The following is a 72,089-nucleotide window of genomic DNA, read 5'->3' on the forward strand; positions in this document are numbered from 1 at the left end:
TCTTTTGTGTCTGAACATGTAAAGGGCTTTTTTTTTGCCTATGTTTTTTCACAGTTCACGATTTTGGACTTAATCAGGGTTATTTTTTTTTATCCCCACGGGGATTGAATTGTTTCTCCATGAGCAGGGGTTTATATTCATTCTTCTGGGAGGAGGCTTCGACCACATAGTCGCAAAGCGACCCCAGCAAAATCTTTCAAAGTTGGCATTTATAAACATCACAACTTCTCATTCCTACTCAGCAATCTGCGGCTCAAACAACCCTGTGATATTAGGAAATGGCTGGGAGCACTTGATCAAGTCAAGAGTGTTTTATTGTCATATGTTCCAGATGGGACAATGAAATTCTTGCTTGCTGCAGCACAACAGAATATTTAAACATAGTACATAACGGGAGAAAAAAAAAGTTCAGTAATAGTATATATATATATATATATATATACACACATGCACACGTACTCAATAAATAAACAAATATAGTGCAATAATAATAATAGTCTGTTGTAGTTCAGAGCTTATTTGTTGTCGTGTTTAATAGCCTGATGGCTGTAGGGAAGAAGCTGTTCCTGAACCTGGACGTTACAGTTTTCAGGCTCCTGTACCTTCTTCTCAATGGCAATGGTGAAATGAGTGTGTGGCCAGGATGGTGTGGGTCTTTGATGATGTTGGCAGCCTGTTTGAGGCAGCGACTTCGCTGTTTCCCTTTGAAGGTGGGGAGGTCAGAGCCGGTGATGGACTGGGCATCTGTGGAACACAACAACATCCCGGCTGTCGTCCTGAAGCCCTGTGCTCCAGAGCTGGTTCCAACACTGGCAAATACCCAATATAGAAAATTGCCTGTGGTACTTTGTAATCTCAAATAATTGACAATTACAATTGAGCTAATTGTTGCCAAGTCTAATTTGAAATATATACTTAGTTCACAGTGAAAATATAAACAAATACAAATTATAGTACATAGTTCTTTATATCCATATTGGCAATACAGTACAGTGCCATGGTGTTTTTCATTGGTAGTGTAAGCACGTTTTTGTTTACATATCAATTAGTGAGATGTATGCAAACTTTCTTTGTTTATGAAGTTTCCACACAGCTCCTCTATGTCCTGTGGCAGAATGACCCAAGAGTGCAGTCCTTCCTCGCAGAGCTGATGCATTGGCTGCAGCAAGCTTCAGTGCATTCCTCAGAACATACTACTGCAGGCTGGAATGTACCAGTCAGCAGCATTTCCTCACAGACATCTGGTTATACTGGAAGATTAACAAGTTTCAGGCAGACCTAAGTGCGTATTTCACCAAGTTGATGACCTTCCAGCAGCACTTGATGCATGTCTGTGTGTGGGTCAGTCACAGTGAGTCTTTTGACGGCTGCGTCAAATGATATTTAATAACCTGCAACTTGTGTACTAACAGTTCTTTGGATTATTGTAGCAAGATGATGTCACAAGCGTGTAAATTTGCGAGATATGATTTCTCATGCACAGAGCAATGCTGATTATCACTAATTAGTCCTTGCCTTTCCAAATAAATAAATCATGTCCCTCAAAATCCTTTCCAATAACTTTCCCACCTCTGATGTCTGAAGAAGGGTCTTGACCCGAAAAGTCCCCCATTCCTTCTCTCCAGAGATGCTGCCTGTTACTCCAGCTAAAGCTGAGTTACTCCAGCTTTTTGTGTCTATCTGATGTAAGCATTTGGGTTGTAATTCTCTGGCTTCTTCCTGCTGCCCTTAAATAAAGGCAGAACATCAGTCTTCCAGTAAGTCACATGTGGCTAACAAAGACATTTTAAAATACCGCCAGGGCTCCATTGTTTTGTTTCCCATACATCATAGGATACATCTGGTTAAGCCTGGGATTTATCGATCTTTAAACCTTTTCAAAATCTCAAACATGCCTTCACCTCAGCCAACAATGAACCATTCTACATTTCCTTAAACAGTGTCTGCTTTGATCTGTCATTTTCATACCTTACTCTTCCATATCTCTAGTTTCCCTCTCCCCTGACTCTCAGTCTGAAGAAAGGTCTCGATAGGAAAGGTCACCCATTCCTTCTCTCCAGAGATGCTGCCTGACCCGCTGAGTTACTCCAGCATTGTGTCTGTCTTCCTTCTTCATTCAGTTTTCCACCAGTTTATGTTTTGTTTTATGCTCTCCGCGAAGCATCGTGGACTAGGTTATGGTATTAAATATAAACCTGCTGTCGGTGGATTTAGAGACATGATAAATGAAGATAGACAAAAATCTGGAGTAACTCAGCGGGACAGGCAGCATCTCAGGAGAGAAGGAATGGGTGATGTTTCTGGTTGAGATCCTTCTTCAGATCAAAGATCATAGAGCATTATGATCTTTGCTTTGACTAGTCAGTTACTCCCGCTTTTTGTGTCTATCTTCGGTATAAACCAGCATCTGCAGTTCCTGCCTACAAGAAATAATAAATGATCCTGGTTGCACACTCAGTGTGATGGGTGAGAATGCGCAGGCGCAGTAGCCAGCACCGTGCACCATGTCTGACAGAGATGGGCCGTCCTCGGAAACATCGTGCGGCAGCGGCGCCACAAGCGCCAGCCCAGCCCCGGGTAAGGCTCTATTTATTGCCAGTCACTAATTCGGACCAAGGGAAAAAAAGGTGGACGGTAAAGAATCGGTTTAATGTTGTCTTCATATTCTGCGGTAGCGTGGGGCTTGGCCTGATCGCCGGAAGTTGATGCAATGGCCCTGACGGGCAGTGTGGTGTGGAGCTTTCCCCAGTCCCCTCTTCAACTCTTAGGTGGAAAGAGCAGCAGACAACTGATGCTCTGCAAAACTGATACCCAATTTACAGTCTCACAGCTTTCACTAATAAGATTCAATCCACGTAACATTTTGAAACTGACCCCTGAATTGAGTATACCTTTTGTATACCGTCTCAGTTGCTTTTGGTGGACAGCGATTTTGTGCTTTCCAACCCACCACTGATGTTTTCAGAGACAAACCGGGGAACATACTTCCTACTGGAATGTGGATTAAAGAGCTTCCGTTACGATAATTTAGCTAAGCAAGAATATACTAAAAATGAAAATTATAAGATGGGAAGGAGAAAACTATACGTGTAAAAAGGAATGACTATCTCAATGGAGAACAGGCGATCGTTAAATGATATAAGAAATACACAAGGCAATCAGCATGGTGAGATAAATATGATAAAAATATATATATTTAGAACAGAACTTTGGATGGTATCTTTGCTGAACATCATGCCAAATTAAACTGTTTCCTTCTGCCTATACATAATCCATATATCCCCTTTCCCTGCAAATGCATGTGCCTATCTAAAATGTTCTTAAATGTCACTGTCATATTTGCTTCCACCACCATATCTGGCAAAGTGTTTTGAGTATCCACCACTCCGTGTGAAAATAAAACCCATTCTGTACATCTCCTTTAAACATTCCCACTCTGACCATAAAGCTGCGCCCTCTGTATTTGACATTTCCATACTGGAAATGTTCTGACTGTTTCTCTTTGTCGAAATAGTATAGAAGGTAATCTGTAAAGATGGGAAGATAGGATCATGTAAATCTGAAAATGTGAAGCAGGCCCTGATGAAGTGGAGGTATAGCAAGTGTGTTTAGTAAGAAACCACACATACAAATATACAAATAAGGACTAATAGTAGATCACTGAGCTATTCAAACTTCCTCCACCATTTAGTAGGTCAAAGCAGATCTCATTTAATTGCAACTTCAGAGGGCGTTAAATAAGGTGCCGCCTGTGAGGCTGCTAAACAAGATAGGAGCCCATGGTATTAGAGGCAAGGTACTAGCATGGAAAGACGTTTGGCTGACTGGCAGAAGACAAAGAGTGGGAATAAAGGAGGACTTTTCTGGTCGGCAGTCAGTGACTAGTGGTTTTCTGCTGATTGAGAACCCGATTGTCTATTGAGAAAATGGTGCAGGAGGAGGCCATTTGGCCCATCGAGCCAGAACCACCATTCATTGTGATCATGGCTGATCATCCGCAATCAGTACCCTGTTCCTGCCTTTTCCCCATATCCCCTGACTTTGTTATCTTTAAGAGCTCCATCCAACTCTTGAAGTAATACAGAGCCTTCAGCCTCCATTGCCTTCTGAGGCAGGGAATTCCACAGATTCACAACCCTTGGTGTGAAAAAGGTTTCCTCATCTCCGTTCTAAATTGTTTACCACTTATTCGTAAACTGTGGCCCCTAGTTCTGGACTCCCCCAACATCGGGAACATGTTTCCTGCGTCTACCGTGTCCAAGCCCTTAATAATCTTATATGTTTCAATAACATGCCCTCTCATCCTTTTAAATTCCAGAGTATACAAGTCCAGCCGCTCCATTCGAGCAACATATGACAGTCCCGCCATCCCGGGAATTAACCTTGTGAACCTACGCTGCACTCCCTCAAAAGCAAGAATGCCCTTTCTCAAATTTGAAGAGCATAACTGCATTCTGTGGCAGGATTCCCAAAAGGTTAATTTGCAGGTTGAGTCAGTAGCAAGGAAGGCGTGCAAAGTTAGCATTCATTTCTCGAGGACGAGAATATAAAACCAAGGATGTAATACTGAGGCTTTCTAAGGTGCTGATCAGGCCACTCTTGGAATATTGTGAACAGTTTTGGGTCACATATGGAGGAAGAATGTACTGGTGTTGGAGAGGTTCCAGAGGAGGTTTACAAGAATGATTGGGATAGGTGGAATTCATTGACAAAGACAGCTGTGGAGTGCAATACATTTTTTAAAGCAGAGATTGATAGATTCTTGATTAGTAAGGGTGTAAAAGATTATGGGGAGGAGGCAGGAGAATGGGGTTGAGAGTGAAAAATGGATCAGTTAATTGCATGGAGGAGTTGACTTGATGTGGCCTGATGACCTAATTCTGCTCCTATGCCTTTGGAATAGAGACGAGGAGGGATTTCTTTATCCAGAGGGTGGTGAATCTGTGGAATTCATTGTCAGAGACAGCTGTGGAGGCCAAGTTTATTGGGTATTTTTAGAATCAGAATCAGATTTTATTCACCAAGTATGTTTTGCAACATACAAAGAATTTCACTGGCCAGGTCAGTCCTACAATTAAAAGCAACAGACTCAAAAACACATTTTAATATGAACATCCACCACAGTGACTCCTACACATTCCTCACTGTGATGGAAGGCGAAATAAAGTTCAAGGCCTTCCTTTTGTTCTTCCTCGGTTGGGGTCCTCGAGCCCCCCGTTGACGGGACGGTCTTGACTCCCGTATTCAGCGGCGTTCGTGCCCTCCGCGTCGAGGCGTTCATCTCCTGCATCGGGGGGTTATCGGCTCCCCGCGCCGTGCGATCAAATCTCGCGTCGGGACTGGTTGAACCTTGTGCGGCGTTGGAGCTCCCGACTAGCCTCTCCCGAGACTGTGAGCCCTTGATGGTAAGTCCACAGGCCACGGTGGGAGCAATCCCAGGCAATTCCGCTCCGATGTTAAGTCCGCGTCCCGCGGTGGGGCTCATGACGGTCCGAGGCGGCTCCCAGCTCCAGCGATAGTAGCCCGCAGAGCCCGGAGAATGTGATCCGAAAATCAATCACATCTCCGGGAAGGTAAGAACTTGAAAAAAAGTTTTGCCCGATCCCTCCCCCCACATAAAACAAACTGAAGTACATTAAACCAAACTCTTAACAGACGCTAAAAATAACAAAAGTTGAAAAAACGAACGGGTTACCGGCAGGGCTGGCCATCTCCCCGGCGCCCCTGGTGGTCAAAGTTTTTAAAGCGGACATTGAGAGGTTCTTGATTAGTAAGGGCATCAAAGATTACTGGGAGAAGGCAGGAGAATAGGGTTATAAATGAATGTGATTGGTTTAGTTTGATTTTTAAGAATTCTCAAAATAAGTCAGAAAACATTACACTTATAAGGTCCTTTTAAAATAGCCTGTGTTTTGTGCACAAGATGTGTTGGTGTGGTGCCACATACTAATAAACATTTTCTATGCGTTTGTGTATTTTAGATGGAGAGTGTAAGAAATTCATGCAACAAAAGGTAGGTTTTAAAATTAACGTAGCTTTTGGACTGGCGAGTGATTGAGCAATTGGGCCAGAATTACTTGAACTAAATGTTTATATTCCATCTGCTGCCATGACAATATTATTTCTATTTTAATGTTGGTGAACTTTGAATTCAGAATTTTTGTGTTAATACATTAACCATGAGAAATCTCAACTAAATGTGTGGACTATTCGATACAATAAGAGTTTATATAGAAATGAAAAGTACAGAGACTCACTTTTGTACTGAATCTATATGATTACCATTTGAAATTTTATTTCATTTTTCATATTTGCATAGTAACAATTCTGTTCTATATAGAAAACGAATAATAATATTTGCAAATAATTTTTTTTCTCATTTTGCTGTATTCCATTTTTTATTGTGTGCATTTGAAGTATATTGAAGGTAGCTTTGCAAGAACCTGCAGGAGTTGCTGAGATATTTCCTATTGTACCTCTTGAGCTATTTTGCTGTTTGACAATCATTCCAAAATTTCCTCAATTGAGTAAATGGGAATGATTTTATGGATATGCAGAAATGGTTAAAATGTATACATTTCTCCAATCATTTATAAATGTTTTCCAATTGAGCCTACTCAATATACTTTACTGTAGCAGAACCAAACATCATATGTGCATTTTGCCATAGGCACTGCATTATAACAAAGGGATTTTTAACCGTGGAATAACCTATTTACAAACCAGTTGGCTTTTGTCGTTAGGTTAGGTTCTATCTGGATGGATGAGATAAAGCAGACTTGTCTTGTGCATCGTTATCTTCTGATCCCTTCAAAGTCTGTTATTGTGTAAATGAGCAGTCATGTGACATGGCACTTTCGGAATCGTAGATGATAGGACATGCAAATTGACTTAATTGCAATTGACATTAACCAAGGTCTTGTGTTGAGTTCTGTTTAGTTTGTTGTCACGTGTACCGAGATACAGTGAAAAGCGTTTGTTGCATGCCATCCAGTCAGCAGAAAGACAATACATGATTACATTCGAGCCATTTATAGCATATAGATACATGATAAGGGAATAACGTTTACTGCAAGATAAAGCCAGCAAAGTTCGATCAAGGATAGTCTGAGGGTCACCAAAGAGGTAGATAGTAGTTTAGCACTGCTCTCTGGTTGTGGGAGGAGGTTGTGTGTTCCCAATTTCATCTTCTTTAGAACAGCAACAATGTTCAAAAAGAGAGGATAGTGATTCCAAAGTGGACTAGGGCAACTGGGCAGGCTGTATTTTTTTTAAACTATTTTTTGTTTTACATTTGTTGACAGCGCCAAATTTGGATCACATTCAAAAATTGGTCAAACATATATTTAAAATACTACTAGGAATGGCATTGATAGGAAGGATAGTCAGAACCTTTTTTGCAAGATCGAAAATTCAAATACTAGAATACTTAAGATAAGAAGGGCAAAGTTTAAAGGAGATGTGGAGGGCAAGGTATTTTACACAGAGGGTGGTGAGTGCCTTTGATGCAGATACGATTGTGGCATTTTAAACACTTTTGGATAGGCAATTGGATATGCAGGGAATGGAGGAATATGTGCAGGCAGATAAGAATTGGTCGTGACATCATGTTCAGCACCGACAGTGTTGTCCATGTGAAGAATGTGTTAGATGCGGAGGCTGATAAGGTGGGAGTTGTGGATCAGGGACACATTATTCTTCTTTCTTCTGGGAGAAGGGGGATGGAGAGCTGAATTGCAGGAATCGAAGAGACACAGTAAACACATCTTTTTTTTGGGAGGCAGGTTACTTTTTCACATTTTATTTTTACATGTTATATTTGCTCTTCTCTCTGCAACCTCGTACACATTCAGGCCTAAACACACCCTAGTGGCAAAATAATTAGGGATGTGTAAGAAATACTGGCTCTGCAAGCAATGCCCAGATCACAGTAAAATGAAATATTTATTTGCTCTCTATCTCTCTTCATCAGATCAATAATGGTAGGTCAACAACTAATGGCTTTATTTCTGCTCTTATTTCCTTAAATCTTGAATCTTTCTTTCCACCTTTTAAATTACACTTTAAAAAAAAGACTATGTATTCAGTCAGTCTTAACTCAGTCTATGATTTCATGGCCTGAAATCAATTTTCTATTTTTATTTTTGGGGATGGCCTTTGTTATCTTTAAGATGTAATGTAAATGTCAGATTTTTGCAACTGATAGTATTCAACCAGACCATATGTGGCTTTCTATTTTTGGGCAGCTTTCAGCATAAACCTCTGCTTATTTGACCAGTTGTCATAGGCTGTAAACAGGAACCTCTCCTCTGATGGAAGTAACGTAAATGGCTGAATGTGCTGTATTTTTGAGGATATCATGCAAAGTCTTTTTCCTTCCTCCTATAGAATGTTGTTTGCTCATTTATCAGGAATGTACAATAGAATGTTAATAGTTTGTATTCTTTTATCTTGGATGCTTTTGAATAATTTAAGATTTTCTTTATTCATGTCTTTGAAGTTGTCACTGGAGTTGGAGTCAAGTCGTAGAACAGAAAAACATTTTCACTTTAGACGCCTTTCCACCATATATTTTGCCTGTTAATCTTTACCTGGGTTAAATCTGTGGAGGCAACATATGTTGAAGTATTTAAGGCAAGAGTCAGGAGTATTTTATTGTCATATGTCCCAGATAGAACAATGAAATTCTTACTTGTAGCAGCACAACAGATAATGTAAACATAGTACACTGTAAACTATATAATAAAAGAGAAAAAAAGTTCAGTGTGTGTATATATACGCATACTCACTTATACACATATATACAGGCATACACACATATATACACACACACTCACATACGTACACATGAAAACCAAGCAATGATAGTGCCATATAACAATAATAGTTTGGAGATAGATACACTTTTGAAAGATAGGGAAATTGAGACTGCAGTGAGTTATAATAGTTGAGGCCATCATTGAATGGCTTGTGATGCTCAAAGAGGTCTGGTGGCCAACTCCTCTTCCAATTTCCTTGTGTTCACCCATTGAAGCTGAAACGGAAACTGGTCCTGCTTTTACCCATGGAGTGGTTTACATCCTTTTCCATAACTAGTCTAAGCACCGTGATTTTTATGAATGTTGTTTTCTGGACGTTCTCCCTTTGCTAGGCTGAGCTCATTTTCCAGATTCAGTGCTAGCAATGCTATCGATGAGGTCCCACATGGGAGGTTGTTGTAGAGCACATGAATTGGAGGTAATATATAGAAGCACGGATCAGGAGTTAGCTATCAGAAATAGGGACCTCAGATTGACAAGCTATGATTAGTGGGATATCACGGATTGGTGCCTGGGACCCAACTGTTCACAGTCTAGATCAACAATTTGGCAAAATGGACCAAACATAACTTTGACATGTTTGCAGATGGCATGGAACTAAGTGGGATTGTGAGTAGTGATGAGAATACAACCAGACTACAAAAGGACGCAAACAAGTTGAGTGACCATGCAGTCACATTTCAAATAGAAAATACTGTGGAGAAATGTAGAGCTGTTTATTTCTGTAGATAAAAGGCAGAAATACTGAGTTTTTTTTAAAAGGAATAAACAGTGAAATTGTATTTTTTGCTTGGAATGTCTTATTGAATGACTAACTTTTGTTTCCTACATTTTTATGTTAACCAACCTTGTTTAAAACATTTTTGGCATTCATTGTAAGCCTATCTTAGCCTACCATAAATGTTTCTGACATCCTTTGAGAATTATAACTTCTAAACAAACCTGTGCAAAATGAAATGATTTGTTTCAAAATTATCAGTTTGAATAATGATTGGAGTAATAAAAAAAATGCATACTCTGGAAATCTGAAACAAGAATAGAAAAATGCTGGAGTTTGAGTTTTTAATCAATTTTTAAGAAAGTGGCCTTTTTGGAGGGTGGGTGGGGAGTGATGATTTTTATAATACTAGAAAAGATAATTACATGAAACTTGAGTATTTTGTTCTGCTGCAACGTATTTCTCTAAGGAATCCATATTCCTGGGAGGCAGATTGTTTTCCAGGGAAAGATTGCACAGCCTTGACTTGTATCCACTGCAATTTAGAACAGTAGGAGGGGATTTAAATGAAACGTATATGATTTGTTGATAGGATATATATGAAGAGGATGTTTCGAATTATGGGCATATCTAAAATGCAGTCTAAAATTGAAGAATCACACAATTAAGACAAAAACGATCACTATTCTTCGATCAGATATTGGAAACTTTGAGATGGTAGTAAAAATCTGCCATGTACAGGGAGCACCCTGAACCTTTACATGGAATGTTTTTATTACCTTACAATTTACCTGCTAACCTGCCTTGTCTTGTTATTTTGTCCCATATGTGGAAAAGTCTCTGGTTCACACGTTAACTTCATGATTCACCTAAAACCCAACAAAATCTGGTGTAGAAGTAAACCATTTTCAGTCCGGAGGGACTGTTGAAGAAGACAGAGGCAAGGACTTTGTAAAATGTCCCAGGTATGCTCCCAAAACATGCAATGGCTTCAATGAGGTGGAAGTAGGGTCCCGAGCCAAAACATTGCTTATCCAGAGAAGCTGTCTGATTTGTTAAGTTACTCCAGCACTATGTCCTTTTTTGTAAACCTACATTTGCTGTTCCTTGTGTCTACAATGGCTTCATAAAATGTGTGACTTTACAACTGAATGCATTATGCCATCATAAGCTAAAAATCAACTGTTTTAAAGTGCTGACAGTTAATAAAATTTGAAACATTTACAAAAGTTAGCAAGCATTAAACACACCTCAAGTATCATGTATCATTCATTAAACTTTAAAATATCAGAGATATACAATATGATACGATAGAACTTTATTGATAAAAACACAAAATACATGAAACATGAAATTAAAGTGACGAGTGGAAAGGATTGAGAATGTGCAAAGATTGGGGATGGGGAGGGGAGGGGGGGAAGGGGAGTCAGTCTACCCCACGACGGAAGGCGGAGGAGTTGTACACTTTGATAGCCACAGGGATGAAGGATCTCCTGTGGTGGTTTGTCCTGCATCTTGGTGGAACCGATCTGTTGCTGAAGGTACTCCTCAAGTTGACCAGTGTGTCATGGAGGGGGTGAGCTGTATTGTCCAGGATGCTCAGTTTATCTTAAACAATATATCTTAAAGTTTATGAAATTTAAAAAGTTTATTGAGTGATATATGTCACGATAACTAAATGCAGATTTTGTATTACTGTTTTTCTTCAAATGTTCTCCATTCATCTCTGCCCTTCAATACAAGATAAAACGGAGTTATTCTGTTTGCTCACTACTGATTTGTTATGTTCTGGTAGTTTAGTGAATTGAGTCCAAGTCTCAGCCTTGAATAATACTTGGTGTACCATACGAAATACATGAACAAGATAAATCTTCGACCAAACAAATCTATTGCCATGTAACAGTTGTATTTTTCATTTTTCTTCATAGTCAGCTCAAGAATTGACCAAAGAAGAAAAACAACAATTAAGGAAGGAGAAAAAGCAACAGAAGAAACACAGGAAGGAAGACAAGACTGCAGATGTGGGAACATTTTTTGCAACAGAGGTCCCAAAAAAACAACAGAAAGGTACGTTTACTACTAATCATTTATTTTTGCACACAGTGTCAGCTTTAAGGATGTATTTGCAGATTTAAATTATCCCTCCTGGGATAAATAAAGTTCTATCGTATCATATTGTATATCTCTGATATTTTAAAGTTTAATGAATGACACATGATACTTGAGGTGTGTTTAATGCTTGCTAACTTTTGTAAATGTTTCAAATTTTATTAACTGTCAGCACTTTAAAACAGTTGATTTTTAGCTTAATGTTAAGGATTGGGAAAAGCTTGTTTTATCTTACTCAATAGTAATGTAAAACCTTTCATGGACAAATTTGGAGGTGCTAATGCCTGCACCACATTATAAAGATATGGATTAGATGGAGACCTCTTGAACCCTCAGTCCAGCTCCTTTCAATACGATCATGGATGATCTGGTTGTTACCTTAACACTGTTTCCATCTACCCTTCACCCTCCTATCCAGAGTTAGTGTACCTCTTCGGTAAAGTAGAACATATTCAAGGACTCTCTTCCTGAAAGGATAATAGAAACAGAGTTCCACGGTCTTATGATCCACTGTGAAAACATTTAAAATAAATGACTCCTTATTGTTTAGGGGTTATTGTTTAAATCTGCAAATACATACAGTGCCCTCCATAATGTTTGGGACAAAGACCCATCATTTATTTATGTACTCCACTATTTGAGATTTGTAATAGAAAAAAATCACATGTGGTTAAAGTACACATTGTCAGATTTTATTAAAGGGTATTTTTATACCTTTTGGTTTCACCATGTAGAAATTACAGCTGTGTTTATACATAATGCCCCCATTTCAGGGCACCATAATGTTTGGGACACATGGCTTCATACGTGTTTGTAATTGCTCAAGTGAGTTTAAATGCCTCCTTAATGCAGGTATAAAAGAGCTCTCAGCACCTAGTCTTTCCTCCAGTCTTTCCATCACGTTTGGAAACTTTTATTGCTGTTTATCAACATGAGGACCAAAGTTGTGCCAATGAAAGTCAAAGAAGCCATTTTGAGACTGAGGAACAAGAATAAAACTATTAGAGACATCAGCCAAACCATAGGCTTACCAAAATCAAGTGTTTGGAACATCATTAAGAAGAAAGAGAGCACTGGTGATATAATCACAAAGGGACTGGCAGGCCAAGGAAGACCTCCACAGCTGATGACAGAAGAATTCTCTCTATAATAAAGAAAAATCCCCAAACACCTGTCCGACAGATGAGAAACACTCTTCAGGAGTCAGGTGTGGATTTGTCAATGACCACTGTCTGCAGAAGACTTCATGAACAGAAATACAGAGGCTGCACTGCAAGATGCAAACCACTAGTTAGCTGCAAAAATAGGGTGGCCAGGTACAGTTTGCCAAGCAGTACTTAAAAGAGCAACCACAGTTCCGGAAAAAGGTCTTGTGGACAGATGAGACAAAGATTAACTTATATGAGTGATGGCAAGCGAAAAGTATGGAGGAGAGAAGGAACTGCCCAAGATCCAGAGCATACCACCTCATTTGTGAAACACGGTGGTGGAGGTGTTTTGGGCATGTATGGCTGCTGAAGGTACTGGCTCACTTATCTTCATTGATGATACAACTGCTGATGGTAGTAGCATAATGAATTCTGAAGTGTATTGACGCATCCTATCTGCTCAAGTTCAAACAAATGCCTCAAAACTAATTCTACAGCATGACAATGATCCCAAACATACTGCTAAAGCAACAAAGGAGTTTTTTAAAGCTAAAAAATGGTAAATTCTTGAGTGGTCGTCAATCACTCGATCTGAACCCAATTGAGCATGCTTTTATATGCTGAAGAGAAAACTGAAGGGAGCTAGCCCCCAAAACAAGCATAAGCTAAAGATGGCTGCAATACAGTCCTGGCAGAGCATCACCAGAGAAGATACCCAGCAACTGGTGATGTCCATGAATCGCAGACTTCAGGCAGTCATTGCATGCAAATGATATGCAACAAAATACTACACATGACTACTTTCATTTACATGACATGGCTGTGTCTCAAACATTATGGTGCCCTGAAATGGGGGGACTAAACGCTGCTGTAATTTCTACATGGTGAAACCAAAATATATAAAAATGGCCTTTATTTAAATCTAACAATGTACACTTTAACCACATGTGATTTTTCCTATTACAAATCTCAAATTGTAGAGTACAGAGGCAAATAAATAAATGATGGGTCTTTGTCCCAAACATTATGGAGGTCACTGTAATGCCCCTGTCCCACTTAGGAAACCTGAACGGAAACCTCTGGTGACCTTGTCTGCGACCCAAGGTTTCCATGAGGTCGCCGAAGGTTTTGGTCACTCTCCCTAATGGTCGAAAGTGGTTTCCGCGTGGTCGAGGCTTCATCTAGGTTGCTTCGATTGTTTCAACTAAATCAAAACCGGCCTAGACTAAAAATAGGTTGTCGTTTGGTTGAAGCCAGTGGAGTGGGGTCGCTATTTACTTACAGGCAGTCGAAGGCCATCTCCTTCGCTGACTGGCCATTTTGATTGGCTCTTTGGAGTTTTAAGGACCTAGAAGACCTGCCGGAAGGTAAACTGCCAGCTAACTTTATTAAACTTCTTAAAACTGTCTCCACTCTTTCTTCCCCCCCCCCCCCCCCATCTCCCCACTTCTCTCCCCTTCTCTCCCCTCTTCTCTCTCCCCTTCTCTCTCCCCTTCTCCCCCCGAGCTCTCTAAAGGACTTACCGTGCTCTGTGGCAGCCGTTTACCTTCCTCTTCATCGCGCAGAAAGCGCTCCTCCACTGTCCCTGGCCCCCACCTTCGCGATGTGTGTGTGTGTGTGCAGTCGGTAGCAAAGATCCTATAGGATCTTTGGTCGGTAGATGCAGCTCACGCTTCGGTCGATCGAGGTCGAGGCTTTCCAGGCTAGTGACCAAAACCTCTGGCAACCTCATGGAAACCTTGAGTTGCGGGCAAGGTCACCAGAGGTTTCCGTTCAGGTTTCCTAAGTGGGACAGGGGCATAAGTGATAGCATACAAGGTTACTAAATTGTTACTAAACAATGGACTTCACCACATATCCAATCCCAGTATAGATTCGGGTCAAACAAGGCAATTGTATTGCTCCACTTTTCACAAATACTTTTCACAATTTTTCCTTGCTTTAGAACATAGAACAGTGCAGCACAGGAATGGGCCCTTTGGCCCACAATGTTTGTGCCAAACATTATGCCAAGTTAAACTGATCTTATCTGCCTGTACGTGATGCATATCACACAAAAATACACACAAAATGCTGAAGTAACTCAGCGGGTCAGGCAGCATCTCTGGAGAAAAGGAATAGGTTACATTTTGACCCTTCTTCAGACTGAGAGTCAGGGGAGAAGGAAACTCCCTCTATTCCATGCATATCCATGTACCTATCTAAAAGCCTCTTAAACACAACTATTGTGCCTGCTTTCACCATCACTCCTGGCAATACACTCTAGTCCCCCAACATTCTCTGAGTAAAAAAACTTGGTCCAAACATCTCCATTGAACTTTCCCCTCTCACCTTATAGCTATGCCCTCTAGTGTTGGACAATTCCACCCTGGGAAAAAGATTCTGACTGTCTATCCAATCTTTACCTCTCAGAATTGTATATATTCTACCTTCAACGTTATAGACAATAGGTGCAGGAGTAGGCCATTCGGCCCTTCGTGCCAGCACCGCCATTCACTGTGATCATGGCTGATCATCCACATTCAGTTACCCGTTCCAGAGAAAACAATCTAATTTTATCCCACATGTCCTTGTAGCTGAAACCCTCTAATCTAGACAGCATTCTGATAAACCTTCTCTTCACCCTCTCTATAACCTCCACATTCATCCTGTAATGGGGAGCCCCAAACTGCATGCAATACTCTAAATGCGGACCTAACCAAAGTCTTATGCAGCTGCAAAAGAACACAAAGGGCTGGAGTAACTCAGCAGGTCAGGCAGCATTTCTGGAGAACATGGACAGGTGACATTTCGGGTTGAGCGTAACAATTTGCCTATTACCTGCCAATCATTGTCCTGCCTCGTCCCTCTTCTAGTTTTCTTATCGCCCTCCCCCTTCCCACACACAATCTGTTTGAAGAAGGGTCTAGACCTAAAAGGTCACTAAATTTCACTTTCCATGTTTTCCAGACATGTTGCGTGACCTGCTGAGTTACTGCAACACTTCGTGTCCTTTTGTGTATTAACCAGCATCTACAATTCCTTGTTTCTCTTATAGTGCTGCATCCTGACTTCCTGACTCTTATACCCAATGCCCCTAGCAATGAAGACAAGCATACCATTCTTCACCACCCTATCAACTTGTGCTGTCACCTTCAGTGAACCACGAACTTGGACTCCAAAATCCCTCCATATCAATGCTGTTAAGAATCTTGCCATTAATTGGCCATCTCCTCTTACATTCAACCTCCCATTGTGCATCACCTCAAACTTACTCCGATTTCAAAGGTTCCTCACTGGAATTACTTATAATGCCAGAGAAGGAGGGCATTTGGCCCATCAGTCCAATTTCCTCTCATTCACAATGGATGTAATCTACACGTTGGGTGGGAACTGTTCAAGCTTCACCAGCAAACATCGGACTACAATACATTGCAGAATTTTGCGGGTGTGTGCGTTTGGTGGCGGAGCTCCGTATCATTATTGGCTTGTTTACTGAGGCATTCAAAGGAATGAACCTTATCATAAATATCAATAAGGCAAACCAAGAGCATCCTGCTACTCCTGTCCCTTATAATCAAATGACAATGGAGACCACAGAAAATATGGATCAGTTTCCTTGTATCAGGAGCCACCTTTCAGTGGTGATAGATATTGATAATGAAATTCATCTTTGCTTCTCATGCAGCAGTAGCACCTTTTGGCCATATAGAGGGAAAAATAACCTTACCTTGGCCAGGTAAGTGTACCAATTATTTTGAGTCTTCATGGGAATCATTGCCCCATTATTGCTCAACAAGAAGAAAAATGCAAACATCAAATGAAAATGGCAGATGGAGCCCAGAACCTGTCAAATAATCCACCCATGAATTATGCCATGCACTTTCTTTTCAAATGTGCTAGCCGCTGTCAAAGATCCTAGATGGAGCTCTTTAGTCATTCAGAACCAGAGTGGTAGGAAGTCGACCTCAAGGGACTGCCAAAGAAGAAGAAGAAGCAGGTCAGGCAGCATCTCTGGAGGAAATGGATAGGCAACGTCCTGGGTCGGAACTCTTCTTCAGACCCGAAGGAAAGATTCTGACCCGCTAAATTACTCCAGCACTTTGTGTTTTACTCAAGATTCTAGGATCTGCAATTCTTTGTGCTTCCAAGAAAATGTTCACTGGTCAGCTTCAATGCTTAAATTTGTATTGTGCAGAGCTTTGTGGTGGTGAGTAGGTTTAAAATATTTACAATTAGGAGTATGGTAAAATATATGTTGATTGTTAAAATGGTAAAATTCTGTCTGTCTCAGTAGTGTAGCAATGGTAAATTAATTCAAAAAGCTGAAATGTTTTTGTCGAGGTTGTTCTTGTGCTGTGATTAGTAACTTATTTGTTTCGGAGAGGAAGATTGTGTCCATACTTGTAACTTCAGCACTAATGATTTAATGTTGTATTCTCCCTTGAGGCGTAGTTATCATGTTTACTCCTAGCAGGAGTAAAGAGAAGAAATAGATGAACCTTGTCAGGTCATGTGCACTCTCTTTCTTCTTGGCAGGCAGTTTGGAAAGACTTAGAGGGTGAGCACTTGTTGACTTAATCATCGCCTAAAAGAGTAGAAACATTTTGAAATAGCATGGCAAAATGGTAGAGCCTGCTGATGAATTTCAGGATCATTCCTAATTTTGATTTTGTAATGGCAAGTGAAGTTAGCACTTTATATATGTTTTTCCCCTTTTAGTTACATTATTGTCCAGTGATGCTTATTAGGTTTGTCTTAGAAGAATTGAAAGGATGTCCATTGATCACATCAACTGAAAAACATTTAATGAAATACTTGTGGAAGTGAAGGTTAATCACCATTCAGATGTCATATTTTTTCACTTTGTTGGAAAATGTAAGAAGTTAATAGCCAAATTTAAAATATTGCGATTAGTTTTGACCCCATAATCTTTTTTTTTTCAGATGCAACAGCAAATGCAGCATCAGGCGACATGCCTATTGGTAATGAGAAAAGTTTGACTGGAAAAGCAAAAAATGAACTTAGAGCAGAGCGCAAGGCAAAACAAGATGAACGTGCAAAACAATCTAAAAAATTGGATCAAGGCCAGCAGGCTGTTTCAACGAAGACAAAGCCTGTCCCTAGCGAGCCACAGCAAGGTAAAAACGTCAGGTGCAATCATTTTGGAGTATACTGAGAAAAAAGTAGAAATTGGATCATTGCAAACTTTCTGTTAACATTGGAACAAGTTACACTGTCACCATTCTGCCTTGTTTAACTTAAATACTGCTGAGTAAGTTAAGAATTGAGCAGTTCCATTCCAATTAGCATTCATCTGCTGTAGAGCTGTATTTATATGTAGAAATCAAAAAACATGTCGCAGGAAGAGACCTTGTGGTCCTTCTTGGATGATGGTTCGCCAGAGTTTCCTGTCCTTGGCATTGGTTTCCCAATTGTCGATGTCGATTTCACATTCTCTGCCAGAATGTCAATATCTTTGCTATCATAAAACATTAGGTAGTTAGCCTCATTAACTGTTTTGGTTATTAATGCAAGCCTTGTACAATAAGCAATATATTATTTCAGTCTTGTATTCCTATAAAACATGTTTCAGTTGTAGTTGAAAGTCAATGTGCTTCTGAGAGTTCTGAACTGACCATGATAAAACGTGGAAGATGAAATGTTTATGGCTTTTGATTTAGACCTGAGATTTATATTATGTTCTGCCATTATAATACAAGAGAATACAATGAGTTTGTTTTGAGGTTCTAAAGGAAGAAATTGAAAACCTAATATGTATTTTACTGTTTTATATAATTGTGTTTGTCCTTGTCCTGAGAAATGAAACAGCTGTGTTATTTTTCTGTAGTAGTGAAACGACTCCCAGATTATGTTCAGGCAGATGACCCTGCGGTTTGTAAAAAGATGGCCAAAAAATTGGAACGGCAACAGGTATCTTTTAAATATTTTGTTTTAATCCAGTGTTCGTTTTATACAACTGTCCTTTCGGTTATTAAATATCAAAAGAAAGATACCCAGATGATGAAGACTACTGACATGATTTTTCATCAGCTTTTCAACCCTTTCATTTAATATGGGGAGACCACATATATTATGAAGAAGGGTTTAGGCCCGAAACGTCACCTATTTCCTTCGCTCCATAGATGCTGCTACACCCGCTGAGTTTCTCCACCTTTTTTGTGTACCTTCGATCTTCCAGCATCTGCAGTTCCTTCTTGAACACATATATTATGTAAGCGTTAGTTTGGGTGGACTTGTAGCAACAAGGGAATGGAAGGAAATATGATAATCAGGAGCCAGCTAGTATGTTGAAGGGGAAACTGTACCTTCAGAAAACCAGAAGGGAAAAAGGAAGATGTCTTTAGTTATGGCATCATACAGCTCATGCTGGAAATAGTGTTTCATGGTAGGTCAGCAGAAAGGTGGGCAAGGGAATCCTTTTGCTGATTTTAGGTGTGAGGGAAAGTGTCGAAGATGGAAACAGTATTCAAAAATAGGTGTTTCTTTGATTACTTAATAATATTTACAACAATGATGTAATATGTAGCGATTTTATTTTGTTTTCACTACTTTTTGCCCTTTTCACTTATTTGACTGATAAAAATTGATCAGAAAATAATTGATTTACTTAGTAAAATATTTCCCTAACCTTGCAGAGCTAGTTGCTTTAGACCCTCTCTAATCAAAGAGAATATAATTCATGTTTTATTCTCAGGTATAGCTAGGGCATAGCTATTTCAATTCATGTTTCCCTCTCCAACTTCTACCACATCCCCATATTGAAATGTTTCAATGATTGTAGATCTGTCTTACCTAATACTAACACACCACTCGGATCTATAATCCAGTCCGGGTATTACCATACTGTCACCAGTTATTACCAACGCTTCTAGACACTGGCGGTTAGTGGGGATGAAGTCACAGAGGTGATGACTTGCTGTGTAACTTTACTATATGCGAATAAATCTGTTGGATCATTACTTGAAGTATTTTTTAATAGCTCTACAATGGTTTGGTGCTGCAAAAAGACAATGATTTTTGTCCAGTTATCTGTGTTATGATCTTATTTTCTCAATTTTTATTAGAATGATAGCCATATTACGGAATACTTATGTAATTTGCATGAATTTTGGAACAAAAAGTCCACAAGAGTTTGGTGTTCCATGTAAGTTGTTTGAAATTAGAGGCCTTTGAGCCGGTGGTTGTAGATTCAAGTCCCACCCTGAAAGTTTGGACACAAAAATCTTTGGTTTGCACACGTGATAAGCTTGACATATGATGAGCGTTTGATGGCCTATATTTGCTGGAGTTTAGAAGAATGAAGGGGGATCTCATTGAAACAACAGAATAGTGAAAGGCTTGGATAGAGTGGATGTGGAGAGGATGTTTCCACTCATGGTCTAGGTCTAGGTCTAGAGATCATAGCCGCAGAATTAAAGGTCGTTCTTTTAGGAAGGAGACGAGGAGGAATTTCTTTAATCAGAGGGTGGTGAATCTGTGGAATTCATTGGCACAGAAAGCTGTGAAGGCAAAGTCAGTGGATATATATATAAGGCAGAGATACAGTGCATTCAGAAACTATTGACCCCTTTTCCACATTTTGTTACGTTACAACCTTATTCTTAAATGGATTAAATTATTTTTTTACTCATCAATCTGCACACAATACCCCATAATAAAAAAGCAAAAACAGGTGTTTAGAAATGTTTGCAAAGTAATTAAAAATAAATAACTGAAATATCACATTTACATAAGTATTCAGACCCTTTGCTCAGTACTTTGTTGAGGCACCTTGGGCAGCGATTACAGCCTCAAGTCTTCTTGGGTATGATGCTACAAGCTTGGCTCACCTGTATTTGGCTAATTTCTCCCATGCTTCTCTGCAGATTCTTTCAAGCTCTGTCAGGTTGGATGGGGAGCATCCATGCACAGCAATTTTCAGGTCCTTCCAGAGATGTTCAATCAGGTTCAAGTCCGGGCTCTGGCTGGGCCACTCAAGGACATTCACAGACTTGTCATGAAGCCACTCCTGCGTTGTCCTGACTGTGGGCTTAGGGTAGTTGTCCTGTTGGAAGGTGAACCTCTGCCCCAGTCTGATGTCCAGAACGCTCTGGAGCAGGTTTTCATCAAGGATCTCTCAGTACTTTGCTCCGTTCATCTTTCCCTCAATCCTGACTCATCTCCCAATTCCTGCCGCTGAAAATCATCCCCACGGCATGATGCTGCCACCACCATGCTTCATGGTGATGAGCAGTGCCTGGTTTCCTCCAGACGTGATGCTTGGCATTCAGGCCAAAGAGTTCAATCTGGAGTTCATCAGACCAGAGAAGCTTGTTTCTCATGGTCTGAGAGTCCTTTAGGTGCCTTTTTGCAATCTGCAAACAGGCTGTTATGTGCCTTTTACTGAGGAGTTTCCTCCATCTGACCACTCTACCACAAAGGCCTGATTAGTGGAGTACTGCAGATATCGTTATCCTTCTGGAAGGTTCTCCCATCTCCACACGTCCACAGAGGAACTCTGGAGCTCTGTCAGAGTGACCATCGGGTTCTTGGCCACCTCCCTGACCAAGGCCCTTCTCCCCCAATTGCTCAGTTTGGCCGGGCAATTTGGCCAGCTCTATGAAGAGTCCTGTTGTTTCCAAAGTTCTTCCATTTAAGAATGACGGAGGCCACTGTGTTCTTCGGGACCTGCAATGCTGCAGAAATTGTTTTATACCCTTCCCCAGATCTGTGTCTCGATACAATCCTGTCTCGGAGGTCTACGGACAATTCTTTTGTCTTCATGGCTTGGTTTTTGCTCTGACATGTACTGTCAACTGTGGAACCTTATATAGACAGGCGTGTGCCTTTCCAAATTATGTACGATCAATTTAATGTTGGACTCCAATCAAGTTGTCGAAACATCTCAAGGATAATCAATGGAAACAGGATGAACCTAAGCTCAATTTTTAGTGTCATAGTAAAGGGTCTGAATACTTATGTAAATGTGATATTTCAGTTATTTCTTTGTAATTACTTTGCAAAAACTTCTAGACATATGTTTTTGCTTCTTCATTCTGGGGTATTGTGTATAGATGGATGATTTAAAAAAAATCAATTTTAAAATAAGGCTGCAAGATAACAAAATGTGGAAAAAGTGAAGGGGTCTGAATACGTTCTGAATGTACTGTAGAAAGATTCTTGACTAGTGCGGGTGGAAGAGGTTATAGGCAGAAGAATAGGGTTAGGAGGGAGAGATAGATCAGCCATGATTGGATGGCGGAGTAGACTTGATGGGTTGAATGGCCTAATTCTATACCTATCACTTATGATCTTATGAAGTGCAGCATCTGAAAGAATGTGATTTTTCCAAAATCAAATTGTAAACGAAGGTACAATCTGCTCTCTGAGGTAGAAATAAAAGTTCAGTGAGCACTATTAGATAGTCCAGGGGAGTTACCTGTGATATCCTGTTCAATGTTCTTTGGTGGTGATTTGATTAGCAGTTATCACAAATATGTTGACTTTATAAGTGGATATAAAAGCATTTCTTCCATTTATTTGCAGATTCCACAGAGACAAGATTATGGAAATAAAGTTGGTCTGTTTTTACACTTGCACCAATACAGCCGTAAAATGCCACTAACCCACCAACTAACGTAAGATTTGTTTTAATATATTGGTTGTATGGCTGAGTGTGGTATTAGAAATTACATCAATTAAGTTGTAGCCATGATGTATTTACTGATGTATTGTGGTAGTTATTTCTATCCATTAGAAATGTCCTTTTTGTGGATCATCTATCTCTATTATTCTAAAACTCTTCCCTTTGTTCTCAACATCTAAATGTCTGTGTGAGCCAGGGTTGTGTTGGCTTTCTTTTAATCTCCTTAATTTGTATCTTGTTCCAAACGCTTGGCCACTGCCTTCCCATTTTCACACATGCTACTCACATTTTCTCCCCCGACCGGATACATATCTTCCCGTCACATTTCTACCTATATTTAACAAGTTATTAACTTGTTATTATCTATCTTTGAAGAAAAAAATGCCGACTAACGTCACAATACATTCAGACGCTCCAGGCGCGAGGGGCACTCCAGCATTCCAACTCGCTCGGCCTAGCTGGGATCCCTCGCCCTCTCCATCTATACCCTCCCTCCCCCGATTCTACCCCCCTCTCTCTAACCTCCTCCCTCTCTGCCACTCTCCCTCACCTCCCCCCTCACCTCCCTCTCTACTCCCTCCGCCTCCAGCACTCCAACCCACTCGGCCCCACTGGGACCTATTCGGCCCTGCATGCTCGGTTCTGCTCACACAAGGAGGGCTCCAAGCACTGGATTCGGGATGAGGGGCCCATCGTGGAGAGTTACATAGGCTACATTGAAAGTTACCGTGACCCCTATGGCTCCAGAGGGGAGTTTGAAGGGTTTGTGGCGGTGATGAACAAGAACTTGAATGCCGAGTTCACCTGGCTGGTGGCCTCTGCTGAGCGGCTGCTGCCCCAGCTACTGTGGCCCCAGTCCTTTGACAAGGACCGATTCCTCAAGCCCGACTTCACCTCCCTCGACGTGCTCACCTTTGCTGGCAGCGGCATCCCATCCGGCATCAATATCCCCAACTACGACGATATCCGTCAGACGGTGGGGTTTAAAAACGTCTTGCTCGGTAATATGCTGGCAGTGGCCGATTACATCCAGAAGGAGAAACTCACCTTCCTGGAGGATCATGACAAGGACCTGTACATCAAGTGGAAAGGCCCCTCCTTCAAAGTCCTCTCACTCTCTTTGCCTGCCCTCTCTCCCTTTCTGCTCTCTCCCTCTCTGCCCTCACTCTCTCTCTCTCTCTCTCTCTCTGCCCTCACTCTCTCTCTCTCTGCCCTCTCTCTCTGCCCCTCTCTCTCTCTGCCCTTTCTCTGCCTCAAGGTCTCTACTCCCATCCACCTCCCTCCCTACCCCTCCCCCCCTCTCTACCCCCTCCCCTCTATCTCAATCCCCTCCCTCTCTACCCCCTCCCACTACCTATCTACACCTCCGCCTCCCTCTCTACCCTCTCCCCCTCCCACTCTACCCCCCTCCCTCTCTAGCCGCGCCTGCGCAGTTGGGGGCTATGCGTGAGTGGATAGGGCTCTTAAAGATAGCAGAGTCAGGGGATATGGGGAGAAGGCAGGAATGGGGAACTGATTGGGGATGATCAGCTATGATCACATTGAATGGCGGTGCTGGCTCGAAGGGCCGAATGGCCTACTCCTGCAACTATTGTCCATCGTCTATAACTCGGTACATGTGGAAAAGGTGGCAGGTTTATCTATCACTATACCGATGCAGCAGGTTCTTGAAGGTTCATGAAAGAACTTAAAAAAGAATAGTCTTGAGGATTTCTGTTAGGATATAGTTTATAATGACACTGGTATATTTGTAAATGAACACTATATTTTATTACTTCATCTGGATGGGTTGGTACTTACCTCATCTTATAATGTGATGGTTGTTTGTATGTTCACTATTGAACAGATTTGCAGATTTATTTGATATGGAACAAGATCTATTTCTAGTAATTAACTTTCAATACTGTTTGAAATCCATACAACCGCTTAGTTATGAGTTTAAACATATCTGACTATTTAATCACCTCCCGCAAAATGTAATTTATAATCAATAAACGTTTTATTAAATTTTAATTTCAACGTGTTAGTTTTTGAGCAAACAATTTAGTAATTGGCTTACACAAATGTACTGTTTCTGAGTATTGAGGCTTTTGGCTAATTTCCTTAATATATTGCGATTTATATACATAATACACTGATGCACCTAATTTTTTCTTTGATCCTTTGTAGCACGCTTTCAACTGTACATCCTGCTATTGTGCGTCTAGGATTGCAGTATTCTCAAGGCATTATCACAGGATCAAATGCACGGTGTATAGCATTGCTACATGCTTTTAAGCAGGTATGGAATACAATGATAGACACAAAATGCTGGAGTAACTCAGTGGGACAGGCAGCATATCTGGAGAGAAGGAATGGATGACGTTTCAGGTCGAGACCTTCAGACTGTCAGTGGAGTGGGCGGGACAGATATAGAATGTAGTCGGAGATAGTAAGACTGGTGGGAGAACTGAGAAGGGAAAGCAAGGGCTATTTGAAGTTAGAGAAGTCAATTTTCATACCGCTGAGGTGTAAGCTACCCAAGTGAAATATGAGGTGCTTTTCCTCCAATTTGCACTAAGCCGCACTCCGACACTGGAGGAGGCCAGCACAGAAAGGTCGATTGGGAATGGGAGGGGGAGTTAAAGTGCTGAGCAACCGGGAGATCGGGTAGGTTAAGGCGGACTGAGCGGAGGTGTTTAGCAAAATGATCGCCAAGCCTGCACTTGGTCTCGCCGATGTAGACAAGTTGAAACCTGGAACATCGTATACGGTAGATGAGGTTGGAGGAGGTGCAAGTGAACCTCTGCCTCACCTGAAAAGTCTTTTGGGGTCCTTGGATGGAGTCGAGGGGGAAGTAAAAGGACTGCAAGTGAAAAGTACCTGGGGACGGGGTGGTTTTTGGTGGGAAGGGACGGGTTGACCAGGGAGTTGCGGAGGGAACTGTCTCTGTAGAATGTAGAAAGGAGTAGAGATGGGAAGATGTGGCCAGTGGTAGGATCCCATTGGAGGTGGTGAAAGTGTTGGAGGATTATATGCTGATGGGGTGGAAAGTGAGGACAAGGGGGACTCTGTCCTTGTTGCGAATGGGGGGAGGGGGAGCAAAAACAGAGTTGAGGGATATTGAAGAGACTAGTGAGAGCCTCATCTATAATGGAAGAGGGGAGCCCCCATTTCCTAAAGAATGAAGACATCTCTGATTATCTAGTATGGAAAACCTCATCCTAGGCGCAGATGTGGTGTAGACGGAGGAATTGGGAGCAGGGGATAGAGTCTTCACAACAGGGGTTCCCAACTTTTTTCATCCCGTTTACCCCTGCCACTTTAATAGCACATAACAATGTTATTTCACTAGGTTTGTGGTAGATGTTGGTCAATAGTTTGTCTCCTGTGATGGAGACAGTGAGATCTAGAAAAGGCAGGGAGATGTGGGAGATGGTGCAAGTGAATATGCGTGCAGGATGGAAATTAGTCATGATGTTGATGAAGTTAGGTGAGTTCTGCATGGGTGCAGGAGGCAACACCGATGCAGTCGTCAATGTAGCAGAGGTAGACTTCGAGGATAGGGCCAGTGTACTTCCCATCTCTTCACCTCTGCCTATCCTTAGCCCCACGTCCCCGTCCCTTTTCATCTGTGCATTAATTGCCTCATGCTGTGTTTTGTATTGAATTCTGTCTTTACTTTGTGTACTAGTCATGTCTCTACTATTTATTTCATTCCCCTTACATGTTTTTCCTATACATGCTCAATTTTTGTAAGGTGTCCTTGAGACTCTTGAAAGGCGCCCATAAATAAAATGTATTATTATTATTATTAGTGTACGCCTGGAACAGTAATTGTTCGACGTACCCTACAAAGAGGCAGGCATAGCTGGGGTCCATGCGAGTGCCCATAGCTACGCCTTGGATTTGGAGGAAGTTGGAGGAGTCGAAGGAGAAGTTGTTGAGGGTAGGGACCATCTCTGCTAGGCAGACGAGAGTATTAGTAGATGGAAATTGGCTGGTCTGCGGTTGAGGAAAAAACAGAGGGCTGTAAGACCTTCCTGTTGGGGGCTGGAAGTGTAGAGTAACTGGACATCCATGAGGGAGTGGGGGCCTGGAAAACGGGTCATTGAAGATATTCCAATATTTCTACAATAGTTATACAATGACTCTGCATCCCACAGAAAGCAGACCACCAAAACTATGGTGCGGTTTGTGTTTGTCTGCTATTTTTACTTTTCATCTCCGTGCGTAACTTTCTGAGATGGGATTAGGTTTTTGTGCTTGAACTAGTATGCTGCTGAACAGAACTATCATCCTGTGGTAAACTCTTGCAATGCCAGATTTCCTCTGGTAAATTTAATAAATGTATTGCAGTTCCATCTATGCCAGTTTAACAGCATATTTACATCTCAACATTTCCACCATTTTCCACGCTTTGCTCTTGGAATATTTAGATGAGAATTTTGTTTATATTACTTTTGTGGGTTACTGCCTCTTCAATTGCAATATTTTTTAATTTTGTTAGGGAGATTGGAGATTGTGGCAATTTGTAATAAACCAGCATCATCCTTTGCTCTACAGAAAGTATTGATTTTTGCTCAGACATTGATTTACAAGTCCAATGCTCTTTGGATTGTGCCATGCACTAATTTCCTTAAAGTTAAAAATATTAGCATGAACTTTGTGGAGTTCTAAAAAGAAACAAAACCAAGGAGAAGGACACCAGGTGTATCGGTTAGTTTTTCTTTGAAACGGAAAGGTGAAAGTCATATTTAGCATATTAATAAAACCAGAAAAGGAGAGTTGTTCACTGCAGCAGGGAAACTTTGGTAGATATTTTAAAAAGATTGGAAGCTCTGTTATGCAGAGGAAACAATTGGGACATATTCTATTTGGTTTTAGATATCAATGTGTCTCTTAATTTCAGTGGAAGGTACAGTACAATAAATATTGGAATAGTGTGTTTGTGTGAGAGATGGAGAAAGATCATAATAAGTACAGACTGCATCACAGTAGCATAAGAGAAGGCCTGAAGTGAAACCAGAGTAAAATACCCTGCAAAATGATAGTTTGACATCTATTTAAGTTCTCATTGTTTGGAATATATGACTGATGTGAAAAAAAGATCTTCAAGATAAGAGTGAGTTCGGGCAAATGAAAGAAGGTAGTAATGAATGGAAAATAGTTGGGCAGCTCTTGAGTAAAGAAAACGACAGCCCAGATTTTGAGGTGTAGAGGGATTATAATTTTACTGAGATATAGGCAAAGTAGCCTGAGGTGCTAAGATTACGAGAGTTACAGAGGGAATAGGAAGTGTATTGTATAAATTAAGGAAATAGACAAGAGGGGAAAAAGTACTCCTACCAAATTGGGAAGAAAATAATCCACTCAAACTGAAATAAACTGAAATGTTCAATCGACCAGAAGAGGTTTGCTTATTTATTTTGAGACACAGCTCAAACGAAGCTACACAGGATGGTAAATCTGAGGTTAGAAGCTCTGGGAAGAAGAGCACCCGAATGGATGAGCTTTGATGCAGTCTTTAAAATATTTTGTGGCAGAGTTAAGGCCCTAGGAAACCAGAGGAGTCATAAAAGTTGGCAGAATGTCGTGTGTTATTGAGATCACTTCTTCAAATAACTATGTATCCTGTCAGATTTGATGACAAAGGATTAAAACTGAAAGAACAAATTAGTTCAAAGGGAATAAAAATAGAAAATGCTGGAAGCATTTGACGGGTTGGAAAGAGAAATTGAGTTAATGTTTCAGGTCAGTTCAGTTCAGTTTAGTTTATTGTCACATGCACCGAGGTACAGTGAAACGCTTTTGTTGCTTATGGTCAAACACTATTCATCTGAACTGGTCGAGTGCAAAAAATTTAGTTTTGAGTTGCAATGAGAGTAGAGGAGTGATGCATAAGACAACAGCGATTCACGCACTTCCAGTTTACTTTATTACAATTAGTGCTACAGTCCTCCTCTACACTGTAGAAACTACGAGCAGTTTGGGGGGGGGAAAGCACCTGCATTCAGTCCTCAGGGACAACACAGAAATTGTAATTTGGCTGTCACTTTAATTCTCCATCCCACTCCAACTCGAATCTCTTCCGTCTTTGGCCTCCACTGTTACTGTGACTGTTGCTCCAACAAAGCCAATGCAAGCTCGTGGAACCACAACTCATTTTTTTCAGCCCTCGGGATTTGATATGGAATTCAATAATTTCACAGACCCAGCATTTCAGAACTGGTCAAGTTATCCAACTGGTATATTAACTCCTTTTGTCTCTCCACTATCCCATCTGTTAAGCTTTTCTAATATTCTTGTTTTGGATTCAATTCTCTATAACAACTCTGTCTTGCTTTTTATAAGCCCTTTTTTCTCTCTCTTTTTTAAATTTGCTAAGTTATCAGCCAGATGGCTTCATAAACAGCATATTACCATGACAATCCTGGCCTCCTCCTGTGTGCTATTTATCACACCCCTAACCTTTCCAAAATGTAAATGCAACTTATTTTATTACGTTCCCAGGTCGAAGACTCATTATTAAAAATGATATGCAGATTTGATTTTTCTTTCCATGAATGCTGATTGACCTGATGAATTATTCCATCATTTTCTGTTTTTGTTTCAGATGTCCAGCATCTGCAGTTTAAAAATAAATCTATTATAGTAAGTAGTACACAGGGAGATTGAATTATAAAAGAGAACAAAACTATTGATGTGAAACCTTATTGGCTTTTATTTGGGGTAAAAATTAGAAAAAGCATTGACTTTATCCACACAGTATTTGAATGTATTTTATTGCTATGGCCCTGTGGTTATCATTTGCTGAAGGCATCAGACCCACCAGTGTGTAACTTTCAAAATATGCAGCTATTTGCTGTGGCATTTTTGTTCTATCCATCGTTCTACAAACATTTCATCTGTGATCAGTACAAGAGCGGAGCAACACTTTGAGTTTAGATTAATGTATTATCAAATTCTGCATACCTAGAACAAACAAAATGAGGGAGGAAGGGGGGGAGGATCTGCATTATTTTGATAAAACTAGTTGGCTAATTGTATTTTTCTTGTATTTGGTGTTATTTTTCAAATACAATTAGTGACCAGCTTTTGCTGCCTCTCTGCAGGTTATCCATGATTACTCAACTCCACCCAATGAAGAGTTGTCAAGAGATTTGGTCAATAAACTCAAACCATACATCAGGTATTTCTTTATTGAACACTCACTAATAGAGACAGAGTGTTGGGTTACTCAGTGGGTCAAGCAGCGTCTTTGGAAAACACAAATACATGAGAAGGAAATCGGTGCGGAATGGATGGATTGAGGCAGGTGAATTAGTATGTGTTGGTTGGAGTATGTAAAATTGTGAGGGGAGAGCATGGGGGATGTCAGTGGTGTTGAATGGGGGGATCAGTACAGGATGAATGGAGGTAGACAAAAATGCTGGAGAAACTCAGCGGGTGAGGCAGCATCTATGGAGCGAAGGAAATAGGCAACGTTTCGGGTCGAGATCCTTCTTCAGACTGTTCTCCCCATTCTTCTTGAATGGGGGGATCAGTACAGAATGGATGGGGGGGGGGTGGATCAGCACAGGATGAATGGGTGGATCCGTACAGGATGAATGGGAGGGGGGTCAGTACAGTATGGATCGGAGGGTCTGTGCAGGATGAATGGGCGATCCTACAGGATGAATGAGGGGATCAGTACAGGATGAATGGGGGATTAGTACGGGATGAATGAGGGGATCAGTATAGGATGAATGAGGGGATCAGTACAGGATGAATGAGGGGATCAGCACAGGATGAATGGGGATCATTAAAAGATGAATGGGGAGATCACTACAGGATGGATGGGGGGTGAATGGAGGGTGGGTCAGTACAGGTTGAATGGGGGGGATCAGTGCAGGATGAATGGGGGGAGAAGTGCAGGATGGATGGGAAGAGGGGTCAGTACAGGATGAATTGGGGGACCAATGTAGGATGGATGGGGGGGGTGGCAGGAGAATCAATGCGAGGTGGATAGGGTGATCAGCGCAGGATGAATAGATTGGGGGGGGGGGTGTAGATGGGGATGGGAGCACAGGGGATGTCAGTGAGGACTGAATAGAGGCGGGAATGGGGATCAGTGTGGGATGGAGAGGAGGGGTCCCGGGATAAGAGGGGTGGAGGGGGGCGTACAAGAGAGAGAGAGAGGGGAAGGGGCAGAGGAGGTGGGGAGGACGGAAGGTCAGTGCTCCTCAGACAACATCGCCCCGCTGCCATCGCCGTCCCTGTCCACCGCCTAGTGCCGCCGCCAAAGGGGGAGGCGGTTGGGATCTCCTCGCCACCGCCTCCCCTCCTCTGCCAGCCAACAGCAAGGTGCGGGGCCGAGCGGTGCAGCTCAAAGATCCTATAGCTATAGGATCTTTGGTGCAGCTGCTTCAGATGGCGGAAGGAGGCTTCCCCCTTCCTCCCTCCTCCCGGCCTCGGCGTGCGAGAAGGTTTCTTTTGAAAGCGCCGTTAGCGGATTGGCAAGCAGCGGCCGCTATCGGGGCGGGCGGGGTGTGGGATGAGGCGGTGGAGCCGCTGTCGCAGCCGCTGCTGCCGCTGTGCAGGGCCCGTTATTCGCTCCGACCCTTTGTCACCCTGCACCTAGTGTCTGCCCCACACAGCCATCGCCGACACGAAACGTCACGTTCCTTTTCTCCAGAGATGCTGCCTGACCCGCTGAGTTACTCCAGTTTTTTGTGTCTATCGGTATAAACCAGTGTCTGCAGTGCCAAGCCGGGCAAAATGAGTCGGCATTTAGATTGCCCGGCGGCACTTTGGGTGGTCAATGGCACCCGGGCAACCGTTAATTTCGAGCCCTGGGCTGGACAAATCCTGGCATGAAATAGGTGGATACAGGTGAGGGAGTGTTTTTGATAGGGAGATGGTTGGACAAAATAATAATAATAATAATAAATTTTATTTAATGGGCGCCTTTCAAACATCTCAAGGACACCTTACATAGTATATCGGAATAACATATAATCGGAATATAACAATAAAGACATCACAGAGACACAAATTAAAAACAGGATTCAATCCAAAAACAGAAAATCAAAAACACAGTGTGAAGAGGGAGCAGCGGCAGCCAAAGCGCGCCAGCGTCCACTCTCTCTTCACGGCAGCCATCTTGGACACAGACCTACAAGACTACAAATAGACAAAAAAATCATCCCCCCACAGTGGATAGCACTGTGGAGGAAGGCACAATGTCCAGTCCCCATCCCGTGTTCACCCCAAAGTCAGGCCTATTGAGGCCACCGCAATTGCCTGTACGGAGGCCCGATGTCCCTGGCCGTTCTCACCGGGTGGTCTTGCCCCGGCGTCGGGAGAGTCCTTTCGGCGGCTGGGCCACCTGGAACGGCCGCTTCTTGGTTGGAGCCCGCGGCTGCCGAAGCCGACAAGGCCGCGCCGGTTTGGGGCTCCCAGGCTCCCGATGACAAAGTCGGTGCCGTCTCTCCGCTCCGCAGACCCGCAGCCCGGAGTTGTTGCTCTCGGCGGTCCAGCTCGCCAGAGCTCCAGCGCGTCGCTCCAGCGCGGCGACCCAGGCAAGGGATCGCCCGCTCCGCTCCAGCGCTCCAATGCTGTGCCAAAGGCCAGAGATGAAGACAAGGTGTGATACAAAAGGATTGAAGAGTTGTGAATTGTGATGCTAGAAGAAGGAATGTAAATAGAAGGGGAATTGGAGGGGAGAATTAGGTGCACTCATTAATTGTAGAGACAAGGAACTGCAAGCACTGCTTTGTAAAAAAGACAGACACAAATTGCTGGAGTAACTTGGTGGGTCAGGCAACGTTCCTGGAGAACATGGATTGATGATGTTTCAAATCGGGACCCTTCTTCAGACTGATGTGGGAAGGGAAGAAAGCTGGAAGAGAGGAGAGGCTGTACAAAGCATAGCAGGTAATAGGTGAACACAGGAACGCATGGAGTGGGTTTTTTGATTGGTAGATGGTTGGACAAAGGCCAGAGATTAAAAAACAGAAGGTGTGAACCAAAGGCATTCAAGAGTTGTGAATAGTGGAGTCTGATGGGGGAGGGGGGAGGGGCTTACGTGCTAATATGATCAATGGTTTACATGCTAATCTTATGAGAGTGTTTGGCTTGGTTATAATGTAAATCTAATGAGATGTGTCAAATCTTTGCAGCAATTTTTTACTGTGTCTTGTACTTGCTAACAAATATGATGGAAGAAAGAGAAAGCAAGGAAGAGGCAACATTTGTTAATCCAGTGATGATCTGGCTTACTGAATTGTTTTAATTTGTCATAGCATCTAATGCATTGTTGGACGTACACAAGAATGAGCTTAATAGAACTTGTGAAATTGGAATGCAAGTTAAATTGAAACAGACGGAATCACTGAAAGGTAATTAACTACATGGGAAAAAAACCTTAAAGATTTTTTTGAAATCAGAGGAATTTCAGTCCATAGTTCGATGACACAACAGCTGGATTTTTGCTAATGAAGTAAGCATTTGGGAAGTTAGCATAGTGGGAGATATTCTTTGGGAGTATATTCTCTGCTCCAAAGTATCCTTACATTAGTGCAGTAGCCACAGTGAACATGGAGGATAAAAGGCAGCAACTGAAGGGCATGCTCATAGTAGAATTACTACAAATTATAGTGTAGGTCGCATCATCAACATATTTATGATGTTGACGTGACTTGCAAAAAGTCCCTTTACAAATCCTGCTGTGTCTTTGCCACAGAATTGTTTGCTAATCTAACAATTCATCATGATCATGCACATTTGAGACCTCGCCATGCCTATCTGATTTAGTGATGATGTGTGTTTATCCATTGATTGTTATCAATCAGCATAATCTTGGTTGAAAATGAACGATTTAAGTATTTATTTTTGTTGATTATGTGTTTTTCTCTTCAAGTTTTTTGAATCAGTGTCGATCACTCTCAGCAAGTATGGGCAATGCTATAAAGTTCATAAAAAAGGAAATCTCAAATATTGCCGGAAGCAGCAGAGAGGATGAGGTGAGAATATTACTTTACACATTTATTTTTAAGCAAAAGCATAGGTACTTTAAATTTCAGAGATACTCATTGGACTTTTGTTGTGTCTTAAGACAGATTTTGAATGGAATTTAACTTTAGAGCAGAGAAAAAGTCTCAACTCATAAGATGTGTTGAAAGGAACTGCAGACGCTAATTTATACTGAAGATAGACACAAGAATCTGGAGTAATTCAGAGGGTCAGGCAGTATCTCTGGAGAAAAGGAACAAGTGAAGTTTCGGGTCGAGAGTTCAGACTGAAGGAGGGTCTCGTCTTGAAATGACACCTTTTCCTTTTCTCCAGATATGTTGCCTGACCCATTGAGTTACTCCAGCTTTTTGTGTCAATCAATTCATTAGATATTGATTCTATGTCCAGTTCGACTTTTCAAGATTTATTTATTTCAGTCAAAAATAAATGTAGTTGCCAATCCTCAATGTATTTTCACTATGTGAACATACAAAATTATTATCTTGTTTATATAGAAATAGAACACAGAAAAGTACAGCGCAGGAACAAGTCTGTCCCAAACATTATGCAATAATAAAGTAATCACATCTGGTTGCACATGATCCATGCTCCTCCATTCCCTGAATATCCACGTGCATCAATGCTTAATACTTTTTAAATGCTGATACCCTCCAATTAGGTTACATTATCAAAAGAGTACAGCTTTGAAACCGACATGTTTTAGCTTGTGGGTAATTGACATTTGCTTTGAACAGGAAGGAAAAAATCATTGCCCAAATATCATTGGAGAAAACATTTGCTGAAGCAAATGTGTTCCAACATGTGTTCTGTTGCTAAGGGAAATAAAAAGGATTGCTTAAGTGTCAACTAGGTAGCTGATCGGGATGATCAAATATTCATTTCTTACCTACTTTGGTTTTTTACTAAAGTAATTTTTAGTATTAATATAAGCATTTAAAAACTACAGCCGGTGAGCAGAAAGTATTTCTTTATATATGGAAATGCAATTACCATAAGAACGATTTAGCAGCCAAAATCTCGCTAGAACATCTCGCTTTAGGCTATTATATATTTCACATTTCCTTGAAAAAGGGTCCAGACATGAAATGTCACCTATCCTTTTTCTCCAGAGATGCTGCTTGACCCGCTGACTTACTCCAGCACTTTATATCTATCCAGTAAATACCAGCATCTGCAGTCCACATAAAACAAGATCATTCTCAAAAAGACAGACGGGTGGGCAGAGGGGGTGGGGTAGCTCTGTTGGTTAGGAATGAAATTCAGTCCTTTGCGTGGGGTGACATAGAATCAGAAGATGTAGAGAACTGAGAAATTGAAAGGGCAAAAATACCCTAATGGGAGTTATCTAGAGGCTCCCAAACAGTAGCCTGAATATAGGGTGCAAGTTGCATCAGGAGTTAAAATTGGCATGTAACAAAGGTAATGCTACGGTGGTTATGGGAGATTTCAATATGCAGGTATACTGGGAAAATTTGGTTGGTACTGGACCCCAAGAAAGGGAGTAGGGAGTTTGTAGAGTGCCTCTGAGATGGATTCTTAGAGCAGCTTGTACTGGAGCCTACAAGGGAGAAGGCAATTCTGGATTTAGTGTTGTGTAATGAACAGGATTTGATAAGGGAACTCGAGGTAAAGGAGCCATTAGGAGGTAGTGGCCATAATATGATGTTTTAATCTGGAATTTGAGAGAGCAAGAAGACAGTGGAGTTTTTTTTCAAAGTCTTCAGATTTTTCAACATTTTCATTAATAACTTGAGAAATAAAGCATGAATTTTTTGAGAAGATGTGATTATACACAAACAAATAAACACACAAACAAATATACACGTATACAAGATCAGACTTTTAATAGGTACAAGACTAAGTGGGACCTGTTTGGGGGATGGCAGCTCAGTCACTCAGGCCTGGTGGGCTGACAGCTCAGTCACTCATGCCTGGTGGGCTGGCAGCTCAGTCACTCAGGGCTGGTGGGCTGGCAGCTCAGTCACGGTGGGCTGGCAGCTCAGTCACTCAGGGCTGGTGGGCTGGCAGCTCAGTCACTCAGGGCTGGTGGGCTGGTAGCTCAGTCACTCAGGGTTGGTGGGCTGGCAGATCAGTCACTCAGGGCTGGTGGGCTGGCAGTTCACTCACGGCTATTCCTTGAAATTCCATTTCAAGCAGAGTGCAGGCCACCAAATTCAATTTTACTTCGGAGTCACGTGAGTGACTACGTGAAGAGCCCGCTCAGCACGCATGCGCGGAATTGCGTTCAGCAGTGCAACAGCGGCCGCAGCGGGAGTCAGGCGTTCCCGCTACAGTTTAAAAGACGGACCGTCAGGTAAGTTACTCTGAGGTCGGTTTTCTGTTGGCAAAGAGAGCCTTCTGCTTTGTTTCCACAGCATGAATATGAACAAGAAAAGGCTCTTGAAGAAACCTGTTCCCCGCTCGACTCCAACGGAGGAGCGTTCCATCAGTGGGGGGCAGGAGGCGGTAGGACCGCTTACCCGGCGCTCCGCCATCCCCGACACCGGGCCGAGCAGCGCTAGCGCCTGAGCAGCGGACTGGTGCAAAGCCACCAGGAAGACCGTCCGGCCGGTGGTTTCCGATTCGTCGGACGGGGACGTCTCACCACCCGTTCGGGGGAGAGACAGTCGCCTGAGCCGCATGGAGCTGCTCCTGGAGCAGGTGCTCCAGCGAGACTCGCTGCGTGAGGAGCAGTCTCGCAGGGGGAGTTCAGGCACTCCCTCCACAGTGCCTTGTGCACTGGCCATCGCTTCCCTCTCATCCGAGGGCAGCTTTGGCGACCAGGGCTGGGCAGGTCAGGAAGAGGGGATGCTGGCTGAAGAAGTCGGGAGTATGCCAGGGGTGCAGGAACAGGAAGAGCTGCTGGGTGTGGTGGACCGCTACGTGGCAGTCCCACGTGCAGGAAGGCCATTAGAGCCTAAACTTGCGGCCAGCATTAACCACCTTTCCAACAGGCCCCTACAGGAGCAGGTGGTTAATGAGGTTTTAGAATTATACAAAGCTCTTGAAAATTGTGAATCACTCAAAGTGCCGGCTGTCAACAGCCAAATCTGGGGGCACGTTGGGACAAATATTCGAAATCAGGAGCTGAAACTGCAGCGGATCCTCAGGCTCCTGACGTCAGCCATCACATCATTTGCTCGTTCTGTGGACAATATATATAAGACCTGCCCTCAATCCAAAATTCGCTGGGTTGTGCAAAATCCCAACCACTGAGCCAGACACACTGCTCTTTGGCAAAGACCTCACTAAAAAAGTCAAAGATATGGAAGAGGCCTCTAAAACTTTCGGCCTCATGAGGGCAGGCCCCGGGACGAGCAAACCCAAAACAATAATACCCAAGCGGCAGCACCCCATCGCGTCCACCAATCGACGTCTACCCTGTGGGACTGGTGAAAGCTCGGGGTCCGCATATCACCACCGGAAGTCTTTTATTAGACCAAGGCCCAGAGCGGACCCCATGGAAAATGCGCCACCCCCAAACATCACCGCCACGTCAGACAACGCGCAAGACTCGCTGGTCTGGGAAGAGACAGAAGAAACACCCATAACCATGGAGGTAGGTGGGTCTGGTTCCTACCAGCATATAGAAAGTAGGGGCGCAATACTAACAGGGGGGAGATTACACCTGTTTAAGGAAGCATGGGAGTCTATCACGAGTGACAAGTATATACTCAATAGCATTAGTGGATACAAAATACAATTTATACTAGAAAAATTGCCACCAGTTCAACATTCACCCCAGAGGGTCTTTTCCCTCTCAGTTAAAGAGAAACGAGAGGGACAAGCTGAACTGGTGAGACTAATCACTAAGGGTATCATTGAAAAAACAAAACATGAACCCTTGGAATTTGTGTCAAATATATTCACTAAAACTAAAAAAGATGGTGGGTGTCGCATCATCATTGACTTAACTTCACTAAATATGTTTGTTATGTATGTACATTTCAAAATGGAAACGTTTGTTACTGCCATACAACTGATTTCCAAAGGATACTTCATGGCAAGCATTGACCTCAAAGATGCTTACTATTCAGTACCCATTCACAAGGATCATCGCAGATACCTGAAATTTACCTGGATGGGGCAGTTATGGCAGTTTAAAGCATTACCCAATGGTTTAACATCAGCCCCAAGATTATTCACCAAGATACTAAAACCAGCCCTGGCAATATTAAGAAGACAAAAACATATTGTCATGGCATATCTTGATGATATCTTAATAGTAGGCAAGACCATGGAATTGGCTATATCAGCTGTGTCAGCTACCAAACAGTTTTTCGAAACCTTGGGATTTGTCTTACATCCAGATAAATCTAAGTTGAAGCCATCCACAACCATGGACTACTTGGGCTTCACAATTAACTCAGCCCACATGTCTGTAACTTTGCCAAAAGACAAAACAACTGAATTGGCACAATCATGCAACAATTTAATGGTTAACGAGCGACCAACTATTCGACAAGTAACAAGAGTAATTGGGAAAATGGTAGCAGCATTTCCGGCTACACAATTTGGACCTTTGCACTATCAAAACTTACAAAGAGCAAAGGTACAGGCACTAAAACGGCATGCAGGTCATTATGATCGTATCATGAAATTACCCACTGAAGCAATATCAGAACTACAGTGGTGGGCAGAAAACGTTTGGCATAGTTTCAGCCCTATCATCATCATTAACCCTACTTTAGTTATCCAAACAGATGCCAGTGCTCAAGGCTGGGGAGCGACTAACTCCATATCCAGCACAGGTGGTAGATGGACTAACCTAGAGTCATCATTACTACTTACACTGGGCATTAACTATCTAGAGATGTTGGGTGCCTTTTATGGTTTAAAAGCATATGCATCCAATATGCATCACTTGCATGTTCGGTTACAAATAGACAATACTACGGTGGTGGCCTACATTAACCATATGGGCGGCATAAAATCGATACCATGCGACAAATTGGTCAACACAATTTGGCAATGGTGTGTCGAAAGACATATTTGGCTATCAGCAACTTACCTGCCAGGTAAGCTAAATACAGTGGCAGACACCAGGTCACGCAAATTTAATGACAACACAAAATGGATGTTAAACCCCAAAGTGTTTGCAAAAATTATTAAGCAATATGGCACGCCAGATATCGACCTATTTGCATCAAGGCTAAATCACCAGGTACCTATGTATGTCACTTGGGAACCAGACCCTGAGGCAGCAGCGGTAGATGCGTTCGCGCTGGATTGGGGAAATTTCTTCTTCTATGCATTTCCTCCCTTCTGCTTCATCAGCCGGGTACTACGCAAAATACAAATGGACTCTGCTTCAGGTATTTTGATAGTACCCGACTGGCCTACACAGCCATGGTTCCTATTACTCCACGACATCCCTCCGAACATCCACAAGAAAACAGTACTTGTCCAGCATCAAAAAGTGAGAGAAGTACTGCTTGGATACAGGGACCACCTACTCAACCGCTACAGTTACCAACGTACTGGAATTCCTGGCGAACCTTCACCACGATGAAGGACTCAGCTACAGTGCCATCAACACAGCTAGAAGTGCCCTGTCTGTCTATTTAAAACAAGCTCCAGGACAACAGGCCATGGGGTCCCACCCGCTGGTGGTCAAACTAATGAAGGGTATTTACAACTCTAACCCCCCTAGACCAAGGTACACCCATATAGGGGATGTCAGTGTGGTCCTGACATACCTCAGGGGATGGCCACCAGCCAGATCCCTCAACCTGGAACAATCTATGCTCAAAACACTCATGTTGATGGCACTCGTATCTGCACAGAGGGTCCAGTCACTACACCTATTGCGACTGGACAACATGATCACAGCTCCAGACCAGATCTCTTTCATTATCTAGGGACTGATCAAACAGAGCAGACCAGGAACACCTAATCCAGTCGTGGAATTCCGGGCTTACCCGCCAGAACCAAGGTTATGTGCCATGACCCACCTACTGTCCTACATAGACACAACCAAAAATATTCGAGGGAGTGAAAAAGCCTTATGGGTCAGTCATAAAAAACCTTATGGTCGGGTGACGAGCCAAACCATTTCGAGATGGCTCAAGCAGGTGCTAAAAGCTGCTGGGATAAACACTAACATGTACAAATCTCACTCCACCAGGGCAGCATCCACGTCGACGGCCAAAAGAATGGATGTGCCTATAGACCACATCCTGGCTACAGCAGAATGGTCGGGGGAAAGAACGTTCAGAACTTTTTATAATAAGCCGTTGGCAAAACCTGCTTTATTTGCAGAAATTTTTTTACAGACTGCAAATATTTAATTTAAGCCCAGGGGAGCAATTTAATTTCTTTGTTGTTATTGTTAATAAATACTGTTGTGTTTTTCTATAAACAGATTCATTGGTTGATTACGATAACACACTTCCTCCCTCAAGGACTTCGGCAGTGAGTGAAGTAATAACTGTTACACGGTTTGAAATCACAGAGCTTTAAAATCTTCATGTAGTCACTCACGTGACTCCGATGTAAAATAGTAAGATTAAACGAGAACTTACCAGTTTGAAGTTTGATCTGTATTTTATGAGGAGTTACGATGAGAGATTACGTGCCCTCCGCTCCCACCCTCAATAATATGGGTCAAACTGATAACTGATGTCTCCTTTTCTTTACTATGTTTATTTCAATAACTGTGTCTATCTGTGATTCCACACCGCTGCTTTGAAGTATGCCGCGCATGCGTGCTGAGGGGGCTCTTCACGTAATCCCTCATCGTAACTCCTCATAAAATACAGATCAAACTTCAAACTGGTAAGTTCTCGTTTAATCTTACTATTTCATAGCATTTCAAGCAGAGTGCAGGCCACCAAATTCAATTTCATAGCATTTCAAGCAGAGTGCAGGCCACCAAATTGCCAAACAACTCATTGCATTGTCATTAAGGACTAACAAATCACTTATTGCAAATACATTGCAGACTCACAGTTCAGTTGATTCACAGCTTAAAATCACAGTTGTGGGCTCTCCCTCGCGATCTTCCAGAGTAAATGACTCACGTCCAGGCATCCGGGGTTTTATAGTCCTGTCCCCCCCAGAAGGGGCGTTCCCTTCATCATGGTGATTGACAGGCGAGAGGACCAATCAGCTGATCTCAATAGATTTTAAACACTTGTAACTTTTTTATTTTTATCGATCGGAAAAATCCTCAGGGCTGCCTCAGTGGAGGAGGACTGTGAGTAAGATGGTCAAAAACATAACGATATATGGTAACGTTTTTTCTAAAATTAATATTCAGCGCTGACAGGAAGTGGTCAAGATTTTTAGTTATAGATATGATATATTTATACACTTTTCCTACTCATTTTGGCACCACCCAGTTTCTATTGCAGATCTCTTTCCATCCCTATTGACCATGGTATTTTCAGTGGGATGACTTGGCAGAGCTTTCTGTTGTCAGATGTCCATGCTGACTCCAATCCATCATTTTCTGGCCTTGGGGATGGAATTAGATGGGTGGATTTGCTTATGCACAGGAAGCTTCCAGGAGATAAATATGTTTCCTTGACTTCCCTAATTTGTTTACATAAAGTTTTAAAAACCCTTTGATACAGGCAGATTCATGGATATATCTTTTGGAAAGGTCAGTGCAGATACGTGGGCTGATTTAATCAGTTTTGTGCATGCGTTCACATGATATTATTTTGGTTGTCAAGCAGCCAATATTTGGTCAAATTGTATGGATCTGGTAAGACGAGTTCATACTAAATATATTCCACCTAAATTAGGTAGAATCCATGAAAGCAGCAAGTTTCTCTTACTACCGCACCGGAATAACTGATTCATCTCGTTTATTGATTCCTCCTTTGGTTGGAACATATTTTCAAGAGTGTAATTGTGATATTCGGGATAGTTCTATCTCTAGTATTTTCCCTGGGCTCATTCTGCATTACCTTGTTATGACGGTGTCATAATTTAGGATCCCAATATGCATTCTAAGGTTGTTTGCTGCCTAATTTTTGTTAAATATAGAACAGTGAGTAGTTTAAAAGCTTATTCTTGTATGAAAAAGGACACAATATGCTGGAGTAACTCAGTTAGGTAGAATCTTTATAAAACATCGATAGGCGACGTTTCAGGAAACTAAAGGGTCCAAACGCAGTGAGAAATTTGCGTAATGCATTTCGATGCATTTCGTTGTCTCTGTACTGTACACTGACAATGACAATTAAAATTGAATCTGAATCTGAAATTTGCATATCCACGTTCAGGGAGGTTGCCTGAACCACTGAGTAATAACAGCAATTTGCGTCGTCTTTTGTAAATCACCATCAGCAATTCCTTGTTCCTACCTTATTGTTTGTTTGCTTTTGACCTTTTTGAAGGAAGATCTAGACATAATGCATAGCCAATTTGCTTTAATTGGCAATTCATGAGGATTTATTGTTTCAGTCTTGATGTAAGGATAATTATTTCTTCCAATCTGTCTATAACATGACCTCCTGTATTACTTCTAGGCAAAAGCCATATTGTTTGAATGTATAGATAAATATGTAAAGGAGAAGATTCATTTGGCTGCGGAAGCGATATCAAAATCTGCTTTTGAGAAGATTAATGAAGGTGATGTCATTCTGGTGTACGCATGGTAAGTTACAACAAGAACTAAAACATCTGCCCATGTTCAGTGTTGTTCTAGAAATATTATAGCAGCTCCAGAAAGTATTATCCACCCCCACCTTCCTCTCCTCCCCACGGAAAATGAAAAATAGGTCCGTTTTAATAGATTTGCTGTTATAGATGCACAGTGATCCAGTGTGGAAACAGGCCCTTCGGCCCAATTCTCCCAACAATGTCCCAGCCACACTAATACCACTTGCCTGCGCTTGGTCCATATCCCTCCCAACCTGTCCTATCCATGTACCTGTCTAACTGTTTCGTAAATGATGAGATAGTCCCAGCCTCAACTACCTCCTCTGGCAGTTTGTTCCATACACCCACCACCCTTTGTGTAAAAAAGTTACCCCTCGGATCCCTATTAAATCTTTTCCCCTTTACCTTGAACCTATGTCCTCTGGTCCTCGATTCCCCTACTCTGGGCAAAAGACTGCATCTACCCGATCTATTCCTCTCATGATTTTGTGTATCTCTATAAGATCTCCCCTCATCCTCCTGCACTCCATGGAATCGAGACCCAATAAATCTATTCTGAAACCCTTTCAAGCTTGACAATATCTTTCCGATAACATGGTGCCCAGAACTTAACACAATATTCTAAATGTGGTCTCACCAACGTCTTATACATCTGCAACATGACCCCCCAACTTCTATAGTCAATACTCTGACTGATGAAGGCCAAAGTGCCAAAGGGCTTTTTGACCACCTTATCTACCTGCGACTCGACCTTCAAGGAACCATGCACCTGTACTCCTAGATCCCTCTGCTCTACAATACTGCCCAGAGGCCTACCATTTATTATTGTTCGACGTCCCAAAATATTATTATATTAAATTCCATCAACTATTTCTCTGCCCACCTGGCCAACCTATCCAGATGCTGCTGCAATCTTTCACAACCATCTTAACAATAGCTGCAAAACCACTAACTCATCAGCAAACTTGCTAATCTTGCCCTGTATGTTCTCATCAAATTCATGGTGTAGATGACAAACAGTAATGGGCCCAACACCGAACCCCGAGGCACACCACTAATCACGGGCCTCCAATCTGAGAAGCAACTTTCCACCATCACACTCTACTTCCATGGAGCCAATTTGCTAATCCATTCAGCTATCTCTCCTTGGATCCCATGCGATCTAACCTTCCAGAGCAGCCTACCATGCAGAACCTTGTCGGATGCCTTACCTGTACATCTACAGCTCTGCCCTCATTACCCTTTGGTCACGTCTTCAAAAAATTCAATCAGATTTGTGAGACACGACCTCCACGTACAAAACCATGCTGACTATCCCTAATCAGCCCTTGCCCAAATGCCTGTATAACCTATCCCTCAGAATACTCTCCAGTAACTTACCAACTACAGATGTTAAGGTCACCGGCCTATAGTTCCCAGCATTTTCCCTGCAGCTCTTCTTGAAAAGAGGCACAACATTTGTCATCCTCTAGTCTTCCGGCATTTAAGGACGACTCGTAAATTTCAACCAGGGCCTCCGCAATTTCCTCTCTAGTTTCCCACAATGCCCTCTGATATATCTGATCAGGCCCTGGAGATTTGTCTACCTTCAAACTGAAGTACCTTCAGTACTTCTTCGACGGTAACCCTGATTGCTCTCAAGACACTTCAAGTGACTGCTCCAATTTTCTCTGTCCTACTGTCTTTCTCCTTGGTAAATACAGAGGAGAAATACTCATTTAGTACCTTGCCCATCTCCTGTAGATCCACACAGAGGTGACCGCTTTGATTCCTGAGAGGTCCCACTCTCTCCCTAATGACCCTTTTCATCCTTATGTATTTATAAAATCTTTTGGGATTGTCCTTAATGCTACCCACCAGAGCTATCTACTGGCCCCTTTTTGCCCTTCTGATTTCCTTTTTTAGTTTACTCCTTAGTTCCCAAAACTCCTCCAGGGATCACAGCTGCCTATATCTGTCCCATGCATCCTTCTTGTTTTTGACTAATGTCTCAATTTCCCTCGTCAGCCAAGCTTCCTTACGTTTGCCTGCTTTGCCCTTCACTCTAATGGGGACGTACACATCCTGAGCTTTCTTCAGTACACTATTAAAAACATCCCACTTGCCGATGTTCCTTTCCCCTCAAATAAGCTGCTTCAGTCAACTTGAGTGAGACTTTCTCTCATTTCTCTCAAACCCTCTAAGTTGGTCTTACCCCAGTTGAGCATTTTAACACGTGGACCCTCTCCATCCCTATCCATAACCAACTTAAACCTAATCGAACTGTTGTCACTGGTCCACAAACACTTCATTAACTTGCCCCTCCCAATTTCCCAATACTAGATCCAGCATTGCCCTCTCACGTATGGGGGCCTCCACATACTGCTTGAGAAAACTCTCCTGAACACTTTGAGGAATTGCACCCCATCTAAACCCTTCATGCTATGATTTTCCAAGCCCATATGGGGAAAATTAAAATCCCCTACTACAACAGCCTTATTTGACCTGCAGCTGTCTGCAATCTCCCAGCACATTTGTTCTTCTAATTCCCGTTGAGTATTCGGGAGTCTGTAGTACACCCCCATCAAGGTGATCATCCCTTTCTTGTTCCTCAGCTCCACCCATATAGCCTCACTAGACGAACCGTCTGTAATGTCACCTCTGAACACAGCCGTGACATCCTCCTTAACCAACAATGCAACTCCCCCCCCCCCTCCTCTTTTTCCTTCACTCCTGTCTCTCCTGAAGCTCCTGTTAACCCCAACTCAATAAAACCCCGGTACATTGAGCTGCAGGTCCTGCCCCTCCCTTAACCCGGTTTTAGTCATGGCCACAACGTCCCAGTCACACGTACCTATCCATGCCCTCAGCTCATCTGCCTTACCCGTCTGGCCCCTTGCATTAAAATACATGTAGTTTAAACCAACCCTTCTTCCTCGCTCTCCCCCTTTCACCTGCCTATTCTGTCCACTAACCTCTCCCACACCACCCTCCATACCAACTTCTAACCTCTCCCGTGCCTCTGTCCTGCACAAGATCACACACCCCTGCCAATCTAGTTTAAAACCTCCCGTGTAGCATTAGCAAACCTTCCCGCTAGGATGCTGGTCCCCTCCAGTTTAGGTGCAACCCGTCCCTTTGATATAAGTCACCCCTGCCCCGGAAGAGATCCCAATGATCCAGAAATCTGAATCCCTGCCCCCTGCACCAACTCCTCAGGCACACATTCAATTCCCCTATCTTCCTATTCTTACCTTCACAAGCACGAGGTACTGGAGGCAATCCTGAGATCACTACCCTGCAGGTCCTGCTTTTCAGTCTTTTGCCCAATTCTGTAAATTCTTGTTGCAGAACCTCCTTCCTTTTCCTACCAATACACCCAGGAGGGGACAGAGACGGCCCAGCAGTAACTCAACAGCGCCCGCAGCGCCAGAGAGCCAGGCTCGACCCCGCCAGTCCAGTCCAGGGCTGCCAACCAACCCGGCAGGACAGGCAGAGCCAAGCTGGAGCCAGCGGCTGCAGCGCCGTCTGCAAGTCTGGGGCCAGCCCAGGGTCACCCCAGACACCTCCGGACCGGGACGGGACACCCAGGAGGGGATGGCCCAGCAGCAACTCAATAACGCCTGCCTTGCTGGAGAGCCAGGCCCGACCCCGACCACAGACGAAATGCAAGCCTGCACACAATGCTGCACCACCGTTGCCGAGACTGTTTATAGCAAGTGACCTATGACCTGGGCATGCGCAGTCGGAATGCCGAAGTGGAAACATGAATAATAGAATCAAACAGCCTGGAAGAAAGCCATTTGGGCCATCATGGCTGTTTCTTATGTTCGTTTGTGTCACTGAAATGTAAATTGCAAAACAGTGTCTCTAATTAATTTTCCTTTTTAAAGAGTTCATTTTCTTTTCTCAGTTCATCGTTAGTAACCTCCATCCTTTGTGATGCCCACAAGCGGAAAAAGTTCAAGGTAGTAGTGGTGGACAGTAGGCCTAAACTAGAAGGAAGAGAGACACTCCGGAGACTAGTAAAGAATGGGATTCACTGCACCTATGTTCTTATTGGTGCTGTGTCCTATATTCTGCCTGAGGTGTGCTATTAAATTCTTTGCTATCTATTTATTGTTAAGAAATGACTGTCCTATTATAAAAATTCTGTTTGGAAAATTGAATTATTAATACATGTGAACATAGCCAAAAGTAGTAGAACAAAAACAACTAAATAAATAAATATAAGAGTGATTCCCATTGTATTTAAGTTATCTAGCTGATACTTTTCATCTGTGCTTGAATTGCCTCATATTGCGTTTTGAATTGAATTCTGTCTTTAATTTGTGTACTAGTCATGTCTACTATTTATTTCATTCCGCATACATGTTTTTCCTCTACTTGCTAAATTTTTGTAAGGTGTCCTTGAGACTCTTGAAAGGCGCCCATATATAAAATTTATTATTATTATTACTAAAGGATCAAAACTAGAAAAACGCTGAGAACACTCAACATTTTTGTTTGCAAATTTTTAGCATTTGCAGTTTTTAGAAATTTTTCATTTACTGACACAATAGGCCAGGAGGTTAATTGTGTATTGAAACCGAACTAACTCGAAACACTGTTTCCTCTATTTTACTTTGCCTAGGTCAGTGAAATATTTTTAACTGGATAACCAGCAAATTGGATCTATAGCTTAACATATTTAAATTCTTCATAGTTAGCTTCTGAGGAGTTTTCTCGGGCTCTATCTGTTGCTGTGCAGTCTTCTGAGGGAAAAATATGACGGTGCGGTTGTGTGCGATTTCAAATCCGAGAAAGATATTAGTGCATGTTTAGTAATGCTTCTTTTCCAGCAGTGAGAAGCTCCAGCAAGGAGCTAAAAAAAGGAATACGGCAGAAAGATAGAATACATTTATAAAAATATGTACATTATTCAAGTAAGAAGAGATGGACTTGTGAAAAATGGAATGTTAAGTGTGGAGAAATCATAACAGAAACACAGAATGAAGTGGTAGTAAATTACAATTGATCCACTGAAAGACATAATTGGAAGTCAGAAGACCTGCTACGAATGGAGCAAGAGCAAGAAAGACAAGCAAAGAGAGCATTTTGTACTCTTCCCCTTAGCTTTACTTTAAATCTCAGTATTGCTGAATTGACTTTCAGTGATCTGTCACCATTAGATGCATTTCACAGTCTGCAAAATACAAGAGAAATTGTATTGTTCATGTGGGTGCCCATTTTTTGTGGTTGATAAAGTTAGTACAGGGTTTAAGTAGTGCCAACAAGTTCTTGCCTTACTGGCATCAATTAATAGAGACAATTTAAAAAAAAAAATTTTCCTTTAAGCTATTCATTATCATTTTCTACACAGGTTTCTAAGGTGTTCTTGGGAGCCCATGCCCTTCTTGCTAATGGTTATGTGATGTCACGTGTGGGAACGTCACAAATAGCTCTTGTGGCAAAAGCATACAATATACCAGTCCTGGTATGCTGTGAAACACACAAGTTTTGTGAAAGAGTTCAAACAGATTCATTTGTATCGAATGAACTGGGTAAGTTTTTAATCTGTTATTTTAAATGAGGAGACTTAAAAAGCATAATTGCTGAGGTTCATATTGTGAAAATGTAGGATAGACAGTTTTTCATGTTTGGCACAGACTTGTGGGCTGAAGGGTCTTTCATTTCTACTTTCTACAATCCATTTCTTCACCCACTGTATTCAATGTATTGCACCCATTTTCTTAAAGGTATGAAACATACATGCCGTCCTCTCCCCACTAAATCCAGTTTTCCCTATTGAAAGTGAGAGCAACACAAAAAAAATGATACTCGGTTGAAACATGATTTCAAACTTTTTTTTTACTCTATTGCCAGCTTGGTGAAGTTTGATTTTGTAACATCTGCACATGCTTAATTTTTTACAAAAATATCAAGTAATCCACCTCCGTGCTATCAACGACAATTGTACCTTCTGGACAAGAATGTGTGCCTTCAATTAAATAGGATAAAATGTGTTTTTCTTCAATGAATTATTTTATGTGAAAAATCATTGTGGCAATCAGATATTCTTGTGTTAACCCCACCCATTTTCTCACAATCCTCTTGAGAATATTCCCTTTCTGCATTAATCCGGAAGTGGCGGCGCTGGTGAACGGCTGTGGCTCGCCTGCAGTCCGTTTGTCTTTACTTTTTTGTGTTGTTTTTTTCCGTTTTGTCTAGTTAAGATTTTGGTTTTTAGGTTGTGTTTATGTGGGTGGGTGGGTGGGGGGTTGAAACAGGGCTTGCTGTCTCTCCCTTCGAGGGAATGCGACTTTTTTGTCGTATCCCCCTTCTCTGCCTCCGTCTGCGCTGAGGCCTAATGGCGGAGCTGGCGACCTCGAGACTCCGGAGGCAGCCAGTCAGGACTCACCCTGCGCTCGCTCCCGTGAGGGCGGCCCAGCTCGGGGCTGGAACGGCGCTCCCGTGAGGGGCTGTGACGCTCCCGTGAGGGCGGCCTGGCGAGGGGCTGAGACTCTCCCGGAGGAGCTGTGGCGCTCCCGTCGGAGCGGCCCATCCCGAGGTGGAATGGCGCTCCCGTCGGAGCGGCCCAGCCCGAGGTGGAATGGCGCTCCCGTCGGAGCGGCCCAGCCCGAGGTGGAATGGCGCTCCCGTCGGAGCGGCCCAGCTCGAGGGTGGAATGGCGCTCCCGTCGGAGCGGCCCAGCCCGAGGTGGAATGGCGCCCCCGTCGGAGCGGCCCAGCTCGAGGGAGGAACGGCACTCCCGTCAGAGCGGCCCAGCTCGAGGGAGGAACGGCACTCACGTGAGGGCGATCCGGCTCGGGGCTGGAACGGTGCTCGGGTGGCTGGGACGGCGTTCTGGCGGCGGTGACCTGAGTCCGGGGTTCAGCCGCGGGCCAGCGGCTGCGACCGCTGGACTGGAGGGCGGCAGCTTCGACCACCCCGGGCCGCGGTGTTTGAGCCGGCACGTTTGCGGGGTTCAGTGAGCCGCGGGACTGTTTGTGCCATCACCCGGTGGGGTATCGCCTCAGCGCAGAGGGAGAAGAGGAGGGAAGAGACTGCAGCCCTAAGATTTTTGCCTCCACCACAGTGAGGAGGTGCTTGGAGGATTCACTGTGGTGGATATTAATTTGTGTTTAGTGTTGTTTATTATTGTATGATTGTATGTATGACTGCAGGCACGAAATTTTGTTCAGACCGTAAGGTCTGAATGACAATAAAGGAATTCAATTAAATTCAATTCAATTCAATGACTGAATCAGCTGACGGACACAGAATGACGGACTGGCAATACAATGCTTTTCATGTACTCTGGGTATCTGAAAGTGCTTGATGACTGCTGAAATACAATTACTTGTAGGTAACAATTACTCTGCAAATTCTCAAAATGGTCTTTTGCAGATGACCCCGATGATCTTTTGGTGACCCGACGTGGAAGAACTCCTCTTCAGGATTGGCAGGCAAATTCCAAATTGCACCTTCTTAACTTGGTATATGACGTGACGCCGCCTGATTTTGTTGATTTGGTAATCACAGACTTGGGAATGATCCCCTGTACTTCAGTACCAGTAGTACTGCGTGTAAAGAACGTGGAATATTAGGACTTTGTGAAACCGTCCGGTGAATAGGAACGAACAGTGATGATGATGGTTCCAGTGTTTTCACATTTTCTCTGGCATGTAATAAAAAACATAGTAATTTGGTTCATTCTTGTGTGCTTCTGTGATGATTAAGGGGTTCGTCAAACTGAAGATATTTATTTCAACACACTTCTGTCCCAAATGACATTTTTTTTCCCAACCCACAAGAAAGAACCTCCTCATTGGGTTGAGGATAAAATTACTGCTCTCTGGGTGAGAGTACAGACTGGAGACATGCCTCAACAATACCATCAATGTGATTTCACAACTTGCCACGGGGAGGTTTGAGAAATTGCACAAGGTGAGTGAGTCAGCCCCATAATACATTACATCAACAAAATCCTGTTGTTCTCAGATATCTACAGTACATCAAAACATTCCAATATTTATTAGTCAAAGTACATCGTATCGAATAAAGATTTGCAAATAGAAGAGGGCTTTTAGATAATATATGGTATGAAAAATGATGCGCTCCATCAGCATATTCAGTCATTGGTGCAGACAGGGAATATTCTCAAGAGGATAGAGTGGAAAGGGATGGATAGAGTTTGAAAGTGCTGATACTGCAAACAAAATTAAAACATATATGCCAACAGTTCACTGCCTGTCTCATCAGGTGACGTTTCCTGCACTCCCTTTCAATTCACTGGATTTTCAAAAAGGCAAATTAAAAGATTTCGTATTAAGGGTGGGTTGATAAATCCGATTAATCTGGAAGATGTGCTCGTTTGGCACCAACAAAGTCCGAAACACGCGTGTGAAATTAAAAGTTTTATTGCATGTGAAATTTGAAACGTTTTCTGTGTGTGCAACGTTCGCTTGTGAAAGTGGAATGCATTACGAGGATCTTTTACCAGGACCCAAGGGTCTGAGCTATATGGAGATTGAGCGCAGCAGGATGAGGGGTGATCTTATAGATGTGGATAAAACCATGAGAGGAATAGATCGGGTAGACGCACAGAATCTCTTGCCCAGAGTAGAGTAATCGGGAACTAGAGGACATATGTTTAAGGTGAAGGGGGAAATATTTAATAGGAATCTGAGGTAACTATTTCACCTATAGGCTGGTGGGTGTATGGAGTGAGCTGCCAGAGGAAGTAGTTGAGGCAGAGACTATTGCAACATTTAAGAAACAATTAGACAGGTACATGGATACGACAGGTTTAGAGGGTATGGGCCAAACGCAGGCAGGTGGGCCGAGTGTAGGTGAGACATGTTGGTCGGTGTGAGCAAGTTGGGCTGAAGGGTCTGTTTCCACACTATAACCCCCTCACTGCTTTCAAAAGAAATAGAGATTAATTTATTGGAACTTTGTGAAAGCACAAAAGTAGGGAGCTGTTTTGGAGAGTTGTTACAAAGATTACAGGCAAGATAAATAGTGATTTAAAAGATGGACTTGCCGTTACAATTAATTGCTCTCAACTCTTTTAAAAGAGCTGTGACTGGTTATAGTTTATTTGAGACAAATGTGTTATTAACAAGCATTCTCCAGTCATGTTCCCATCATCTGTTAATGATTGAAAACATTCTCACCACTCAGGTAAGTCTGAAGAAGGGTCTCGACCCGAAACTTCGCCTATTTCCTTCGCTCCATAGATGCTGCCTCACCCACTGAGTTTCTCCAGCATTTTTGTCTACCTGTCTACTCAGGCAAGAGATGTCGGTGTTCCTTAAATTCATTGGGAAATGCTTAGATCATATTTGTGAATTGTGTGCAGAAATAACAGTGCATTGGATTTGCCATTTTACTCTCAATCTGCACATTTTTTGCTTAACCATATACATGTAATGTTTCTGAAGAAGGGTCCCAGCCCGAAATGCTACTTATCCGTGTTCTTCGGAGATGCTGCCTGGTCTAAGTTACTCCAGCACTGTGACTTTTTTGGTAAAGCTGCATCTGCAGTTCCTTATATCTAGAGCCAGGATTTTGCCATAAATGCCTTGTTTTGCCTTTTTTGATGATTTCACCAGGATAATGCCTTTTTCACGATTGAGTCCCTAAATCAGCCTTTTTTTGCAGTTTTGCTAAAAGGTCATGCTATTTTCTCTAATTGTACCGTGATTACAATGATGTTTTCTATGTTAACACGTTAATATTAATGTTATTATTAACGTATTAACAGTATAAATTCCAAGAAAACTTCCACCACCGGGGAAAAACCGGGGGCGCCACCGTCGGTGAATCATTCGTGCCACTGCCCGCTGGTTACGTTTTCTCCAAGATCTATTTAAGAAAGAACTGCAGATGCTGGAAAAAATCGAAGACAAAAAATGCTGGAGAAACAGTGGGTGAGGCAGCATCTACGGAGAGAAGGAACAGGTGACGTTTCGGGTCAATACTCTTCTTCAGACTAATGTGGGGGGGGCATGAAAAAGAAAGGAAGAGGCGGAGACAGTAGGACTAGAAGGAGAGCTGGGAAGGGGAGGGGAGAGGGAAAAGACAAGGAAAATTAGAGAAATCAATGTTGATACCAATGCAGTGCAGACTACCCAAGCGAAATACCCAAGCTTGTCTCACTACATTTACTGCTGGCTCCAGTCGCAAATCTGAGTTTGAGTGATCTATGCAAAGCATTCATTGATGCTGGAATTCCACTGTGGAAATTGAAAAACAATTCTCTCAGAGGTTTTTTTTTGGAGAAATACACAGAGAAACATATACCAAGCGAGTCATCATTATGGAAAAATTATGTTGACAGCAACTTCAACATTGTTGTGCAGAAAATTAGAGATGAAGTTGCACGCAACAAAATATGGATCCCAATAGGCGAGACAACCGATGCTGTGGGGAGATATGTTGCCAATGTGGTCATCTACACTGGAGGCAGGTAAACCATCATAGGAGTATTTGTTGACATCGGAAGTATTGGAGGTCAAACAGCTCAACTATTGTTCAGTTGTTTACATCTTCGCTTGTACTTTGGCCAGAAATCTAATCTCTCGACTCTCAACTCTCAACTCTCAACTCTATACTCTCAACTCTACACTCTACACTCTCAACTCAACTCTAAGCTCTAAACTCTAAACTCTAAACTCTAAGGTCTACACTCTAAGCTCTACACTCTACACTCTAAGCTCTACACTCTAAGCTCTACACTCTAAGCTCTACATTCTAAGCTCTAAACTCAACTCAAAGCTCTAAACTCTAAGCTCTCAACTCTCAACTCTCAGCTCTCAACTCTCAGCTCTAAACTTTGAACTCTCAACTGTAAACTCTGAACGCTGAACTCGAAACTCTAGATTCTGAACTATGGACTCTAGACTCTGAACGCTGAACTTTGGACTCTAGACTCTAAACTCTGAACGCTGAACTTTGGACCCTAGACTCTAAACGCTGAACTCTGAACTCTAAGCGCTAACATATGAATGACCTCTGAACTCCCAACTCTAACCCCGAACTCTGAACTCTAAAGTCTGCACTCTGAACTCTAAACTCTCGACCCTCGACCCTACACTCTCGACTCTCGACTCGACTCCCGACTCTCGACTATAAAGTTTTGTTCCCCAAAATGTTGCATTTGACATGCTTAGCTCAAGGACTTCATAGAATTGCCAAGCACAGACGTAGCTTGTTTCCAAATGTCGATCGCCTACGGAATGTCAAGAAAATCTTTCTCAAAGTACCGTCACGTGTGTAGTTGTTCAAGGAAATAGCACCCGAGATTCTGCTACCTCTTCAACCCGTTGTGACTAGGTGGGGTACATGGCTCTCTGCTGTACTCTACATAGCTGCAAATTTTGAAAAGATAACATAAATCGTCAACCTGTTTTGAAGAAGAATCTACTGCAGTCAGGATCGTCAGTGAAATCATGCAAAAAAGTAAAATATTTAAGTAAAATAAAAGCAATATGCTCAATTGAGGCAGTTCACATGTTTATGTCCTTAACAAACATCCACCTTCATTTGCTATTGAAGAACATTTTCTTGGCATTCATATGTCATAAGCTGTGCTTTGAATTCCACGCTTTTTATCAGCAATATGGAGGCTAAAATACAAACATGTAAAGTTGAATGTAGAGACCATATGCCCACTGATTATGTATTACTGATTGGTTTAACAGCAGCTAAATATTGAGTAGCCTTGTCTATTTTAGGAACATTTATGCTGCATGTTAAAAGAATGTTATTAATTTAAAAAGACAATGAAAGTGGAAGAGTACCTTCCCCCAAGTTTTTTTTTAAATTTCAAAATGGACTTTATTCAAGTAATAAATATATACAATACAGGAACCGTGCAAAAAATTCATGCGACATTCTCGGAGGCTATACATTCAACTGTTTACACACATACCACAGATTTTACAATTTTTTCCCCCCACCCTTGCCACTCATGTGGCCCACTGGCGTGGAATCCCTTCCCTTATTTTTGAGGGGCGTCTCCACCACACCCTGCCCCCCATGTCCAGCAGCGGAAGAACTTTAGACTGCTCCTCCCCCACCGAGCCTTGACCTTGGCTGCACTGAGCTTCAGTGCTTCCCTCAGCACGTACTCCTGCAGTCCACAACGGGCCAGTTGGCAACATTCCCGTACGGATATCTCCCTCTGCTGGGAGGTCAACAAAGCTCGGGCAGACCAAAGAGCTTCTTTCACCGAGTTGAACTTCCAGCAGCACTTGATGTGAGTCTCTGAATGCATCCCTGGGAACAGTCCGTAAATCACATAGTCCTCTGTGACAGAGCTGTTCGGAATAAATTGTATCTTCCCCCAAGTTACTTTAAAAAAAACTTAAACCAGTATTTTTTTTCCAAATTGTACATTTATTCCTTTCATTTTTTGTCTTGCACTTCAATCATTTGAGAGAAAGAGAGGTGCAATCAATCAATTCACTATTAAGAGATTAGTTGTCTGAAATACCTGCATTGGCAATATTTTTGATGCTGCGCGTCAAGGGCCCTAGTGAGACCACACCTGGAGTATTGTGTGCAGTTTTGATCTCCAAATTTGAGGAAGGACATTATTGCTATTGAGAGAGTGCATACTGACTACTGCATAACTGCCTGGTTTGGGAACTGTTCAGCAGCTGACAGAGCAGCTCTCCAGAGGGTGATAAAAACTGCCCAGGGTATCATTGGACTCCCCCTGCCCCCTGCCCCCTCTGGAGGACATTTACCACTCCAGATGCCGCAGCAGGACCTGTAATATCGTGAAAGACATTACACATCCTTGTCACCACCTTTTCACACTGCTGCCTCAGGAAAAAGGTACAGGTCGCTGAAGTCACGCACTGCCAGACTCAAGAACAGCTTTTACCCATCAGCAATCTTGGAACTGAACTCTGTCTCGGGAGCGGGTTATGGGGAAGGAGGGGGGGGGGGGGGGGGGGTGGGGGGGGGGGAGACAGTGTTAATTTATGTAAATGTGAATCCATGGGTGGGTTTGGGGAGGGAGGGAGTGTAAAAAGTATGAGTATGTGAATGTTTGAAGTTCTTTTAAATGGAGAGACACAGTAATCTCGTTGTATGTGACACATGCAATGACAATAAAGCATTCTGATTCTGATTCTGATTCAACGTAGGTTCACGAGGTTAATTTCCAGGATGGCGGGACTGTCATATGCTGATAGCACGGAGCGGCTGAGCTTGTATACTCTGGAATTTAGAAGGATGAGAGGATACCTTATTGAAACATATAAGATTATTAAGGGATGGGACACGCTAGAGACAGGAAAAATGTTCCCGATGTTGTGGAAGTCCAGAACTAAAGGCCACACTTTAAGAATAAGGTGTAGGCCATTTAGAACGGAGATGAACAACTTTTTCACCCAGTGAGTTGAGAATCTGTCGAAATCTGTGCCTCAGAAGGCAGTGGAGGCCAATTCTCTGGATGCATTCAAGAGGGAGTTAGATAGAGCTCTTAAAGATAGTGGAGTCAGGGGATGTGGTGAGAGGGCAGGAATGAGGGACTGATTGTGGATGATCAGCCAAGATCACAGTGAATGGCGGTGCTGGCTCGAAGGGCCGAATGGCCTACTCCTGCTCCTATTGTCTATTGTCTATTAACTTTTTGAATCCAAGGTTAATCCAATTGTCTTTATATAGATGGTACACAAAATTGCTGGGGAAACTCAGCGGGTGCAGCAGCATCTATGGAGCGAAGGAAATAGGCGACGTTTCGGGCCGAAACCCTTCTTCAGACTGAAGAAGGGTTTCGGCCCGAAACGTCGCCTATTTCCTTCGCTCCATAGATGCTGCTGCACCCGCTGAGTTTCCCCAGCAATTTTGTGTACCTTCGATATTCCAGCATCTGCAATTCCCTTTTGAACACGAACGTCTTTATATAGATAACTGGTTGCAGGTAGAGGGTTCTTCCAACAGGTGGCAGCCATGTTTTCAATAGGAGTGGAGATTTCCATAGAGGCTTTCATGTTTTGTTGGAATAAAAGGACGCACCTTTAGGAAGGAGGAATTTCTTTAGTCAAAGGGTGGTGAATCTGTGGAATTCATTGCCACAGATAGCTGTGGAGGCCGTCAGTGGGTAATTTAAAAGCGGAAATCGACAGATTCTTGATTCCTGAAGGTGCCAAAGGTTATAGGGAAAAGGCAGGAGAATGGGGTTGAGAGGGAAAGATAGATCAGCCATGATTGAATGGCGGAGTAGACTCGATGGGCAGAATGGCCTAATTTGATCACATGATTAAAGCTGTGTACTTCATTCAGAATGATTAACATGAACTTTGCACTAAAGCCTTTCTGTAGTTTTCACAGCGGTCTGTTGTGGCCACATAGCTGGATTCACCAGTATATCTTTTCCAGTAGTTTCCATTTTAGTTACCCTACAATCGCTTCCCCTGAGAAGAACCTGCACAGAAATGTAATGGGAACACATCACATAAATCATACAACACCAGGACTTGATTAATCCTTCACCATTCCTGTAACTCCCTATACATTATTTGAGATGACCATCACCTAAACTGTTGTTATTCATGGGAAAGACCGGGATCATCCAGCACAAGACCAGAATTATCCAGAGAACCAGAGGACAATGGTTTAAGGCGAATGGGGAAAGATTTAATAGGAACCTGAGGGGTAACTTCTTGACACTTCTTGGCTGTATGGAACGAACTGCCGGAGGATTTAGATGAGGCAGGTGCTATCGCAACGTTTAAAAACATTCAGACAGGTACATGATCGGACATGTTTAGAGGGATATGGGCCAAACGCATGCAGGTGGGACAAGTGTAGATGGGACATGTTGGTTGGTGTGTGCAAGTTGGGTCGATGGGCTTATTCCACGCTGTTTGCCTCTATGACTGTTATGACACTGGGAAACAAATGCAGTTTTGACACTATCTCCATCATCATTTTCACCACCAAGGTCAATGAACCAAAAATTATAAATTGTTTATTATTAAAAATAATAGTAGTCATAGTCATACAGCATGGAAACAGGTCCTTCGGTCCAACTTGCCCATGCCGACCAAGATGCCCCATCTACGCTAGTCCTATCTGCCTGCAATAGGCCCAAATCCTTCTAAATCTTTCCCATCCATGTAACTGTCCAAATTTTTAAAAATGTTGTATGGTACCTGTCTCAACTACTTTCTGTGGCAGCTCATTCCATATATTGTAATGTATTGTAATTTATTTATTAGCCAAGTATGTAAAAACATGCAAATAATTTGATTTGCCATACAGCCATACCAAAAAAGCAACAAGACACACAACTACATAAAAATTAACATAAACGTCCACCACAATGATGGAAGGCAATAACGCATTATCGTCTTCCCTCCTTTTCTCCCACGGTCGGGGCAGTTGAACCATCCGCAGTTGGGGCGATCGAAGCTCCTGCGAGGGGCGATCAAAGCTCCGCGTCAGGGCGATCGAAGCTACCGCGATTGGGGCTCCCGAAGTCGATCCCTAACCAAGGGTCCGCCGTCTCCCTGCCTAATGTACAATGAATAATGTTAATTTTAATACAAAATAACAGGTATGTAGCTCATAGAATAAATGTGATTTACATCTGACCTGACCTACAAGAGACCGGGAGCCATTGCATTAATTTGTGTAAATGGGAGTTCTGTTGAAAAGCTGATAGTGCCAAGATATGTTGGAAGGAACTGCAGATGCTGGTTTAAACCGAAGATAGACCCAGGAGAAAAAGAATAGGTGACGTTTCGGGTCGAAGACTGAAGAAAGGTCTTGACCCGATACGTCACCTATACCTTTTATCCAAGATCCACTGAGTTACTCCAGCTTTTTGTGTCTATCTTAGTGCCAAGGTGTGTTCTGTCTGCAATTCCTGGTTGGTGTAGCTAAGTGAAATGTTAGTAGAGTTTTGCCCCCAAGTGGCAACATTAGAATATTGCGTTCATCTTGGAACAGAAGTAATCTTGCGGAAATGACAATAGTGGACAGAAATGAGAGCTTTAAACTAAAATCAGGACAAAGCTGGAATTAATTATCCACAATGCATAACCAACTTATAAAATACTCAATCAATGGAGTATTTAGAAATCTGCTAGCTCAGCAAAATGGCAGATTAAGGCTTGTGGTAACCATGTCCAGAATGAATTTGAGGTTTACAGCTACAGACTGCTCATTATTACTGCGACTGACCTTGATTCATGAATTGGAAGAATCTTGTAGTTGTAGGAAAGGGAGTGATGCAAAATCTTTATTTTATAGCATTTCTTTCATGAATGTAAAAAACAAAGAGCTGCAGTAACTCGGGTCAGGCAGCATCTGTGGAGCAAAATGGATAGACAATGTTTCAACCCGAAGAAAGGCCAGGAACCAGTGCCAGGAAACATCATCTGTCCATTTCCTTCAACAGATGCTGCCTGTCCTGCTGAGTTTTACAGCACCTTGTTTTCACTCACGATTCCAGCATCTGGCATCTCATATATCTGACATTCTAAAGTGCGTTGAAATCATTACATTGAATAAGAATAGCAACACATTAAGGTGACTAGAATTTCATTTAAATACCACTGGGGTGTAAACTACCCAAGCAAAATATGATTAAGAAAGAATTGCAGATGCTGGAAAAATCGAAGCTAGACAAAAATGCTGGAGAATCTCAGCAGGTGAGGCAGCAACTATGTCTGAAGTAGATACAGTGAGTTCCAGAAACGTTAGAGAGATGTCGGAGATGGTCCAATTGCAGGATGGAAATTGGCTGTGAAGTTGATGAAGTCAGTGAGTTTTGCATGGGTGCAGGAGGTAGCACCAATGCAGTCGTCAATGCAGCGGAGGTAGAGTTCGGGGATAGGGCCAGTGTACGCCTAGAACAGTTTGTTCGAATTACCCTACAAAGAGGCAGGCCGAGCTAGGGCCCATGTGAGTGCCCATAGCTACGCCTTGGATTTGGTGGAAGTGGGAGGAGTCGAAGGAGAAGTTGTTGAGGGTGTGGCCCATCTTTGCTAAGCGGAGGAGAGTATTAGTAGATAGAAATTGTCTGGTTCTGAGGTTGAGGAAGAAACAGAGGGCTTTAAGACCTTCCTGGTGAGGGGGGTGGAGGTATAGAGTGACTGGACATCCATAGTAAAGATGAGGGAGTGGGGGCCTGGAAAACGGAAGTCTTTGAAGAGACGAAGAGCGTGTGAGGTGTCTTGGACATAGGCAGGGAGGGATTGAACCGGGGGGGATAGGTTGGAGTCGAGTTATGTGGAAATTAATTAACTCTCCATGGTCCGTGGTCAATGGTTCTTTATTATCACAATAGTCAATAGGAGCAGGAGTAGGCCATTCGGCCCTGAGCCAGCACCGCCATTCAATGTGATCATGGCTGATCATCCCCAATCAGTACCCCGTTCCTGCCTTCGCCCCATATCCCCTGACTTTTTAAGAGCCCTATCTAGCTCTCTGTTGAAAGCATCCAGAGAACCTGCTTCCACTGCCCTCTGAGGCAATGAATTCCACAGATTCACCACTCTCTGTGAGAAAAAGTGTTTCCTCATCTCCGTTCTAAGTGGCTTTCTCCTTATTCTTAAACTGTGGCCCCTGATTCTGGACTCCCCCAACATCGGGAACATGTTTCCTGCCTCTAGCATGTCCAAGCCCTTAACAATCTTATATGTTTCAATGAGATGCCCTCTCATCCTTCTAAACTCCAGAGTGTACAAGCCCAGCTACGCCATTCTCTCAGCATATGACAGTCTCGCCATCCCCGTGGAATGCCCGAAGTCTGTTTTTCTAGTCCAGTTGTTCAGACCTGTTTTTTTAATTTTGGTAAGCTTGATATGAAATAATAGAACCTCTAATAAAGGCCTTAAAAGATTCCCATAATAAAGAGGCCGAAATACCAGGTGTGTCGTTTGTCTCATAAAATTGTTCCATGTGTTGCTTCAGATAATCACAACAACCTGGGTCAGTTAATATTTGTGGATTAAATCTCCAGAACATTTTTTTATTATGTATTCCTTCTAGTTTTAAGGAGAATGTTAATGGACAATGATCAGAAATGATGTTATTATGATATTTGGGATTGATTGTAAAAGGGATCAATTTTGCATCCACCAGAAAATAATCAATTCGTGTATACGTTTTGTGAACACCTGAATAAAAAGAATATTCTCTTCCGGATGGATTAGCGATCCTCCATACGTCGGTTATGTTTGTATTTTTTATGTAAGTGTTTAGAAGTTCACTGGATTTTGATTTTGTATTGTATCTCCTTTGCTGTGAAGATTTATCCAGATATGGGTCCAGTACACAATTGAAGTCTCCTCCAATTATCAGATTTTGCTGGATGGAGTCTGAGATTATGTTGATTATTTTATTTAAAAATTGTGGGTTGTCAAAATGATGGGAGTAGATATTCACCATAGTAAGTGGGGTTGAGTATAGCTCCCCAGATACCACAATGCACCTTACCTCCTTATCAGCTATGGTGGCTTTGTGTTTGAATGGTATACCTTTACGAATTATGATTGCAGTACCTCTTGCTTTAGAAAGAAAAGTAGAATGATATAATTGACCAATCCAGTTAGCCTTCAGCCTGTTATGAGCTTCATCTTTAAGATGCGTTTCCTGTAAAAATATTATATCAGTATTAATAGATGGGCTAAAACCTTACCCCTTTTAATGGGCTCATTAACGCCCCTAACATTCCAACTACAAAAAGTAATTCCTCCAGTTTTCCTAGAGAGATCGTCTTGCATTAAAGCTTACATGGTTTCCCTTGTTTCAAATGGAGTAAACTTTTAGTTGCTGGGTGAGTGAGCCCAATTCCAATCACCTGCAGGTATCTCCCAGGAAAAAGTGCCTTAAGAAAGATAGATGGAGAATTCAGTAGAAAAGCTAAAAAGTGAAAATGAAAAACAGCAATTACAGCATACAGACATGCTGCTGGTGCATGCCACCCCATGGTGGAATGATTCTTGTAAACTTCTGTAGATGTTGATATCAATTAGCTCCGCTCCTTAAAGAATAAAAAAAAAGGACTGAACAGAACAGAATAGAAAAAAACCAGGTTAGTATATAAATGCGTCTGAAGAGCCAGATTTCCAAAAGATTAGATATCATTTTATACAGTGAATACTAGGTGAATATTTGGTAATTAGATTAATATATTAATATACTGAAATTGATATGTCAAATAAATAGCCGATTCAAAGTCGGTAGACTTAAAGCAATTTGTTACTACCACCAGCAGTTGCGTAGACAGAGCGAGTACTCTCTCTCCTTCCCTCTCAAACACCCTTCAGCTCCCCGGCAGCTTCCCCACATGTTCCAATACAATCTCTAGACTTCCCCACATCTTGCTGCAACTTACTCAATACCTGTCAACACTTACTCGACCCCTCTCTCTCTCTTAACCTCTGCCCTCTCCCTGGGCCTCCCGCCTTCTCCCGTCACTACTTGACACCCCTAACTTTCCGTGACTTCCCTAACTAATTCTCACTAATTCTCCCTTTCGATGACACTCTATAATTCTCCCCGGCTCACTCTTCCTGCCTCTACCGTACCCTAGCCCTACCCCGCACTTTTTCTACCGTATTCCCTCTCGCTCTGCCATGCAAACTGTCAGGAGGTCTAAGCGACTTTATATCGGACGGTTTGTAATCACCTTCTGAGTATGAGCAGACTATATGAACATGATATGCATTTGGTAACTCATAATTAAATGTTAGATGTTAAATAAAAATTCACGACTTAATGCTTGACTTATTTCTATTAGTATGTTAGTATGTTAGTGGCGGCGCTGCCTTGCCGCTGCGGCTCGCCTGCAGTCCGTTTGTCTTTTCTTTTTTTATTTTCTTTTGTCCCGTTGTTACAGTTTATTTTGGTTTATTTAGTTGTGGGGGTGTGGGAGAAACATGTTTTTTTAACTCTTCCTTCGGGAGGATGCGACCATTCTTGCCGTATCCCCCGTCTCCATCTCCGTCTGCGCTGAGGCCTATCGCGGAGCTGGCGGCCTTCAACTGGGACCGACCTTGAGGCTCCGGAGGCAGAGCCAGCCAGGACTTACCAATGTGAGGCTGGCCGACTCCGGGGCTGTGGTGGCGTTGCGACCCGACCAGAGCCTCGGAGGCTCGGCCGCGGGCCAGTGGACGACATCATCGGGAGCTCGCAGGTCACAGGTTGGTGACCTGTTTTTCCGGAGCTCCTGCAACAACAGCTTCGTCCGCTGGACTGGAGGGCGGCAGCTTCGGCAGCTTCGACCGCCCCGGGCCGCGGAGTTTGAACCGGGCCGTTCGCGGAGCTCGGATTCAGCCGCGGGACTTGCTTACCATCACCCGGCGGGGTCACAACATCGGAGGCCTGGATCACCTCAGTGCAGAGGGAGAGCAAGGAGGGAAGAGACAACGACTTTGGGACTTTTTGCCTTCCATCACAGTGAGGAGGTGCCTGATGGACTCACTGGGGTGGATGTTAAACTGTGTTGAGTGTGTGTTTTGTTATTTATTCTATGTTATGACGGCAGGCTAAACCATTTTGTTGCACTGAAAAGTGCAATGACAATAAAATTGAATCTGAATCTGAATCTGAGTATGTTAGATAAGCTGTTAAAAACTCCAGATTGGTGATACAGCTGCGATGTACAGGGAGAGAGTAATCTCTCTCTCTCCCTCCCTCCCCCTCAGCCTAACTGTGCCTCCCCTAGTTTTCAAATGCATTTCATTTCTATCTCTAAGCTTCACCCAGACTTAACAACCCTTATTCTATAATGTCGGCCATCTTATAAGAACATTTTGAATTTAAACCCAGTATAAATGCATACAGTATAAAAGAATTATAAACCCTTTGTAAACCCTAACAGCTTTTATGACCCCTCTATAAATGAATACAGGAAGAATGACTTAAACACACAGTATAACTTCAGGGTAAATAGAATATAGTCCTCTTGAATGGCCTCGTAAAGTAAACTTAATGCACCTTTATTTATTTATTTATTTATTTATTTATTTATTCCGAACAAGTAAAGACATTAATAGTAACAAAATCGAAATTTTCAAACAATTGGACATTACAATCAATATTTACAAAGCAATGAAAAGAACAAAAGCAAAGTTCCAATGTGTCTGTACAAGCTCGAAAAGGAGTGAGAAGAAGAATAACTTATTAAATCTCACCCCTTTTCCCCAACACTTCTACCATGTTTAAAAATCAATTAATTAATAATAATAATACTACCCTAGGCAATTTCCCATAATACCTACAGACATATATATACATACAACTATTATGCACATACAAACTTCATATCTGAAGTACCCAAACATAAGTAAACAATAGTAAAGCAATAGATAAACATTAACCCCCACTTGTCAACCATCCCCTCCATCCCTGTACCCCTTGAAAATTATTTTTTTATATATCATTTTAAAATTATTCATGTTTGTGCATTGCTTTAATTCCCCGTTCAATTTATTCCACACTCCTACTCCACAAACCGAAATACAAAAGGTTTTTCTAGTCGTACGGACTCTTTGTTTCTTAAAGTTAAATATTCTTCTTAAATTGTAACCCCCCACACGCTCGTTAAATAATTTTTGAATGTTTCCAGGTAAATTTTTATTTTTGGCCCTAAACATTATCTGAGCTGTTTTGAATGTAACCAAATCTTCTAATTTTAATAATTTTGACTAAAAATAATGGATTCGTATGACCCAGATACTTAGCATTATGGATAATACAAATTGCTCTTTTTTGCATCATGGTTAATGAGTGTATCGAATTTTTATAGTTATTACCCCAGACTTCTGCACAATAATTTAAGTAGGGTAAAATTAATGAACAATAAAGAATACGGAGTGATTTGTAATCCAGAGCTTGCTTGGCTTTGTATAATACAGAGATACTTTTTGACAATTTTAATTTTACATGTTTAATATGTGATTTCCAGCTTATTTTATCGTCAATTATAACCCCAAGAAATTTATTTTCATGCACTCTTTCAACTTCCACCCCATTTATCTTTATACTTACTAGTGTATTTATTCTACAATTACCAAATAACATTATTTTAGTTTTACTCAGATTTAATGAAATTTTATTCCTACCAAACCATATTTTCAATTTACCCATTTCTTTTATTATTTTATCCAATAGCTGTTTTAAATTTTCCCCAGAACAAAAAATATTTGTATCATCTGCAAACAAAACCAGCCTCAAGACATTGGACACATTACAAATATCGTTTATGTACATGATAAATAATTCTGTGACAAAGCTATGCAAAAATGTTACTTATCCTACTTATCCTTAGAGTGTGCAGTTTCTTGCGCGAACTTAAATGCTTCCTCAGGATCGGTGAAGAAGCGTTCAGTCCCTTTATATGTGACCCTGAGTTTGGCTGGATACATTAGGCCGTATCTTAGATCTTGTATGTCTCTCAAAATGACTCTCGACTTGGTGAAGAGTGCTCTTTTCTTGACGACTTCGGCTGGGTAGTCTCTGAAGATTCGTATGTTGTCCCTAAAGTTATTTTGTTTGCCACTTTCTTCATGATGTCTTCGAGAACTGAGGCATGGTGTAGCTTCAAAATCAGCTGTCTTGGTGGAGCTGCAGGTCCTGGTCGGGCTCTCAGAGCTCTATGCGCCCGGTTGAGTTTTGGTCTCTCATCCAGATTAAATACCTCTTGGAGTAATTGGACTGCAAAATCACGAGTGTCTTTGCCATCTTCTTTTCGTTCGTTCCCCCCCGACAATCCTTAGATTTTGACGTTTAGAACGGCCTTCCAGATCTAGACATTTTTTGGTCATCTTGGCCAATTGCCCAGAAACACGCTCCAATTCCGTCTTCAGTCTTTGTGCTGTCTGAGTGATCTCTGTGGCAGCAGATTCCAATTCTCGGACGGCATCACTGTGCTTTTTTGAAGTGATGATAATGGGTTCTAACTTGTTGCTGATATCCGTTTCAATCCTTTTGATTTCCCCCTTCAGGGAGGAATTCACCTCCTCTATGCGAACTTGTACCGTGTCAATCTTATCACATATTTCTGATCTGCCAGCAGCAATGTTCAGCTTTACAGCAGTACATTGCTCATCCAGTTTCGTGTCCAGCTTTTAGAGCTTTTCAGCCAGTAAATCTTTGATATTTTGCACCAAAGCTTGTCTTAATGTTTGCTATTGTTCTTGTTCCATAGTCAGAGTAGAGACTTCTTCCTCAGAGACTTGAGAAACTTCCTCACCTTCCGCTTGTAGGTTTTTCCCTCGTTTGGCTTTGGGTTTTCTAGGAGGCGGCGTGGGAAGATTCCTTTTCGAGTACAGTCTCATTTAAAATACCGGAGTCGGGTCGATTTCTGCTGACGCCACTTATGCGACAGCGGGGATCTGCCGGCAAGCGTTTTCTTCAGTCCGTTTTCTATTTTCGGCCGTTTATGCAGGTTTTGCGGAGAGCGGAGCAAAATGGCGCACGTCTTTGCTCGCCATAGCGCCACCGGAAGTCTCATTAACTTTGCTAAAGTGGATTCTTTTCAAATATTAATATCAGGTTGACGTTCATATTGTTCTTTTTCTGGAAATAAAGAAGAATGTTTAAGCAAGGAAAGTACAAAAGAACTTGGATTTATATTGTACCCTCAGTGACATCGCAACATTGCAAAGAGCTTAAAACTGTTGCAAAACTTGCAGCAAGAGAATGTGATTTGTGATAAACAGACATTGACTGAAATTTCAGACATTTCCCATGGTGGACATCTTTTACAGGTTCTGGAGTATAAAGAAAACAATAATAAAATAATGCTTATTTTATTAGTGATACACTTAATAAACCAATTTTCCCCTCCTTCAGACACCCATTTCCCTTTTATCCCCCCCCCTTTCACCTCCCCCTGTCCCTTTCCACCCATCCCTTTTGTCTGTCCATACAATTCACTCTTCCTCTGTCTGAAGAAGGGTCTCGACCCGTAACGCCGCCCATTCCTTCCCTCCATAGATGCTGTCTCACCCGCCGAGTTACTCCAGCATTTTGTGTCTACCCAATCTTTCTCTTCTCTCCTTATCTGACATCCTTTTCACCTCGAGCCCTTGTCTCTTCACTGAACCCCCTGCATCCACCTATCACTTGCCAGGCTGTGTCTGGCTCCCACCTCTCTTTTCTGGGTCTCTCCTCTCTACTCGTATCAGTATGAAGAAGGATCCGAACCCGAAACTCGTCCATCCATCCCTTCCACAGATGCTGCCTGATCTGCTGAGTTCCTTCAGAACTTTGTGTTTTCTTCTCAGAAACAGGTTGTGAACTGAGGGAGCGAACTGTCATTTTTGCATCCAAGTGATTTTGAGGTTGAGCAGACAATAGGTTGATTCACCGTTACAGGAGAGAAAGTCCTATTTCTTACAACAACTGACAGTAAACAGACAAAATGGCACAATCAAAATGTTGGTTGTGTGTGTGTGTGTGTGTGGGGGGGGGAGTTTTGTCAATCAAATTGCCTAACAAACACCTCCTCATGTGAAAGGTAAGGAAGTGAAACATATTTGCCAGTTTAAGTCTGTTTTTTGAGAATGTATGTTCTAACATTCAGATTTAACCACCTGCTGAGGAAACTTGATTTATGCCAAATAGCAATTCAGAACTTGTTCAAATAATTTTATATCAGGTCATAAATGTCATATTTCAGAGACAATCTGTGCATTTACTATTTTAAATAGGGCTCCGGGAATGAAGTCATTATAACCACACTGATAGATTTCCTTGCTTTGTGTGTTGATGCAGCTAATTCTAAAGTAAGTAGCAAAGTTATGGATTGTTACAGCATAGAAATAGGATATTTAGCATTGGAAACTGCTTCTTTTTTTTCTGTATCTCCTTTGGTCCCGGTGCCTCCCAGGGATCCTTTAATATTCTTTTTTAGTGAATGATATGCTCATTTTTTCAAGGAATATAAGAAACCGGCACCAACCGCTTTTAGGGAGGTTTGAATATTCAAAACATTTCCCATGGTGGACTTGTTTTACAGGTACTGGAGTATAAAGAAAACAATAATAAAATAATGCTTATTTTATTAGTGAGTGGGCATTTACTGTATTGGGAGTATTCATGACCCAGCTGTCCCAGTGTAAAAAAACATCCTGAGATATCTGTTAGATAGATCAATTTATTGTCATATACACAAGGATATAATGAAATTCCTTGTTCACATGAAGGTGAATACAAAAGGCATTGACTTCATCTGCTAGAGGTGTGTCATTGTCAGAGGCCATCTCTGATTTTGTTGTGGAGCCTGTGATGGTATTCAGGGTATTCAGGCCCTTCCACAGTCATCTGGCATCAGATTAATTGAATTGAGCCTTCAGCTTCTTTTGAAATCCTCCCCTGGAAAGAGAAATAAAGTTAGTTTTGGATCAAAGACCTTTCAATAAAACTGGAATGAAGAGGTGAAGTAAAAAAGGTAAAAAGGAAAGAAAAAAGGAAGGAAAAAAGTAACAGATTGAGAACAAAATGGAAGGTACGAGAGATCAAATGCCAATAATGGATTATGGTGCAAAGTAACAGGGATGTTAAATCAACAGATATCAATGATTGACATAGAAGATCTGTAAGCAGCCAGAATACAATTATTACTGAATGGTTATGAACTGAGTTTGCTAAACTCAGTATTGGATCTAGATGACTATAATCGCGCCTAATCGAAAGATAAGGTGGTAGGTGACTTACCAAGGAGCTTCATTGAAACAGTGTTCAAGGCTGCAAAACTGGAAATGCGATGGAGAATTAAAGTGCTAGAGGATGAGTCATACTTGGGCATTGAGGGTACTCTGTAAATTTTGAGGCGACTATGGAAATTTTGCAATTAATATTTAAGAATAAATATTAAATGTACAGTGTTGTGTATATTGTGATGTGTATTTTCCTAATTATTTCCCTCAACTGCTCTGTCGGTTAGCTGTAGTCAAGACAAGAGTGTTTAATGGTCATATGGACCAAAAATGGAACAATGTAGTTAAAATCTTTACCAGAACTACTTGACTAATCTTCTGGAATTTTTTGAAGATGTAACAAGTATAATGGGTGAGGGAGAGCCAGTGGATGTGGTGTATCTGGACTTTCAAAAAGCCTTTAACAAGGTTCCACACAAGAGATTAGTGTGCAAAATTTAAGCACATGGTATTGGGGGTAGGGTATTGTCATGGATAGAGAACTGGTTAGCAGACAGGAAGCAAAAAGTTAGAATTAACGGGTCCTTTTCAGAATGGCAGGCAGTGACGGGTGGAGTGCCACAAGGCCCAGTGCTGGGACCCCAGTTATTTAAAATATATATTAATGATTTGGATGAGGAAATTAAATGTGACATCTCCAAGTTTGTGGATGACACAAAGCTGATTGGCAGTGTGAGCTGCGATGAGGATGCTATGAGGCTGCAGGGTGACTTGGATAGGTTAGGTGAATGGGCAGATGCATGGCAGATGCAGTATAATGTGGGTAAATGTGAGGCTATCCACTTTGGTGGCTCGAACAGGAAGGCAGATTATTATCTGAATGGTGTCAGATTAGGAAAAGGGGAGGTGCAATGAGATCTGGAGGTGCTTGTACATCAGTCACTGAGAGCAAGCATGCAGGTACAACAGGCAGTGAAGAAAGCTAATGGCATGTTGGCCTTCATTGCGAGAGGATGTAAGTTTAGGAGCAAAGAGGTCCTACTACAGTTGTACAGGACCCTGGTGAGAGCACATCTGGAGTTTAGTGTGCAGTTTTAGTCTCCTAATTTGAGGAAGAACATTCTTGCTATTGAGGGAGTGCAGCGTAGGTTCACCAGGTTAATTCCCGGGATGGCGGGACTGACATATGATGAAAGAATAGACCGACTGTGCTTGTATTCACTGGAATTTAGAAGGATGAGAGGGCATCTTATAGAAACATGTAAGGATTGGGCAGGTTAGATGCATGAAAAATGTTCCCGATGTTGTGGGAGTCCAGCACCAGGGGTCACTGTTTAAGAATAATTTAGGACTGAGATGAGGAAAAACTTTTTCACCCAGAGAGTTGTGAATCTGTGGAATTCTCTGCCACAGAAGGCAATGGAGGCCAATTCACTGGATCTTTTCAAGGGAGAGTTAGATTTAGCTCTTAGGGCTAAAGGAATCAAGGGATATGGGGGAAAAGCAGGAATGAGGTACTGATTTTAGATGATCAGCCATGATAATATTGAATGTTGGTGTTGGCTCAATGGGTCGAATGGCACGTAGGATTCTATGTCTCTATGTTTCTATGGTCTAGTCGCTGGAGGGTGATGAGGAACAAAATCATTGGTTAGTGGTTTTCTTTCCTAAACCAGCAGACTGTGAACAGTTACAGCTTTGTATCCTGTCACCTTGACTTTGGTTCACTAATTGGGTGTGACGAAAATATTGAATTTTATTGTATGGTCATCATAACACAGCTGGTAATGCATTATCGGGAGATCTGTAACCACATGTTGTGTCTTTTCCAATGTGCATAATGTAATCATTTAAACTGTGTTAATTTAGGTCGAGTTAGGGTCAAAGAACATTTTGTGTAATTTTCAAAATAATGATATTTAGAACCTTAGGCCAATAGAATGGTTATGTATTATGTAAGTTTAATGTTTCTGTTCACAAAATACTCATAAATTGTAGATAGAATACAATTTCCTTTTTAAAATTCATAACATTCTTATTTTGAGTGGTGCGGAGGTTGGCTTCAAATGTAATTTCTACAGTATAAAGACCATTAATATTACAAATGCTTCTGCTATCTTTACATTGCTGTTAGTCTATTGATAAACATCCAATCTAGATCACCATTTTGAACTGTCTCATGCCAGACTAAATCTGCAACCTATGAGATAATTATATTCTTTAAAAGAGTTTGCATCCAATATATAAAATTGGATTATGCAGCTTTCCAAATAACATTGATTTACAAAGTAAGGCACGCAGGACCAAATGGTTTAGCCATACTTTCCTCAATTATCAGCCAGCTTGGTTTATGACTGCTGGAGGATATATCTGTAATAGAAGCTGTTGAAATCCAAATGATATACAGTGCATCAATGGATTTTGCAGTCACATCATACCTCTTGTTCCACATTGCTGTATCTTTGCCACGCTCAATCTTGCTATAATAGTTCCCCCGAGAAACATACTGAACATGCATGCATTCTCTTAAGCAAATTATTTGAGAATCACAATGGAAACATAGAACAAATATAATTAATATTAACTATACCTTCAACATCACTTTCTCTCACAATGACAATTGAATCCAATTTATTGTGTTCGGAACATTGTTGCTGTCCATCAATGCAATGGTTCAATTTAAATATTTTTTTAGAAACCAATAACTCCAGTAATAGTTTATAAGGGAAAGGGCCTGAAATTCAGCCAGAGGATGTTAACGTATTTAAGTTTAATATAGTTGTTCACATTTCTCTCCTCCCATCTAGTGGAGGTATTAATTAATATAAAATATGGGAAAGATCCTGACCTTATGTTATAATATGGTCGTCAGAGGCTAATTTACATCTCAATTGTCAATCTGTTGAATTCCAGGGAAGTAAAAACCAGAGGCTGCTAGTTCTTTCACCATCATACAAAAACAGGGTTGGTCCTAATCTGTTAAAAACAATATTAAAATAGCTAAGAAAGGAACTTCACATACGTTTATTAAGCCTTCATATATTAACATTCCATGGTAGGACCTCAGACTAAAATAAATTATCCTTGGGATCACAATGTTTTAGAGATTGTCAAACATTGCACACTCCTAAATATTATAAAGTGGTTTTTACAAAAATGGGTGCAATCACAAATATTTATCAAGGGTTAAAATATTAACATCCTGTTAACTCGATGCGTTGTCTGGGATTGATTTCTTAATTCACACAAAAAATGCTAATTGTTAGAACAAAGCATTGATACTCTAATGATTACAACTTGCAGCTTCTACTTACATTTTCGGGAGTCTCAGTCCCGTTAAAATTGTTATGGAATCATACAATACAGCAAGAGGGGTATTAACTCACCATGACTATAATGACCATTGAGTACTCATCAGTAATAATCCCATTTTGCAGCACTTGGTCCATATCCTTGCCTTCCTTGCCTTCCTTGCCTTCCTTGCCTTACTTGTGATTTCTTGAATCAAAGCATCCTCGGAGAAAAACAAAAATCTTCCTCATGTACCTTCTCAAATTCTTCATCCTCAGGTTCAATCTACAGTGCATTCAGAAAGTATTCAGACACCTTCACTTTTTCCACATTTTGTTACGTTACAGCCTTATTTACGTTACATAATGTTACAGCCTTATTTACGTTACATAATGTTACAGCCTTATTTTAAAATTGATTAAATTCTTTTTTTTATTATCAATCTACATCAATATGCTTTTATACAACTCTGCTATATTGAGAGGTTTCTAATTATTTGATTACATATACCCCTCATTTTTTTTAATACCTCACACAGGTCTCCCCTCTGCTTCCTCTGCTCCAAAGTAAATAGGCCCAGCCTGCTTGGTCTCTGCTCGTAACTGAAACATTCCATCTGAGGCAATGTCCTGGTGAATCTCCTCTGCACTCTCCCCAGTGCAAATACATCCTCCTCAGCTGTCTATGGCAATGAATTCCACAGATTCACCTCTTTTCAATGGTCCCCACCATGTCCTGCATATCAGGATTAGCTTTCACTTGCTAGTGCTCTACTCTTAAGTAAAATGTAGCAATCATTACATTTGATACTAATTCATTTGAGAATACTACTTTGAAGCTATCCAAAACTTAGACTCTGTTTTGTTTTTTTCTAGTTTTGTATTCAGTTTGATATAAAGATATTTCTCGGAATGACTACATTCAGCAATTCAGAATGCTAAGAATTATCCATAAATGTTTGGACTTAATTCTTAAATAAATCCAAAATCTGCATTTAGAGGCATATACATTAATCAATGCAATTATTTTTTTTTCAAAATTCAGCATTGATTTCGGTTAAATTTACTTGGAAAACATCCTTTTACACCGATTTCACTAAACATCTTTAAAAAAAAACAGGAATTAAAAGCAGTTCTAACATCCTATAAAATCATAATGAAAACCATG

The 72,089-nt window shown here is 41.9% G+C and overlaps 1 protein-coding gene across 2 annotated transcripts; it reads left to right on the plus strand.

Moving 5' to 3' along the window:
* The first annotated feature begins 2,452 nt into the window (after nt 1–2,452).
* eif2b4 (eukaryotic translation initiation factor 2B subunit delta) lies at nt 2,453–49,704 on the plus strand. Of its 2 annotated transcripts, XM_033020993.1 has the most exons (14): nt 2,453–2,577; nt 5,982–6,013; nt 11,466–11,604; nt 17,720–17,784; nt 17,815–17,914; nt 18,625–18,707; nt 22,323–22,414; nt 24,592–24,703; nt 29,517–29,593; nt 33,305–33,407; nt 41,898–42,025; nt 45,923–46,097; nt 47,372–47,552; nt 49,399–49,704. In XM_033020993.1, exons 1-14 carry the CDS (start codon nt 2,505–2,507, stop codon nt 49,596–49,598), a joined length of 1,560 nt encoding a protein of 519 aa, XP_032876884.1. In that variant the 5' UTR covers nt 2,453–2,504; the 3' UTR covers nt 49,599–49,704. The 2 variants fall into 2 exon arrangements, with proteins under 2 accessions (XP_032876884.1, XP_032876883.1); XM_033020992.1 differs by having other exon boundaries at nt 17,720–17,914.
* The last annotated feature ends 22,385 nt before the right edge of the window (nt 49,705–72,089 follow it).

This window comes from Amblyraja radiata, chromosome 5, assembly GCF_010909765.2.
Source record: "Amblyraja radiata isolate CabotCenter1 chromosome 5, sAmbRad1.1.pri, whole genome shotgun sequence".
NCBI classification, from domain to species: Eukaryota; Metazoa; Chordata; class Chondrichthyes; order Rajiformes; family Rajidae; genus Amblyraja; species Amblyraja radiata.

Bases quoted from the DNA above. Each gene is read 5' to 3' on its own strand.
- eif2b4 (XM_033020992.1), top strand. From the start codon at position 2,505: ATGTCTGACAGAGATGGGCCGTCCTCGGAAACATCGTGCGGCAGCGGC. The intron at 11,605-17,719 runs GTACGTTTACTA...TTTTTTTTTCAG, and splicing joins CCCAAAAAAACAACAGAAAG to ATGCAACAGCAAATGCAGCA. The intron at 33,408-41,897 runs GTGAGAATATTA...TATTACTTCTAG, and splicing joins GAAGCAGCAGAGAGGATGAG to GCAAAAGCCATATTGTTTGA.